This window comes from Rhea pennata, chromosome 5 (assembly GCF_028389875.1).
Source record: "Rhea pennata isolate bPtePen1 chromosome 5, bPtePen1.pri, whole genome shotgun sequence".
Taxonomy (NCBI): Eukaryota; Metazoa; Chordata; class Aves; order Rheiformes; family Rheidae; genus Rhea; species Rhea pennata.
Window position 1 is genome coordinate 59,268,686 of NC_084667.1, and position 60,948 is coordinate 59,329,633.

Below are 60,948 nucleotides of genomic sequence, written 5' to 3' on the forward strand. Positions count from 1 at the left end.
AACATACTGAATTAGGAACCTAATGTTTGTCATAGCTGGTTATATAAGTTAGTCTTTGAAGTGTTTTTTTTTTTATTTTTCCATTTTGAGTAGCCAGCTATGTCCATTCCAACACATGCATTTTAATACATGCATAAGCAAATCTTACCCATAGCACAGCACTGAACACCAGACAGCTTTGGAACTATCTTTACTTTTGAAACATGTAATTTGGTTATGGTTATTTTAGCTTACCTAAATTCAAATATAATTGATTATAATATTACTTGCTCCTTTTTTAATTTTTACAGTTAAGCTCTGAATGGTTGTAGCCATATATTCTGCATGTAATCTGTTTGTAGATGTGGATATTTCACATTACATGACTAATCCACAGATTCTGTCAAACCAGCTACATAATAGAAAAAATAAACATTTTCATGAGTTACTTAGTTCTAATTAGGCAGGAAAAGTGTTGCCACAGAGAATGAAAAGTTAATGTAATCACTGAATTGTCATTTTTCAATGCCAAAGGATATTTTAAGATAATCATGCCTTTCTCCTGTTCTTGTTTTGTGCATTTGTTATTCCCCTGACTTTGGAATCCTAGAGATTGGTATAAACGTAACTTTACTATCACGTTCCTTATGGGACAAGTAGCCCTGAAGAGAGCTCTGAAGTGGCTTCGCTGGAAAAATAAAAATATTGGAGATTAGTGATCACAGCTCCATGAAGAATACAGTACTTTAGCTAGGCCTGTTCACTTGTTATCTATGGCCATGTTCAGAATCTGAATGTCTAATGCAATAATTACTTTGATCTGTTAGACTATTTAAGTGAAAATTGCCATTGTTCGTAATTTATAACTACTGTTAACATTACCCTTACCATTTATTCCAAGAATATCTCGAAGATTTTTTAAGAAGCACATCTGAGGAAACTAGCAAAAGCTGTCCTTTATTTACATTAAACTGAATGAATCTCAACAGTCACATTCTACCACAGAGTCAAAGTACATAAATAACATGATTCGGTATGTTGTGCCTGTACTTTGGTCAGAGAATGTAGTCTTTACCAACTATAAAAGTATATAAAAGACAAAAATGCCTCGTTTTGCAGCATAGATGTTCTGCAACAGTAATTATCCACACTAACATAACGTGATCATGTAACTATGTTACTGCTGAAGAAATAAGTTTGATTTGTAACTGCACATAGACTCAATCTGATTTATTATTGTCTTTCTTTCAATGTGATTAAATGATGAGGAAGAATTAAGATGATTTCATATAAATGACTAAGGCAAAGTAATTGTTTTCTTTTGAAGAAGTGTGTCCCACTTGGACAAGAGTTCCTCTAACCTCTGATTGGTAAAGATTTTTAGTTGTAGAACAATAAAGTAGATGCATTGCCAGTCAGTTAAAATCTTAATGAAGAAAACTGATGCTTTGTTGTATACAGGAGAAGAGTATTAGTACTGTTGAATTACTTTGAATGGATTTGGTATTCTCACCAGGTTTTTTTAAGGTACTCTAAGTTCCTTGAGGGGGATTTTGTAGCCTCGAGGGATGCTATGTCGACTGGATAAAGGTTGATTTAAACAAAGTCTTAAAATTATATGCGCTATATCTAGCCTTTAAAAGTTCCATTTTATATAGTTAAACGGATTGGTCTTTTGATACAGTGCATACTAAGATGATCCTGCAAAAAGAATGTTGTATGTTGTCAAACAAAGCATCTTTCCCCAAAGCCATGTTGTAGGGACGGTTCTGGTTTTGAAAATGTCAGTTCAGTAACCATTGACCTGTTTTACTTATCTAAACCTGACATGATTTATAGGCTTTTTCAGCTAGGGAAAAAGAGGTTTGTCTCAAAAAATTGTAATAATTACTTTGCAAAGTGAAATAAATTTTAATGACATAGTAATGGATTACATGTTTCATACAAGATGATTTTTGTCAGTTACTGAATTGTATTATTAAAGACTTTTTGTAAATAAAAATATTCATTAATATTTTCTGAGGTAATAACCAATATTTCTAAGAAAGTACTATTTGTGAATGTTATTTACTGCATTAATATTGTGTAAAAAATGTATATATTTTTAAAAGTTTTCAAATGCCATGTTTAGGAAAAGTAAATTATTGAAATAAACCATTGTGGGTATGTGATGTAATTGTTCAGGACTCATATCTTATGGCACATAAGCTTTGACCACAGTGTGGGTGCATGCTTTATTAAATAGTTTCAGTGTAAAACTTAGAAGAATGATTGGATAAAATACAAAAATAGCTTTAACAGCAGAGATCAAAACACCAGTGAACTGATTGATAGTCCTACCTTTTGACTGCCTAGGCATAAGGTCCCTAAGGTACAGTTTCACATATGCTGTAAGTGGATAGAGGTGAATCAAAAGTAACAGCTCAGAAAAGATGAAGCTGCTTACTTGTATTGACACGGACATTTCTGTGTTTGCCAGCTGAATCGGATCAAGAAATTGAGCCACTGCTAGACCTAATCCAAGGAAAAGAATGGTAGATTGCAGTTGAGTTCATGTGCTTCATCGTGCTGTTATCTGAATACTACTGTTGGTGTAATGGAAGGTATGGGAATTTGGATTGGAGGTTAGGATTGCACTTCAGTCACTTCACAGTGGTTGTGAAATTACTTCAGATCTCTGTTTAAGATTTCCATTGTACCCAGTCCTCATACTGACTGTGGAGATGCAAACAGGTACATTTTAGTAACAAAGTGACAGCTGTAAAACCTTCTTGATAGTTGGAAAGAATCCAGCTTTTCTGAATCTGTATTCTTTGCACTGGTCACCCAAAACAATATAATTGGCATGTGATGTGTCACTCTACTCTGAGCTGTTTGTAGGTAAAATTTTGTTGCCTTTATGGAGTTGCATTGTCTTCATTAAGATTCTACATTGGGTGCTGGGTCCCTTCATCCAAAGCGTATTGAAGGAGTGAGGCTTTTCTCTATTAGGTAAGCATGGAGCTCTGATTTAGAATATCTAATAGAGCCACTATGAAATGATGCTATTAAAAATCTGAAACTTTGAGTCTCGTTACCAAAACTACACTCACTAGGATAATTATATTTTTCCATACATTTTTGCTAGTGTTGCATTAATTTTTATATTTTTTCTTGACTCAGAGCAGTTGTAATAATGCCAGCTGCTTTTAGATATTATTGATCACAAATCCTTTTAGATATTATTGATCGCAAATCCTTCATGCATCAAAGCAAGAATTAGGAGCTCCCATAGCCTACTGAGAATAATTTTTTTTATGTATGCAAAGGTCTGCTACAGTGATTGAAGCTACTGAAATAGATCAAAGAGCGACTTCTCTGTGCACATTTTATGAATATAGGAAAAATGCAGAGGAGCATGCTTATCATTTAGGTACTTAGCTAATCCTATCAGAAGGAACAAGCAGTAGTGTCAGCATGTGCGTTTTTAATCCATCTCCTCCATAAGAGCACAATAAAGCAACAGTATCTTGGTATTCAAATAATTTTAGATGGTTTGTATTGACATGAGGAATGGTTATGTGCTGAGAATATTTTGAAATTTTTTGTTATTCACTGAACTTCTGTACTGAAGCATTAATGTCTAACAGAATTAGAGAGAAGGAGGAAATATCAAATGGGAATTGAAAGGCAGACCAACTAAAAGTTGGTTTGAAGTCATTGGAGCACCTGTATGTGTGATTAATAGAGATGGATCTGAACATCTCAGAATAATTTGAAATAATTTCTTGATTTTATTAGGAGTTTTAAAAGTTGTAGTAGTAACTACTGAGAAGGATACCTCCTATGTTTAACTGAAAATTACATGTGATAAAATAAGATTTCAATTCCAAAGTCAGATTTGTCATTTAGAAACTAATGCTTTTTGGCCCCATTTTAAAGGGACTGTTTTGTGTTTGCCACTTTCACTTCCACTCTCACTAAACAATGATGATTCCAATCAGGAATCATACAAGGCAATCAGATTTAGTCTAAACAAGAACTTAATTTACATCCTGAACAGAGCCCAGGGGCCACTGTTTTGCATAAAGACTGGGAGATTGAAATGCTTGCAGGAAGGAGTAATATGTGTCTGGAATTGTAATATGCATGAATAACATTTTTGTATTAAAAATTGTGTCCACTGATTACAGCAATCTGAACAGTAACCCCTTAAATGAATATTCACCTTCATTCCTCAAAAAAAATTAGTAACAGAAATACAAGTTACTTCCTTCATTAGTTCATCTCTTAGAGTTTTAAGTACATGGAATATAATCATATTGAAATGCATAATCATTAATATTCATTATTATATAAATCACTTTTGTGCCTTAACTTTACATTCATTAATGGGTTGTAACATTCACCCATGTATTGTGAGACTTAGCTGACTGATATTCTTAAATAGATGCTATGGAAATGCAAAAGCAGTACTTTTGTTTAGAAATAGTAAAGGTTAAAATTTACATGATTCCTTTTTATGTGTTATCTTCTACTATTACCCAGAGTCAAAAGCAGACAGAGTTGTAGAAGCTGTGTAAATGCTCTGTAAGATGTGGTGTCTGTTCCAGACACCTTGTTATTTTGTTTTACTGGTTCAAACCAGATACCTGTTTACTCTAGTTGCTTACTTTTTGAAGTGAAAGGCACAGTATCTTGCTTTCTGGTATATGCAGGTTCTCATCATTAGGGCAGGCCTGACTCTGTTCAGAACAGGACCTGAGATGGGTAATGTTTGCAGGAAGACTGTAAGCGTTGTTGGCTGCTGAGGCTGCCAGGAGGCAATTAGTGCTCAGCATAAACTACAGTAGCCCTGAAGCTACTTAAATCGACCATGACTGGCAAGATTTTCAGACAGCCCTCATGCCAGTCAAGAGCTGCAGGCATTCAGTAATGCTCTGTTCACACCACTGCTACCGAAGAATCCACTCAGACAATTCGCCACAGAATTGGCTATGATAACTTTTCATTGACTGAGCCAGTGCATATTAACTGGTAAAATATGAGTTTTAGAATCATGAGAAATTCAGATTGCTATTCATACCTCATTGTTGAAGAACTTTGTGTTGACAGATTCTAGCTTTATCTTTGTATGAAATTCCTGCCCTGGAAATTTTTTCACTTAAAGATCAATGTGTAGCATACATTGACTGTTTTTAAAGAGTTTCCTAAAAGTTAGACTTTCATTCTAGAATGATTTGAATAATTAGAAGTCTAGATTCTTCCTTTTGTTCATTATGTTTTGTAGAACAGATTTTGTAGTCAAGTCTATAATAGAAGGTAAAATTCATGAAGTAAATCGCAGATTTTAGATTAATTTAGTGCTTTAATTGCTTTCCAACTGATTTATCGTTTTTCTGTAGTATTATATAGAAGATGGTTTGTTACAGAATATTTATAGTGTCATACTATCTAAGTCAAGACAGTTCTAACTTCAGAAGCTGTAGATAACTGTAAACATTTAAGTAGGAAAAAACCTCCAAAATGGGTGAGACTGAAAGACAAAATGGAAACTAAGCTTCAATATATAATATTGTTTAGATGTCTCTTATATTTAGCAAAATAATATTTCATTCTTAATATTACCACTGGAACACCTCCGTTTTCCTCAGGTCTTATAAAAATTTTCACTAAAAAAAAATATAGAACAAAATACTAAGCTATGATACGAGTAAACAACCACAGCTGCCAATTTGTGTCAAATGAGATGTCAGCTCACTTCAAAGAAGAAACAGCTCTGCCAGAGGACATTTTAGAGCAGTTTTAACTGACAAGAGATAACTCAAAATTAATTCATTTGCTATGCTCCTCTCTGCTGCTTCTTCCCTGGTGTTCTTTCTGTTTATATTGAGAAAAGAGGAGCATATTCAGCATGGCACCTGGAGACTTGCTGAGTATGCCTAGCAGTTACCACAATATTGCAGCCATAAATCTAATTGAACTATCCTATGGTCATAGGACTGGGTAAAACACAGGCTGATGCCAGAGAATCTGGCCATAGAGTAGCCACTGAACAAAGCCTATTTCCATCCTAGGAAGACTTTTCTAAGGTTTTTGAAGTATAGAAGGTTTACATTGTTTCTCTAAAAGCAGTGAAGAAGCTTATTATTTACTGTCTTGAGTCTATAATGTTATAGGTATTACCTAATGGCCACTTACAACCCAATGCTCAATATAATATGTAATTAATAATGTCATTTCAACTTTTAGTTCTATTATACATTTGTACGGAAATTACAACAGCAAGCTCACTTATTTACAGTATGAACTGTGTTATTACCGACAACTGCTACCCAATATAGTTCACAATCAAAAAGTTAAAAAGGTTAAGTCAAATTAATGGGGATGCCTGTAACAGAGCATTCCAGTCTTTGTTTGCAAAGCAAGTGGGATGGGAGATGACAAATGTGTGAACTTTCCTTAAAGAAACAGAGTGCCTCCTGCACCAATACATTATAAACATGATAGTCACATTCTTATAGTTATGTAGTTAGTTAAAAGAATATAGGGAATGTTAAATAGCTCCCCACAATGATATCCTTTACTGGGTAGATTTCTGGTCAGCACTGTATGTTGATGAACGAAGGTACTGCTGTTCATCAGCCTGTTCTATGAGTCATGAGAGTTTTCAAATATGTAATCGTGGTGTACATTGTGACCCTTCAGCACGCAATACGAAGTGTAACACTGTGTAGGCAGTCCATTTCACTTTCATAGATCTCATTTGTTCCCAGTTTTCTCCTAGGGTTTATTGAGGCATGTTTCTGTTTATAGTTACATTAGTTTCAATACCTAGGTTTGATATTTCAGCTTTCATTAAAACATAGTAATCATTTTTAATACTAAGGCATTGTGGCATTGTTTTATGCTAGAATATACAGAAAATTCAAGAGCATGGAATAGTGTAGGGTTGGGAAGGCACAAAGATTTAAAACCATTCTCTCTGCCCCTTCTCCTGTGGGACATCAGATTCTGTGCTAGACCTTTTAGAAACTGCCTACAGTTTGAGTTATTCAAGAATATTTGTCCTCAGATAACTGCAATAGGCAGCCCCTTAGAAACAAAACACACAATCCATCCTGTAAGAGCCATGAATTATGCAATCATCTCACCAGCGTTTTAAGTCTAATACTTGGTGGCAGTCATACACGTATCCTGGTTTCTGCTGTATCATTGTGAAGATACGGAAGTGGAAATGATAAGGCAGTAAATCCAGGGGAGAGTTTCCTCTTCCCAGAAACTTGACCATCTTTTCTTTCTCTGTGAGTGTTTTCTATTCCACGTAGGAAGAGGCTATGAGAGAAATGTGTTATGATGAGGTTTGGCTGATCTTTATGGAGCAATCTGAGGGCATACCTCAAAGTGCGAATCTTGTGTTACAAAGCATCATAGTTTTGTATGCTGTTAAACAACTCAAAGTGTCACCAGCTGTACCTGACAAGGTGTCCAAAAGCTTTCTACAGACATTCATTTCAGACACCTGTAGGTTCCCAAGGCCTAGCCGTTCCCAGGTAGACATACTCAATGAAGCCAACATGCCCTTCTGTTTCAAGCAAGGAGCCAAAATCCTCCTCTAAGAAGAGCCAGTGGTCTCAAAACTGGAAGAGTTAGGAATATGAACTTCTGATCAGAGCCTCCAATTCTTTTTAGCTTCTATATCTCAGACCTGTCGTATCTTCTGCTGAGGCTGTTTTGCAGCCTGTATATGGACCTTTTCATTCCAATTTTCACTGAGCTCTGGGAACGGTTTCACTATGTGTGCAAAGTACAACATAAATACTAGTCATGATAAGGATTCAAGAAAGATAGTAGTGAAAATGGAAAACCTGAATAGGCAGAAAGAGAGGGGAATCAAATGTGGAAAGGCAAGACAGAGAGGAGGGCTTGGAAATTTCAGAAAAGTAAAAGTAGGGAGGAAAATACACTGTGTAGAATGGAATCTGACTTACCATTGCATCCAGAAACATCACAATGGCATAATACTTCCTCTGTCTTCACTTAAAACATGAAGTAGGGAGAATCAGGATCTGCTGGGAAAAATAAAATCTATTTACAATGCTTAAAGTAATTGAGTTAGACTTTGTGAAGGAAGCTAAACTGCACAGTAAAACATTATTGAACTACACTCAAGAAAAGGGGGAAATGCTATGTTCTAACACTGAAACAGAGGTTGAAGAAAACTAAAAATACCTATTTCCTTCAGTTTTCCATAGAGATTATGATATGGATTGGCCTGCAGCTTTCAGCTGTTCCTGACACCTGAGCAGTTCAAATGCAGCTCTTGTATTGTGGCTACATCACATGCCTGGCAGCGGAGCTGTTTTGGCTCTGGGAGATGCTGGATAACCCAAATTCTTGCTGTCAGAGGAGACAACATAGCAGGAACACCTGAGATTGCCTTGCTAGGCAGATGGATCTTCATCCCAGTGCTACTCCACCATAAAATACTGAGAGCTCTTGGAAGCTGCTGTCATCTTCTGCCCGTGATCTCTCCAAAGAGTTCTGAAATATGTGCCTGTCATGACATGGCTGCAGAAAGATTTTGGCCTGTATTTTAAAAAGTGAAGGTCAAGCACCTAAGAATATAAGAAGAGCTGTACTGAGTCAGACCAAAGATTCATCACCTACATCTTGGCAGTGACCAAGAGTAGAAGCCTACAGAAAAATATAAGAACAGGCCACCATACAGTGATACTTCTCTAAAGTACTTTCTCATCCTCTAGGGGTTTGATTTTCAGCTTAAGGAGTTCCTGAGCCAGAGGACATCTCTTTCAACTTAAGAGCTCTCAATGCATTTCTTTTCTATGAACAGGCAGGAAAATGTTACACTGAAGTAGATAAAAAGATAGGAATTGCAACATCTGAAATAGAAGCAAAATTCAAAAAACTTAACGTCCTCAGCTCTGGCTGAGGATGAATGTCTGTCCCAAAATACAGAGATAGGTATATGAGATTGTAAATAAAAAGTATCAAAGATAGAACAAATATAGTATTGGGAAATAGTATTCTAGGCAACTGCAGGACCATTCTCTAAATTTCAGGAGGCTTCAGGCTATGTTTGGAAGGAAGCCATTAAGAACATGGAAAGAATTGGAAAATAAGACAGTTTGCAACATAGGTTTTCCAATGGTCAGTCATGCCAGACTAAACAATTCTCTTTGATAAAGTAGCTCATTGTTTTAGACAAAGGAAATATAGTTGCTCAGATCCAGGGCTACTCAAATAGGAGACTGGTTCAGATCTGGACCAAGAATAAATGTCCAGAATTTAGAAAGGAAGAACAAAAGCTATCTTCCAGAATGATCTCTTCACAGTTTATGCTTGCTGTGGGAGGAGGGAGGCACTAAGGAGAAAGATTTCATACCCTAAACCCAGAGAATAAGGTAATTTCTTCTTATTCTGCAACTGCTCTATTTCCCAGGAGACAGGATGAGGAATAAAATGCCAAGCACATGCAGTGCTCTTTACTATTGATTCTTAGAGGTTCTGCCCTTCGTAGTCCCATGTAACCTGTACCATCCATTTAGCCAAAGGCATATACACAGAACACGTTTTCTGTGGAGATATAAGGGGTTACTGGTCCACAGATGCTGGAACTGTTGTAACTCAGCAGAAACATTTGTTTTTCTGAAAGGACAAACTGTATTACCAGAAATTCCCCAATCCAATGCAATTCAGTACTTACTTGGCTTAAATTCCCTCTTAACCAGGTCAAGCTCTAGTAATGGAAAGTGGATGTAAAATGAGCCTCCATAAGAACTAAGAAATTCTGTCTTCTCACTCTGAAAGAGTGAGGCTCCTGAGCAGAAAGGGCAAGAAACCTGTCTGTTTTTCAGCAAAGTTTGGTGATTTAATAAAGAAAGACCAAATGCAGTGGTTATCTGCAATGCCATTTATACTTTGTTCTCTCTTGTCTGTGCATGCAAATTTCTACTTGGACAAATTCTACTACAGACACCCTCTGGGGTTAGCACTGTTTGTGATTAGCATATGCATGAACTTTAATAAAAAGCAGCATCTTAAAAGTCGCATCTTGCTTCTTTTATAAATGGACTAAGGCATCTTAGTGAGAATCAAGTGAATAAATCTTCCATATCTATATGAGGAAGCACCTTCATGCTGAGACAAGATCATGTCTCAGTCTACACCTCTTTCTAGCGTCAGTGGGAAAGAGGAATGCCATTCTTACACTTTCAAAAATTCTCATCTCAAAAAAATAAAAATCTTATACCAGTCAATGAAATTATCCAAGTTTTACACTAATGTGTAGCTGAAATTAAAATCCAGCATGGCATTTTTGAAAGACTAGGAGAAAAGCAATTTTTGAAGTGAAACCCTGGAGAATTTAATGAAAAAAGGCAGCTAGTGTAAAGCTGCCTTCCTCATGCAGAAATCCCTACAATCACTACCAGTATTACCAAAGTAAAAGCCTCACCTGATCTTATTGCAAGTAATCTGGCAGCAAAGCCTGATGAGTTAGCAAACCTCCACAGAAGAATGCTGACAAACCATATAGCTAACAAACACTTGGTGTTCAAAGAAGGGGAAGAGAAGGGGAGAATGTAAGTAGTAATAATGCAGGCACTTTGAAGTACTATATCATACAGTGGATGTTTTTACTCTGGTAGTAGCTAAGATTAACATGATATTCCCCAATAGGGTGTTAATGTTGATTTCATCTAAATGCTTTAAGACAATGTCTGCAGTGGTTCAGTGACTGAGGTAAGTGGATAGAAAAGTAAATGTAATCTCCTGTGACTCACATGCAATGATTCATGATTGCCATAACCTTGAATGAGCAACTGAAACCTCAAGAGAGAATAAGCTCACTGAAAGGGGAGGGTATAGAGGAGGAAAGGAGGGGCGTACACAACAGTACAACCATCAGTTTGCTGATGTATAAGCAGTAAAAGTCACGCAGAACAAATGTAGGTAAGAGATCCTTTCCAAGATAGGAAGGTGTTGCTGGGTAATATAGTAAAAGTGGTATTGACTGCAAACCATGGAAGCAGACAAGGAAGAAAGCTTTTTCACCTTTGAATTAAATGAAAGGTATGGCAGGAAAAAAAAAAAAAAAAAAAGGAAAAAAAGAAAAAGAAAGAAAAGAAAAAAAAGTGAAATACAGGCATGAACATTCCCTGTGAAGTGGGAATCTCTTCCTTGCATGCAGGGAGCAGAGGTACAAGTCTAAGGGTTTGTAGTGGAGAGCTGATGATAGCTAAACTGTTGGAAATTCTGATGTTTAAAGTATCTTGGGAAACACTGGCAATGTCTGTAATTTCAAATACCATAGAATATTATGGTTTGTCCAAGGGCACAATTCATAAGAAATCCATGATCATTTAACACTTCGAACATCATAGTGGAAACTGGGACATAGAAATGTAGCTGTGTTGCTGAAAATGTCTAATATTTTTCTTCTTGTTCATGTAGTGATATTGACATGCAAATTGTCTAAAAGTTTCTAGCATTCATCTGGTTATTTTAACTGAATTAGCTCAGGATTTTTCATCCGTTTTTATGCTAGAAATGTTTTAAAGCTAATTGAAAGTGTTTCCTAAGCCTTTCAGTGTCCTTTGAACTTTAATAATACCACTGCTTTGTAATAGTTATGAAATGAAGATTTTGGGTAGCAAAATGATAATGTCCACAGCAAGCATCTCACTCTGCTGAAAAATTAACTAATGAAGTGGTCTGTTAGAATTTACTTACACTGAATGCTTTCTCCTCTTGTTATTTAACTGTGGATAGAAAAGGGCAGGGAAAAGCACACTGGCTTTCATTAGCTTTTAGACATCCTTGTGGCTCTGAAAAAAAGGAGAATTTACTTGCGTGTAAATGAAGCTTATTGACTTGGGGAGTAGGATCATGGGCAGTATTTATTTTACTGAGTACTTTATGCTATGTCCAACAGTAGGTTTCCTACAGTAAGTTCAGGCATCTGGAGTATTATAATGAATCATGTCAAAATACAGTCCTTGTACTCCAAAGTGCCTGAACTTCATGATAACAAGGTAGTTCTACATGCATTAATTGCACATATGCACAAAGAAGTTAGACTAAAACTGTCTGGAACTATGTACTTGACACTTCTGACTCTTAAATACTGATTTATAAAATGAAATAATTGATTTTATAGACTTAGGATTAGACTATAGGATTAGATTTAAAACACTTTTGTCTTTCCCTTCTAGGAGGGAAGATGTTCTAAATCTAAAATTAATTTTTGGAATGACAATGGTAAAAGAAAGCACCCCATGCTTCTTAAATGAAGTGAACATGAATTTCTCTATAGAGGCTTCCTCTGACTGTGCATGTCAGTCAAACTGAACTTCAAGTTTGCTTGTGTATTTCTTAAATTGCTGCATCTCAAAACATAAGAGTTTTGTGTTGCATTAACTTAATTGCTTGCTTTTTTCCTTCCACTGAGAATTACAAACCTTCTTTGGGGAGAGCAGGGAAATGGATATATTTAGGAAAAAAAGAATCAGACAGTGTAAACAACGTTTTGGGGTTTTAATATCCACTGAAATGTCTGCAGAAAACCACAGTGACACTGTTCGTGGCAGATAAAGACTATTCTAGAGACAGCATGTCTAGATCACTGCATCCTAAAAGCAGGGCACATAACTAGTTCCCTAAGAGAAGATGGAAATGTGGGCAACAATATAGTTCTACGGCTGGAGGAACTTGGATAATTCTTATGTAGATGAGACAGGAAAAACAAGATCTTTGTGAAGAGAAACTCTTACGATATTTGCAGTCAGGCAGAAGCCAGAGGAGGAAGCACACTCACCGAGTATCTTTTGCCTCTACTCTTCTACTACGTGCCATAAACAGAAGGGAGTAATACCATGCTTTAGTTCATTGAACTAATCAACCTTCCTGCACCAGGGAGCTTACAGTGCATGCTACTTATGCAAGATATCACAAGCATACTTCATTAGCCAGCATATTATGAATCAGGGTCATAAATGGAGTAGTTGCTTTGTTCAGAGATGCTCAGAGATCCCTGTCATAAGCAACTAATTACAGGAAATCTTTTAAAGTAAATGTGTGATAGGAAGAAAGTAATTAATATTGTTTATTTAAAAGACAGGAGTAATTCCTTTGAATCGGTTCCCTTGCATAATTATGTAATTAGGACATGTTCTATTTTTAATTAAATCTCTTGCATATTCATGAAAATGCTGAACTTGTGGACCCATAGGCATGATTCTTGTTTTTTAAATGTAGTTAGTATAAAGGAATGCCTTTCAATTCTATTTTTTCCGCTTCACATTACCATCAAATACATATTTCATTATTATACATAGTTAGCCTGGCCTGTGTTCTAGCTTTCCTGTCAAAACTACCCTATTATGATAAACCATTAACACAAAATTGTCAGAGGAATGTTGTTTTAAATGGAGATGAGAAACATAAAAAGCTGCTGCTCTGAAGCAGTAGTATCACAACTGTTTTTGCTAGAAAGCTGATCTCTGTAAGATGTGAATCAGCAGTATTCTGGAAGTACACTTCAGTTCCCTCAGCTTTTCAGATCCAACAGTAACTGTGCTTGAAGTCTGTAGACAATGCACTTTCTTCTAACTTTATTTTGTTCCTCTTGGGCTTCTATGACTGTCTTTTCTTGTTCCGTGACTACCTGCATGAGCTTTGATTCCTTTTCTGTCTTGCTGCTGCTTCTTAGTCTTGCTTTCTCACCTCGTTCTTGCATCTGCCATCTTGTAATTTGTTCAATGTTATATGCGAAGGCAAATACATGTAAGGAGAGCTTTCCTTGTATATTTTAGAGTATACCACTTGGATTACACATTTTGATCTAGCACTATACCTCCACATGGTTCCATATGTTTATGATTCATACCTGTGTCTCCTGTAGGAGTTACATAATGTGGTGCTCAGACAATAATTCACCATAATATTGTCTAGACTTTACTCCATAAAGATGTCGCTGTCAGTGTCCTCTGATGATTCCTAATGTACGTTTTACTGTTGTGTCATATTTGACTATATCTTTCCTCCCAAACCCCATCTCCTTCCATCCTCCTTCATTTCTGGGATCAACTTCTACCCAGCAGAACTAAAACAGTATGAAGAAAACCTCATGACCAGTCTCTCCTCCTTAGAGAGAGTGGGAGTGAAATGGGAAGCTACAAGGAAATAGTTCTTGAGGTAAGCGTCATTGAGAGATATGATGAAACTCTTATTTTCAATTTTATGAATAGATCTATAGAACCAATAGGCATCTTTCACCAAGTTCAATATGCACCTAAGACAAGGGTGTGGAAATACACTAGCAGCACATCAATCCTGGGAGGGAACCCAGCCTTCATAGCATTTGTACCTCAGCCTCAGCTGTCCCTTGTGTGACCTGCACGGTGACCCAAGCTGCCTGTGTGCTGCAGATCCGCTGTAATGCGCATTTGTTCCAGAGGTGCTTGAGAAGGGAAGAACGGCTTTGCGTGTCCTTTTCTCAGCCTCTTACCGAAACAACCTTCCTAAACCTTTTTCCAGGACACAGGAAACCATAAACACAGGAAAAGTCTGCAGTGGTACCTCTCCTGGGAGCACCAAGCCCTGTCACAGGAGCGCCGCGCTCCTGAAATGCCCGGTTTCGCTCGCCACACGGCACCTTTCACGCACACAGGGTGGATGAGCATGGCCAAAGCCCTGACGCAGGCTCAGGACTGCCAGCGAGCGGCCTCGCACCCGAACCCTTGGAGGCCTTGGCCCCGCATCTTCCCCCGGCCGTTGGGCTCCCGCTCGCCTCGCGGGCGGCCGTTACCCCCCGCCGTGTGTGTGGGGGGGGGGGGGGGCCACGGGTGACATCATAGACCGCGGGGGGGCTTCGAGAAAGAAGGGCGCGCGGGGGATTGTGGGAGGAGGAGCGCAGGCGCCGCCATGTTGCGCGGGGCGGGGCGCCGGGCTGCGGGGGCGGTGGGGCGGGCAGAGGGGCGGCGGCAGCCGGGGCGGTGGCGGCTGCCTGCAGCTGTCAGCGCCCGCGCCTTGGGGGCTGTGCCCCGCGCCGACCTCCGCGGCCGCCGGGTCGGGCCTGTCAGCGCATCCGGAGGGGCCGCGCTGCCGCCCCGCGTCGTTTCCTTCTTCGCTTCTCTCTCTCGTCTCTTCCCCCCTTCCGAAAAAAACCCCAACCAGCCCCTTTTCCTTCCTTCCTCCCTTCCGCCCGCCCATCGCTGACATCCTCCTCCGGCCGCCTCCTCTCCGCCCCCGCGGGCTGCGCGGCCCCCGCCGCCAGTGCGAGCGCTGCGCACATCGCCCGAGCCTGCAGCACCGAGCGGTGAGTGGGGGGCGCCGGCCGCGCCGCGGGGCGGCCGCCGGCCTCTGACAGCGGGCCGCGGCGGCGGGGTGGGGGGCCAGGGGCCAGGGGCGGGGGTGGCTTTTTATCTGCGCCTTCCCGTGTGCCGTTACGCAAACAACAAAAGGCTGCGCTGGCCGCGCTGGCCGGCTGCTCGCCTGCGGCTCCCGCTGACAGCCGGCCCCTCGCGAGTGCGGTGGGCTGGGTTTTTCTTGGGGGGGCGAGGAAGGGGAAGGATGTTTTTCCGTGTTTTGTCTGTTAGTTGTAACCCGGCGGGGATGGCGATCTGCTTCGCTTTGTCCCCGTGCTGGCGGCCGTCCGCGCTGCAGCCCGGCCCGGGCGCCGCCCAGGGAGGGGACCCCGGGCAGCGCGGGGGGAGAGGGGCGCCGCCGCGCCCGCCTCGCCGCCTTTACTTTATGTTGTGTAGTAAAGCTTGTCGCTGCCAGGTCGGAAATGGTGGAAGAGGAGTACGGGAAGACAGCTTGGGTTTGGTAGTGACCAGATTTATGTATTGTAGGGCACCAACCCGCGCTACAGCCTGAGACGGTTCTCATACTTTGGTCTTGGCCCAGGAGATATCTGCAGTTCCAGAATAATGAAGAAACACATAAATTACGAATTTTACGTTTAATTCTAGCGAAATCACATTAAAACATAACTGACTTTATTGACCTATGTCGTTTAGGCAGACATTAATTAGAGTTCAGAAAATTTTTCTGGCTTTGTTCTTAAATAATATTTGGTAGCAAAATGTCTGATCTGTAAATCTGCATAGCAACTGTGTATAGTCACAATTGTATATAGTCTTGATTCTTCACCAGATGCTTTGTTCTAAGCATATTGGAGCATGTTTTAATGATCAAAGCAGCATCACCTAGATTAATGCTGCTAACTGGCTTTTTGAAGGCTGTTTAATCATTTATGAACCTTTTCCCCCCCCGTTAATCATTTCCTGTAGTGTTTGTGACTTAAATGTAAAAACAATATACAAATACTGAATATGGAACCAGAATACGAGATCAGAAAGTAAAGCCAACTAGCAAAAAGTGAAAGTTTGTTTTTATGATTTACTTTGAACAGCAAAGAGGTGAACTAATATCACTTGTGGTATAAAATACTTTCACAGTTGAATGTAAAACATATTAAATGACAACTTTTAAAATATAATTTCAGAATTCTTGCTGTTGGCAGAAGGTGCAGAAACAATTATTCTGGGAAGTAATTGTCTTTCTCTTCCCCTTTTGAATTTCCACTTCACTTAAGTGTGAAACTTATGCCCAAAGTGCGTGCGTTGCAAAGCTAGAAAGGAACCTTCAAGGCTTAGACAGTTGAGCATTTTAATTGAAAAAGAACCTTTTTGAATTCAGTATTGATTTTTAAGCTCTTTTGGAAAATAGCTTTATTTTAATTGATTATAAATTCCAAAGGTTCAGTGAAACATGATAGAGGATAATATAACCCTAGGATTATAGCTATAATTGAAAGTAACACATTCAGCATTTACTGGCAGCAAAGAGAAAACTGATCCATTTGGTGATTCTAAGCACAAAGCCTTGTATTTTGTAAGCCAATTGAACAACTTTTTTTTTTTTTTTTTCTTTTTGATGCGTACATGATTTAATAGAGCATGTCTATGAAATCATTAAAAACGTGGAAATCTCTAGCTGTTCTTCTGTTATGTTTTTTTATGTTATGCAGAACCATGTGGGGAAATGCAGAGAACAGAAATTGTCAGTTCCTCAGAGTCACACAGGAATGCAGTATCACTTCTGCATCATGTTGCAGTTAAAGTTTGGCAACCTTTCTGTTTCCAAAGGATGATGATAGAACTAAACAAATCCATTAATGAGAAATTCTAACAGCAGTTGAGTTTAAATTCCATTTATTTACTCATAAAAGTGCCATCGTATGTAATTAAAAAGGAGAATAAAAGTTAGGTCTACCCCCCCTCCAAAAAAAAAAAAGTATTGAAATGGTCTCATTTACTGTTCATCAAATTACTGTCAGATGCTAAAAGTGGTAAAAGTGGACTGTTAATGGAAAATGATTTTTAAAAACAAAAGTATTTGTTTGACAAAAGAGGAATTTTATACTAAACTGCAAATTAAGTTTGCAGGAGTTTAGAATAGGATCTACTGAATGAAGAATCATATGGAAGACAGAAGAATCAAAATAATGCTGCATAGACCCTTATGTGATACAAGAGCAGTTGCTGCTTGCCCTGCTTATGAAGAACTTCCTGCGATGATTGATAACAGAAAACCCTTGCTTGTGTGCTATTTTTATGCTCTAAAGCTATCCCTCTCTATATCTGTATGTGTGTTTGTATGTATATCTATACGCATATGCACACGTTTATACTTCTGTTATTTAGTTGGGAGTTTGGGGAAATAGTGTATCTTTGAATTCATTTCCGAGTCCATTTAATGCAACTTCTGTTTCTCTTGAGACTTGCAGACTTGTGCAGTTACTCTTCCATTTCTTTCTCTTGGCATCTGTGACAGACAAATGCAATTGAGTTTATTCTAGGATTAACAGCATATCTTCAGATGAATAAGTTATGGTTATTTTAAAACTTAATTCAGTGTACAAATATTTGCAAAAATAGTATTTCTTTAAGAGGAGTGGAAAGGAAGCAAATTCAGGCAAATTTATCAATAAACATAATATATTCTGTACTTTATTTTAAGGAGTCATGGTAGCAGACAGTGATGAGAACAAGCATGATAAAACAATTTAAATAGACAGTATTTTTTAGTCTGTCTACCTCAACATAATGTTCAGTATTACACATCTTATAAAAATGGGATATGACCAGTTCCATTATCAACGTAATAGAAGCAGCTACTCATAGGTTTATCTCTTAGTACAACCTGAAGAATCATTTTTCATTGTTTGATGAGATTGCTTTACTTATCTTGATTAGATTTTTAGAAAAATGTTTATTTTCAATGTTAACTATTATTTTGCTCAATAAAAGAGCCTTTAGCACAAAATGTCCAATAGATGAGTTATGGTACCAAGTACCAGTCAAAGACTTAGAATATTGTAGTAGTCATATCCTGAGTCACATACTACTTCAGGTATTTTTGAGGTAATAAGTCTTTCCCAGTAATTTAATGGGGGAAACGTTGTTCCTTTCTGATAGCAAGCTGTAGAAATAAGTGTTGTTTCTTTGAAAAATTATTTATCAGCCACCAAAATCAATGCCTAACCAGAAAAAGGTACACTTATGATGGTTTACGTTTACTGGGATGCTTTGGTTGACATCACTCATGGGATTTGAGTTGGGCACTTTGTTAGACGGTAAAAGACTGAATTATGGATCCTTTTGGTGCTGGAGGAGTTATTTCCACAAGGTCTTGTTTGAGGTGCTTTGCAGACATAAGATGATGTTATACTTGTTTGGATTTTTTTTTTTATGCTAGACAGTTAATAAAATTAGTAGTGACAGTCCGTAGCAGATAGGCAAGCTTGAGGACAGAGAATGTGTGCTCCCAGGAGCTGAAATGTGTCTGGGACTGAAAAAAAAACAGTCTTTTCAGAGGACAAATACTAAAGCATTCATGTTGTGTTTTAATTTTTTTGTAATGGATAAGGAAAATTAATCTCAGATACTTGATACAGTTTCTTTGGATTCAGTCAGCTAAGAAAACAGATGCAAGTAATAGCATCTTTGTGTTGACTTAGTCATTTTGTTGTTTCTTTCGATCCAGCTTGTCTCCCATGAACTCTGCTATTTAACTCTATCAGTACAGTATGAAACAATCTTTACCCTGGAAGCTGTATTTTGATGGGCAAGTGGAATTGAATTTGTTCTGTCAATTATTACTGGCCTTCCTTATTGCCCAAAGATGGGGAGACCTAATATGGAGCAATAATAGCAATTGATCGTATGATTTTCTATTTCAGATAGACTTTCCCCTTGTTGTCCACTTAAACTTACAGACTTTTTCACATATTTCTCAATGAAATGCCCCTTACTGGTAAAAGAGGTAAAACATATTGTGTGGGAAGACTCACAAATGAGCCATTTCCTGTTTTGATTCCTTTGTAAATGTCTATAATAAAGCCCATTTGTTGTATTAAGATATTGTTCCTGGGTTTACATCAGAACTATAACCAATTTAGTAAAATCGTAAAGTTAATGTAGCAAAAGGATGTAACTAGTCTAGTCAGTAATAATACCAGCTTCCTTACGCATCTGTCAGGTTGGGGTGGTGGCAGACTACGCTCAATTTACTATATGCTTTTAACCTTATATTTGCATATACTCCAGAAAAAAAAAGTTTTAAAAGTTAGTGCTGCACTAGCATTTAGAAAGTCAAGAAGTGTCTGATGTAAAGTTGAACTTCTTTGCTAATAGTTTGTATCTGCTTTTTTCACATTATGTGTTTTGTATATATTTCAGAAAAACATTATAGTTGTATCTGAAAATCAGTCATCTTAATCCAAAGAATGGCAACTCATCTTTTTTTGGAAATATTGAATAACTAGTTGTATATCTTAGTTCTTTGTGTTTTGCATTATATATAGACACTGATTTTATGTTCGTAAACTATTTCTTACACTCTGTGTTGCTATCTCTTTAACAGTATATTGTTACTATTATTTTATAGGACCATAATATTATTGTTTGCCTGGAAACAGCACAAGTTGTTACTGAAACCTAATAATGTGCTGAAATCTAATAATGTGTTAACAAAACATTATTGCAGTGTGCCATTTTTTTTGTGTGTGTGTGCGCGCCATTCTGGTGTGGAGGATGGTGATTTGGATCATCCAAGGGATTGCAGTAACTACATCTTGCAATGTATCTTTACATTTGCTCCCCTGCAGCTGACAGAAGCTTAAATGATTTGCAAAGCATGTCATACTGGTTTATGGACTAGTAGGAGAAAAGGTGGGGTCTCTGTTGAGGGTGGTTCTGTTTTATTTTGTTTGTTCTTCCTGAATAGAATATTGTATTTAAGATTAAGGGGATGTTTATGAATGTTCCTTTATCAAACGGTATCAGGCTGAATGATGTAGAAAAGTTATGGCTGTGTCTGTCTTTTCCAGCTTGAGTAGCTTCCATTTCAGACAGACTGTAGTTACTCTCTCGTTCCTCTTTCTTTTCTTTGCTATGAGTGAATTTTACTATATCCTCCTTTCTTTTTTTCACTATGAGTGCTTTTTACTATACTCTCAGCTGTACTATTTCATTTGTTCCTGTGATTAAACTGGGTGTCCCTCCCCCTGCCCCCATCATATTTAGTGTGTGTTTTGAAGGAGAAAGAATTAGGTAAAAGCATGAATTCTACTCCCCACTTCACCCCCAGGGTCAATGTAGAGGGCAACCACATGTAGCTGGAGTAATGCAACTAGTGTGATGGTAGTATGTGAGGATATAAGGGAGATAAGCAGTTTGAGGTCGGAGTAAGTCAGCAACCTCCTAAATTGTTTCTGGTGACAGAATAGTAATGGATACGCAGTGTCTAAGGGTATTGTTTGAACTTTTCTTTAGTCTCAGTGCTGGTTTATGTAATTCCTCCCTCTTGCCACTTGTTCCATGTCCTCATTGTCTGCCTACCAACCTGGTGAAATATATTTTGACTGGATTTTTACTCTTTTTTTTTTTTTCTGTCCCTTTACCTCTGACTGAACAATCATCCGGTAAAAGGCTCAGTTCTTTGATTCAATTTATTGCAGGCACCATGAGTGCTTGTGCCGGCATGATGGAGGATGTGCATGAAACATAGGGCTACATGGGGAGCATTGCCAGCTGCTCCCCAGCCATACGTAGGCTGAGTGAGTGAATGTCTGTGGTCGTGTGTTTGCAGGAAGCCAGACCAGGTGATCTGATGGCCATTTCTAGGTCTGAATTCCTCTGCATGTGTAAGACAATGCATGGAAGATCCAAGAATGTGCTGTTGTTTGTATTTAGCGTTTTTTCTGGATGTACCCTGATTGCATTCAGTGTAGTGGCTCTAGCTGTATTGAACCATGGAGGGGTAGAGCAGTCATGATATGTATAGCAATACACTGGCATAGTGATGGCGACCTAAAGGTCTTGTTAAAAGTGCAAATGAATTGAGTCGTTAGGAAGGTGTGTTAACTCTGAGGAGTGACGTGTATTGGGTAGGTTTGGTGTGCAAACCTGATAAACATGCTTTGTCTACCATAAGGCAAAAATTAATGAAGAGGATTTGATAAAAGTGTTCTGTAGTGTTCTGTTCTCAGAGCATTCTGGAGCGCAGGATGCTTGTGCTTAGTAGGTGTTCCTGGTAACTTAAGAAATCATGCAGAGAAGACAATAAGATTTTATTATGGTACTGATGCATGCTTTAGCCCATATGTCCTCATTTTTCTTATCTGTCCCCTGTCTTTTGAAACAGCAAGAGGCATCACAGGGTGACTTTGTCTAAAAGTCCCAGTAATTTGCTATTACTTAATTACATCTCACTCCGATTGTGCAGAAAAGATGTAAAGGCTGATTCATGATTAAATTACTCTGATTTTAAATCTTTCTTATTCAGTTAATACCAATTTCTCCAACAATACTTTTAACTTAAAAATTATATGCTCCATGTGGACTTTAGAGTCTGTATAAAATACTGCTGTTAGAATAAAATTAACTTTATTTTTTTTTTCTGGAAAGAGTCCATGCAGAATGCAGGCAGAGAGCAAAGATACACAACATATGTTCAAAAACAGCAGTCAGTGGGGTTTGAATTATAGTGCCTGATTATACCTTGTGTGGCCATTGACTTAATGTCTTGATCCTCACCCAGTTGTTGTGACAACAAATGGCCTGGAAATAGCAGACTGGTTTGAGGGGGCTGGGGAGAAGTCCAGCTGCACATGCATATTAGAATGTGCATGATATGTTGTTTTTAGTGGTAAAAGTGTTTTAGGAAATAACTGTTTATTCTGCCCTTCACATGCACCAGTAAAGGGATGCTTTAAAATCAGGTTTGTCCAGATGATATGGGTTAAAATACAGTAGTCAAACTGTTACTGTTTACCTCTGTTGCAACCATTATCCAGTTTATAGTGTGCTCTTGTTCTGTGCCAGTACACCAGAAAAATGATGTACTATTACAGGATGGTGGGAACTGTTAAGCTAATGTTGTTGCCAAAGGCAGTGTTTCAGGAGTTGCAAAGGAGCCAGCCAGTGGCCCTGGCACTAGCCTAGATCGTGAATGTGCAGTGTCATTGTGGAGAGGGCTAAAACTATGACTGGAGCCCCACGTGGGAGTACACAGAATGTTAAGGTGACTTTGTAAGATGCTAGATGAAGGCCTGTTGTATTGCTGTGTACCTCTTGGTGCAGTAAACTTCAAGACCATCTGAGTAAGTGTTGCAGGTTACGGAGTGCTTAATGAGGAAATGATTCCCAACCTTATAACAAAATCACCTCTCTGTATATTTTATATATCACAACAGTGAATGGTGCAAGGCTTTTTTAGATGATCGCATCATTTCCTGCACCTTCTGTGAGATGAAATCTGCAAGGTGAAAAAGGTATTCTGTTTGATAAATGATGATTGTCATTGGAGGTATCAATTTTGCTGCAGTATTTAATGGGGTAGAAATAATTACTGTTCAATATTAATGACAGTATCTGAAATACTTAGCTGTGCAGCTGTACTCATCTTGAAAGAATTTGGTTAGTGTTTGGGGAGGTTTTTTTTAATGAAAGGACGGGTGGGGGTGTCTCTTTTCCCTAAAGCTTGATGGGCAGTTCCATCTTTGCACAGTTTTGTGCATCTTAGTAAGGTAAATATTAAATAGCTTCTAAACCAGATTTAAGATTTTTTTCAAACATAAAGGCTATTTTCTCTTGAAGCCCTGTTGGTGGATGTTCCTCTTATGTATGAAGAAGGAATTGCTGCTTTTCTTATTTTGGTACAATGTCCCAATGTCCTCAAGCATGTAAGAGTAATATAATCTATACTCATATAAGTTGGGCCTTCATGGGAAGCTTTCCTGACGACGATAGGAGGCAAGATATGTCCCTCTCCACCCTTTCTGCATGCCTTTTCTTAAAGGTTATGGATATACCATAAAAAGTAGATCGTGTTACGGTGTGTAAGTCTGATGTTAGTAAGTGGAAACTGATGTGGTTTTTAACGTGATATGGCAGTTTGATTTGAAGGGAACACTCCTGTGCTTTAGCATAAGTTCTGTTTAGAATTAAACTAAATAGATGACATAAATAATACTTTGAATTGTTGATAAAGGAATTCATGTCCCAAAAATGACAATAAAATGAAAAAAGAACTAGAAGTTAAAAAAGTGGATGTTTTGTCTACACTATTGGCTACTTAAGATTGCAAGATACGTATCTTTAAAAACACTTAGTCATAGCTCTACCTCTCTGTTCCAGTCCTGAAGAGATTTTTTTTCACCAGCTAGAATCCCTCTACAGGAAAAGGTCTTATCAGACAAGACTAAAGATTCTCTGAAAGCATAAGTGCACAGGTTGGTAAGTGCATGAAGAGCTAAGTGACAATTCCACTTAAAGAAATGTAGATACGTAGAGCCATGAGTAAAAAGTACAGGATTTGATAATGAGGGTGGATTTGAAACTCAAACTGTCTTGACTGTATTTAAATAAAGATACAGTCCTTTCAAACCTAAAATAGATAACATATGGAACATGTCTTTATAACTGCAAAATACTGATCCACAATACAAAATTTTTCTTAGAATAATTATCTCTGATTTTTTTTCCTGATGTATATTAATTCATGTGACAAGCATTTAAATTTTTAATCGCTAAGGAATATGACTTTTTAAAAATCATTCAACCTCTTTCATCTGTTGCATTTAAGAATAATTTATTTTACTTTTATGTAACTATTCTGAACACTCATGATCATTCCATTAAAATATGTGTTTATCTCCAGTTGTCACAGTGAGGTGGGTTTTGTGACTATAAGCACAAGGCAAATCCTTTGTGGCCCAGACTGGTGTGTTGTGTCAGTTTTTTAGTGAACAGGCAAAATGTTCTGTTTTCCCTAGGGCCTCTTGTGACCGCTTGGAAGCTCTTATTAGTGCTCACAAGAAATCAAGGAAGTACTAGATTTGGAGAAGGGTGACAGATAGTATTTGCTGTTGACATAGCAGTAAAAAAAAAAAAAAAAAAAAAAAAAAAAAAGAATTGCTCCTTTGCCTCAGGGGTAGGATTGCAATCCCAAGTTATGTCTGCATGGACATAACTAACAAGTAGGCATTAGAGCTTGTTGCCTCAAACTACCAAACAGTGGAAGAGATTTGTGTTCCGTTATATTATTCTAGAAAAGAATGGTGTTTTGATCCTACTTCAGGCTTGTGGATGTTAAGTGTATTGTTTCAAATTTAGGGTAAGAAAGGTATGTACCAGCAGCCTGTAAGTGACGGTAGTCATAGAGATCTCAGTTAACAAAGAGTTAGTAAGCATGTACCTTCTTGAAAGAGCTCCTTTTGGTGTAGGTCCTCTGGACTCCCGGTTTGGTCTCCCGTACCGCGTTAGAATGTACGCCTGTCAGACAGCTCTGCCACCTGCTTCAGCTCTGGTAAAGAGTAATCTCTGATGTGAATGCAAATGAATAGAAAGGTCTTATTTTCATCTAGCTTAATTTGAAACCTGAGATGGGTAAAAGGTCTTGGGAATGTATATAGAGAATACTTCTCCCCCCTCCCCCAACACCTGCTTCCATGCTTGTGGTACATGTGGACTGGTTGTAGGATCCAAACTGGTGCCGCTTTTTAGAGGCCTTCTGTGATTTTAGGATCTCTGTCAAAGTTCGGTGTTCTAGTCGCTATATATTTTTAGTACTCCAGTAAAGTAAAACGTAGTGGGTGAGATACCCCAGAAAGAATACTTTCTTCTTACACCATTCTTATATAACTGATGGCAGAATTACTAATGTTTAGGGAGGATGGCTGTATCATCTTAGGATCTCTTTATTTGAAGTAGTATGTAAGCAAGAATGATGAGATGGGATTTGGCCACAGTCTGTGGCATTATAGCAGCATCACCAGACATGGTTAAATCTAAAAGAGAGCTTGAAAGTACTATGTTGGCAGGTCATCTGAATTGTCTGCAGTTAGAAAGGGTACAGATTTAACTACATTAGGGTGGTTGGATTGGTAGCTAAAATGTCTGTTCAGTTAAGTGCAAAGGGATTGACACCAGAATAAGTCCTCCTTTAAGAGGATGAGTAATTTTTATAGTTATATGGTACTTCTATGTCACTCTAAATTCTTCTGTGTTTAGCAGGTTCTACTGAATTAACTGTTCTAGCAGGAAATTATAATTCTAATCAAAGTAGTTTACAGATACTGAACTACTGGCTGAAATAACTCTGAATTCATTTTTTCAGCAATTACCATTGAAAAGCAAAAGTATTTATTTCAAAACAGTGTTAACAGTGCTATTTACCTGAACGCAGATCTGATTGCATGTGGTATATGCTTCATTAGTGTTTGTGGAGATTGCATAGTATTCTGTATAAATGGACTCCAAAACAACAAATCTTCAGAGCTTGTGGTTTCTTGAAGAGAAACGTCAGTGTCATTCCTGCTGCAGACTTGACAGGAGTTACTTTTTTGCTATCAACTCCTGTATTATCAAATATGTTTTACTAACCTATTTTTCTATTTTTTAATAAAATAGCTTCCTAAGAATCCAAAGAGTTCCCTGGAAAGTAGGACTTTTACAGCAGACCAGGTGGCTAAAAGGTTCCAAACATGTTATCATACATTTGGTTTGATACGTTCTTCTTCAGCTAAACTAGTATGTACCCTCTTCATTTAAACTTAGTTTATTACCGTGAATAGGCTTAAATGAAAGCCCATGGGTTTTCCTTTAATAGAAGCAGTATTTTTCAGAGTTGGATGCTGTTGTCAGGTGGGTGCAGAACGTGCAGCAGTGCAGGCTCTTCCCACTGATACGATGTGGAGAGTAACTCTGCACAGTGTTAATAGAAGAAAACAGCCATGTTAGTCCAGTTGAAATTTCTGCAAGTATCCAAGTTTTCTGGTGTTTTACACCTTTTAGTGAAGTTGTCCTTTGGAGTATTAGGTATACTCATTGTACATCTCTTCAGAAATTAGTGAGTTTGCCCATATAAAGGATGAACCTTTACAAAACATGAGTTTTTTTGGTCCTGTCTGCTTACCCACCTAAATGTCTTGAAGTGTTAAGATTGTAGGTCAACTGATGAACTTCATTTTGCGCTTTTCTTAGGATATACACCATTGATGTTAAAAGATGACAGATATCTTTTTTGTACTATTTACCTTGTATACCTTTATTTTAAATCAGATTGTAGGGCAGATTTCTGTATTCAGGGTTAACTCTGAGTTGAAGGTAGGCAGAAGGAGCATAATAAGGTTTTTTAATTCAGATGCTTACTAGTAGGGAAGTAGTGAGTCCAGTGGTTAATTTTTTTTCAAGTACTTTGTGTTCTAGAGGACTTCTCTTGGCTTAAAGTTGGCTGCTAGTCATGTGCAACTCCATCTTTTTTATCTACTTCTGCTCAGTGATTTAGGGCCTCTGATATGTGCTGCTGTTTGTTCTCATTAACTGAGTTATTTTTAAGGTAGCTTGTGTATGTTTGTGCTACATTGTGAAGACATCTTCTAAGATTGCATATTTGGAAACTTCAGGCAGGACAGAAATGCAGTAGTTTGATTTATAAAAGTGGGTCAGCTGACCCCCACTGGTATGCTGCTTCCAGATGTAGTTTAAGATTTTGTGTTCAGTAGGTACTCATATGTGAATTCAGAAATCATATGATGAAAAGTGAGACATAACGTGACACTTCAGCTACCGTGCTGGACACATTAAGGAAACCTGTTTAACAGATATGTAGCCACTCTGTTGCAAACTTGCTTTTATTATAGTGTCAGAGTCATGAATATATTGGAATAAAATTCCTGAATATAAACAAACATTAGAAATAAACCAAATTAAAAGCCTGAGATTATAAATTTTATTATATATTGAAGTATGGTTTGTGATAGTAGAAATAGCCTCATAGTGAAGTGAGAATCTTAGAATCCTTACTTATATTTTTTGATCTTCTTTGGAATTAGGACATTTCTGACTGTAAACCATAACAGCAATATGTTCAAACTGGAATGCTTCTTATCCTTCCTCAAATGCCTTTCTAATTATATGAAAGACATTCTTGGGTGATTCATTCTGACCATTTCTGACTAGCAGGTGTCACTTTGAACTGCCTTGTTAAGAAGAGGTGAGGTTAATTTAGTGTTCAACATGCTGCTCATGTCCCTCAACAGTCTGTGAGGTATTTTTCATCTCTTTAGTGCACTAATAACTCTCCGAATGAACCTTCTTTTGTTGATGGTTCTCTTTTTGTGTCTGAAAAGCTTATGTAGTTTTCAGGATTGTTTGAGAAGACAATCCTTTACTTTACGAAGAATAGCATTTAAAGCAGCTGGTAGTATGTCAAGACTGCATTCCAGGATGGAATGACAGTGTTTGGGTTTGCGTAGGGAATTAATGACTTGTAAGTTCCAGCTAATACAAAACAGAGCATGTGCATGCAAGATTTAGGGTGCTAGGTGTTCTCGTTTGAATAAGGAGAAACAAAGAGTGAAATTAAAATAAAAAGCCTGGATAGACTGATTGTTATTACAAAGCAGTGAACTGATACTGAGTATTGGAGGTATACTGACATGACCTTTCTGTATCTTTAATTTGTGTGATAGAATTACTACCATACTTACATGACTGAAAGTTTGTAGGTTTGCTCTGTTTGCTTTATGCTTTCTTTGATTCAGATTTGTGTTACACTCAATTTCTTTGTTTGGTAGATGTCACTCTAGAGCTTATTATCTTGACCTGTCCAAGGTCATTATTTTGTGTGTGTTGGAAGAAAATTACTTTATTTGTAAGTGTTTGAAAACTGTTAAGTGACTGTACTTTGTAATGCTCTACATTGTGAGCACTATGTCTCTGCTGTATTTACAACAATCTATGCAGGCACATACCTAATATGATATGTAAACTGCTTAAGCCAGGTGGCTAGTCTGTTGTAACTTTGGTCATGTTAGATATTTTTTCCCTGATCTCAATTTTTTTTTACATACTAAAACTTTGTGTGTCTTGGGTTTTTTTTTCCCAATATTGTGTTAAATTAAAAATTAGCATTTAAATCTAGAATTCTTGCTCTATAGCAGCTGAAATTTGCAACACAGTAAACAGTATGCTGATGTCAGGATAGAAGCAGTAGGAATTTGCAAAGCCTTTGACTATGCCCTTTTTCTGTAGGGGTAAACAGAGGAAGAAAGGAACTAACTCCTTTGGAAGGTGACAACAGAAAAGCACAGTGTTTTTTTTTTTTTTTTTCCTCTCTTTTCCTCTGTATGAATGCATCTCTACTTCTCCCTCCCCCCGCCACACACACTGTATAAGATTTTCAGCTTCAGGTTACACACAAAAAAAAAATGTGATAATGTATTCAGATGTGATCATCTTTGATAAATTGGTATGCCTTTTTGTAAAATATAAAAACACCTCATGGAAACAGCAGCACACCTTCATGCTACTCTTGAAATATATTATAGATGTTTATTAATCTTATTCTTACGAGGAATCGGATTTGAAAGCATAATGGATTACTATGTTTGTTGTCTTTCAGTCTGTAAATTATTCTCTCATAGTTTTACAAAAGTCTGAACAATGTTTTCAAGAATTTTTTGTAAGTATTTTAGGAGATCATTTAAATGGATGTCTGAGGCAGCCTTGTAGAAGGGTTTATTGCTTTCCTGTCAATGACAGAGATTAGAACTCTGTGATTAGGATTCTGTTATGGGAGAACTGTGTCTCTTCAAGTTATCTATATCTTTTTATAACTTTTGAATTGGCACCAGGTCAAGTACAATTGCTCATATTGGTTATTCTGAGGCAATGGAAAACTCATGGTTACTCTCTTAATATTTGGGTTAAAATGTGATGGCTTAAAAATTAGGCACACAGAACGAAGGCAAAGGAGAATGTATTTGTAAAAGAGATCTACAGGTCGTGATGGGTTTTAAGTTTGTTTCTGTCTTCTTTGGATTTAGATGGAATTCTTAAACCTGCTTTTCCTTTCTTCAAAAGTGTCCATGATGTGCGTGTCCAGTTACGAGCTACTCTGTTAGAACAGGCCCTTTTGCTGGCTTAGCCTTCTTTAGTTGCAACTTTTCATATATTCAGCCAGAACTGTGTGGGCATCATGTCTGACAGCCCTTTTTCTGGAAAGTAACCAAATTAGGGCCCAATTCATGCCTAAAATTTCAGTGTGCATGCAGTTGTCTTCTGCCTGGTTTCTCTGTGGAATACCTACTTTGCCAGCTGCCTGGGCTGCCTCATTCTTCTTTTATTTAAAGATAATGATTGCAGTGTCTGACAGTATTTTTCTATTACTCTCTTGATTTGTGGGCTATGGGTTGTTTTTTGTGTTGCTGTTGTTGTTTGATAACAGTGAATGGCTGTTAATTTATCTGTGTTAATCACCTAGGATTCATTTAACTTCTGCTTTGATGGATAAATTATACCTCTTTTTTGAACATCCCCCTTCCCCCACACACTTACCTACTCTGTTTTCCATCGTTAATAATGTTCCGCAAAGACTGTAAAATGTTGAAACAAGCAGAAAAAATTACCGCCCCTGTTCACATAGGACAAAACCAAACGATCACATACTTTGGAAAGCTTCAGACATGCAGAAAAAAGTCTGGTATTTAAAAGTCAGATTTTTCAGAACTTCTCTAGTATGAAATGAAAGCATCTATTCATCAGATATCCTCTGCTATTTTAATTTTCTTTTGATCAAAGGTTCAGTGCTTTGCATTCAGAATGGAAATTGTTAATTTAATGGCATGAAAGCATGCCAGATTATAATTAGCAGTGAGCTATATGCTGAAGTTTGCATAACCCATAACAATTTCCTCTATGACCGTGCTTGTCAGAAGCATTTATGTATAAATTTCGTTTATCTACAGATTTGAGTTATATTAAATTGGTACACAGTTCTTTTTTAAGAACAATCTTATGGAGTGCATATTTAAACGAAGTACTTTAAACATTCTGGGTAATATTGCTAGATAATAAATGAGAAATGTCTAATTGCGATATTTTGCTAATCAGCTAAACACTCCTGGAGTTATTCCAGATTAACTGTGGGTGTGAATATGAGCTTTTGTATTAAAATGTGGTAAGCCCAGGTTTGCTGCTTACCTAGGTTGCCAGTGTTTTCAGACAGTAGATTTTTGCAATATAAACTAAGGTGGTACCCAGCTCCTTTGCGGCAAGCAGGTATGCCGTCTCCATTTGCACCGCTGGAAACCATAACAGAAGATAATCTGAGTGTATATAAACAGAGTGAGCTACCTCTTTTTATAGATTAGTGTATGTGTGTGTATCTCTATATATCATTCTAAAGTAAGAGTACATCCTTAGGCTGTTGTGAAGTAGTGCATGTGTAGATGGATGTTCACATGACAAAATCCTACAGTGCTCTTATTGTGACTGAAATTCCTTTTGGCTTTCTTTAAAAAATTAGACTTGTTTCTGTGCAAAGGTCTAATACAATTTAGCTAATTCATTTTAAGTACTGGTTTATCAAAGCTTCCCCAAGTGTCTTCACGTAGGTAAGTTGTAATTTGTAGCTTTTGAAAAATCTTGGCTACTCTATAGTCTCTTCATCCTAATTTATATTTCCTAGTACAATTGAAGATTACATCCTAAGTATAAAGGAGTAATTCCTTAATTCTTTATTTTAGTTATAGAGCATTTTTCTGGTAATATTTTTAAAAGAGTCAAGTGATTTCTCTTCTGTCTGTATTTCCACCTCGTTAGACTTGTTTGTCACTTCAGTAACAGGGCATGTAATGATAATTACCTGAGTTCTTAAACATTTTTTGGTCTTCATTTGCATTTGGTAGAGGTGTTTACAAACATTCAGAAATTTACTGGCCTTGACATAGTGCATGACCTACTGACAGAATAGCACAGTGAAATGTTTGTTGCGAAGATTGTGTTATATAAATAATTTTTCCCAGCTATGACAGTTGTTGCAGCTTCATCAAAAAAGCTACATCTAGACCCGTAGACAGTTGAACACCTGTGTGTAACTTGATTTACAGTGATGTAATTTTAGGGGACAGTTATAACTTTTAAAAATACATAGGTGTAATACCTTTTCTAGCCACTGGAAAAAGATGAAGATGGTGTTTTCTTCTTAATGGAAAACTGGAAAAGGAATACTGTTTTTTTTCTTATTGTTGATTGATCTATCTTTACTCTTTTTAGAGAAGTGGATAATATTTCTTCAAATTGAGCTCTTATTTAGTGGATGTTTGTGGAGATAGATAGTTGCAGATCAGTGGCATCTGCAGGTAGATTCTTACATACACCTATTGCTATATTCCTCTGGCAGCAAGCCAGAATCCTGAAGATGGAGCATTTAATTTGCCCGATTTTTTTTTTGGATGCTCATTAGAAATTCGTCTGCCATTTTGTAGTATATATTTTCATTTGTTATTTGTTTTGTGAGTATAAATATTAACCCTGGAAATGAAACTGGAAAACACTGTCAAAACCAGGACTTAAAATATTGCAAAAGTGTACAAAAATACCATAATATTCTCAATATAAATTTCAAATTCACATTCTTGAATAACTTCTTAAAGGAAAGATTATTGAGAATTCCTTATCTTATTTTTACTTTTGGTTAACTAGTGTACTCTTTAATTTCAGAATGTATGAAAACATGTCCACAATGGTGTATCTAAAGGAAGAGAAGTTGGAGAAGCTTACTCAAGATGAAATCATTGCCAAAACTAAGCAAGTTATTAATGGACTGGAGGCACTGAAGAATGAACACAACTCAATTTTACAAAGCTTACTTGAAACACTGAAATGTTTGAAGAAAGATGATGAAACTAATCTGGTTGAAGAAAAATCAAACATGATTCGAAAGTCACTGGAGATGTTGGAACTTGGACTTAGTGAAGCACAGGTAAAATTGGAGTAGAAATAAAGTATTTCAGGCTTTGACTGAAATTTTGTTAGAAAAAAATAAAATTCATTATTTGGCCTCTAATTGGAAACTTTAAGCAGAGTTCAGTGTTTATGGACTAATGTTTACATTACTAAGTATTAAAAATGAGCTGGAACATTTACATTATTATCGTATGTTGAGGGGGACTACTGTAGTTAAACAGAAGGAAGTACTAGCTGTTCTACTATGTTACAAAACCAATTATGCATTCCATATTAAAGCATTGAAGCCCACAATGGAGCTTGACTTCAGTGAGACAATTACTGCCTTCTATTTAGATTTTTCCACAGCATTAGTCAGGTAATACTTGAGAAGTTCAAAAATTAGACATCAATATTCTAACTCTAGGTTACATGCAAATTCTAGAATTTACTCAAGGTTAGGAGACCGAACCTTTGAGCTCTGCCATAATCTTAAATTCATATTTTCATGTCCTTATTTTTGAGATCCTTTATTCTAGCTCATGGTCTTGCTGGGGCTTAAGAATCTCAAATGTTTATTGAGCTTTTTACCAAAACAAAAGTGACCTTAAATATATTTCAAAGGTTAAGAATTGCGTACACAGCCTGAAAAACTTTCACTGATCTTTCAAAGAGAAAGAATGAATATATGCTACCTGTCATGGAAATGTGGAGTTGAAATGACACAATCCCTGATCATTGCACTAAAGCCTAGGAGTCCATACCACATACATGCTTCGATCCCTTGTGTAAGATGGAAAAACTTAAATGGAATAAAATTGCAACAGTTGGATTTCCTTTTATCTGTGCTTGCAGAATATCTGTGAGTGAATGAGCATCTTTTCTCTCCTAACTTTGACATGATACTGGCATTCTTGAAAGCTAGTTTTGATTCTTGACTCCATCAGATTAAGTAGTTTTAGTTTCAAATGTTACTGCCTTGTCTGCCGATCTGGTATTTTTTGAACTGTGATGGTTGAAGATCCCCAAAAAGTCTGCGTGTATTGCCTTTGTTAGGAAAGCAATTACACTTTGAACGACCGTTGTCAGACTTGGAAAAAGCCCACGGTGTGCTTTGGGATGTCACATTATCTCATTTCATTTGCTGTATTTAAATTAGGATATGAAAAGATTTTCATGGCTATTTTCATGATATGTAGCTATGAGGTTAGTGTTACTATTATGAGGATGAAAGTGACTTTGCTGAATAAACAATATAACTTTGCTTTCAGATAACTCTAGAGAAAGTTTACAAAAAAACTTAGTTTGCCATTGTAATTTATACGTTGGTATTTGAGTATGTTGACCATACTATCACAACTTCCCTAAACATATTTTCTGATTTTAAAAATGTAAATGTTTGAAGAGGCTAAATAATTTAAATTATTAATAGTTTTAAATACATAAAAAGATAGGTGTTGAAGTCTAGAGATTTGTACTATCTGACCTTTATAGAAAAAGTAGTTTGTAAAGACCTGGTATACTTTTTGGAAATGTGAAATTTCAGTTAAAAATACATATACAAAGGTAACTATGTTTAAAATAAACATTAGTATTTCATCCCTCCTTTTATAACTCAAGGATTTCAAACTCTTTATGTTATCTGTGATGATTTTATTTTATCAGGATATGCTTTCTGGGGTTGCTATCAGCTATTCTGCAGGTATCAGTGGGAGATTAACATAAACAGAGAAGGCAGAATATCATCTGTAGGTAGTGTCTGGCTTTCATTTAACAAACTCCTTTTTCATGTAACATTGTCTAACATAAAAACAAAAAATATCTAAGGAGATTGCTTTTATGACTGTTCTATTTTTGTCCTTAATGTGGTGGTTTAGACGCATTGGCTGTCTGCACACTTGAATTCGTGGCATATATATATATATATATAAAGTGCTTAAATAAATTGTTTTCAGTTCCACATTTAAATTTAAGCAGTATAACTGTCTCTTTGAAGTATTATTGTTATACCGAGGAGTTGATCCTTATAAGCTGCAAACATGCATATGAAACCTCTGTCTGAAAATTGCTGAACTAGATCTATGGCTTAGTTCTTAAAGGGAAGGTTATCTTTGTAGTTCTCTAAGTTAAAAGTACACTTACTCAGTTTTGTATTAGTAGAACAAAGGTTTCCATTTCAGTAATCTAAATTCTAGTTCATCTTTTTAATATAGCTTAACATTACATGTAATATTTAAGGCATTCTAAAAAATTTGACTTAAAACTGTAGTTGTATCATGAAAAGCAGTCATTAATAAAGAGTTACTCTAAGCTGATTCTGACTGCACGAATGGTAAATATGCTTAAATAGAGGAAGGGTGAACACCAAATAGATACATAAAGAAGCAAAATCTAAACCTTTTACCAGATTTCACAGCTGATACAGGTTTTAAGCATAAAAATTCTTTTGTATTAAATACAGGACTGCATTTAGAGGACATATGTCATGTGATATCTTCTGCTTTTTAGGTAATGATGGCATTGTCAAATCACTTAAATGCAGTGGAATCAGAGAAGCAGAAATTGCGTGCTCAGGTTCGCCGGTTATGTCAGGAAAATCAGTGGCTACGGGATGAACTAGCTAATACACAACAGAAACTACAGAAAAGTGAGCAATCTGTGGCTCAACTGGAGGAAGAAAAGAAACATCTAGAATTCATGAATCAATTAAAAAAATATGACGATGATATTTCACCATCAGTAAGTAGCTGTACAGTAAAAAACAGCTTATGTTTAGATGTGTTGTAAAGTGCCTAGTTACCAAGAAATGAGAGGTGCAAGTTTTTTATTTTTATATGTATATGCATGTATATATTTGTCTTTAACATAAAAATAACTGTTACTAAAATGCTTACCTTGTACCAGTTTCACAGTTCACAGAAAGAATCTGACAATTAGCTTCTTTATGTTTATTTATTTACTTATATTTTACTACATGTAGAGCATGATAAAATAGATATGAGGGTAAAAAATTGTTAAATAGTTATTTAGCATCATATTAGCTTAAATATGAAGAAATGAACTTGAAGCCAAAAATTTCCTTTGCTGTTTGGCGGCAGTGTAAACTACAGCAGGTTGTAAGTGTATACGGGACTTAGCTTATTTTGACTGCAGGAAAAGTACTTACTTTTGGTCTAGTGAAAGCAGGATCTAGCCTCAGTATTTGTTGAGAACGTACACTAGGATAAAAAGTCTTTTGAATCTGCTTCCTTTACCCAGTGCCAAATGCTGTGATCATCTGCACATTTTTAGTTGCTACTTACCGTTGTGTTAATAAAACATATTCTTAATTTTGGAGAGCATATGGATACAATTTTAATTTACAAAAATAATTACTTTTAAAAAAATTGTTTGATGTGTTTGCTCTTCATGTTATCTTTTTATTTTGTTTTCTTAAATTAGATGGTATTACAGAGAAAGATCTCACTTGGTATGTTCTGACCTTCTCAGTCATGTCTTGGTTTTCTGTAACCAAGTATCTCAGTAACATGCTGAGGGAAAATGCATGAGTTCTAGTCATACTTAACCAACTACTAGACTAAATCCTTTCTAACATAGTGTGAAATCTTTTAGTCAGCTGCATTCAGAACTTTTCAGCACTATTTCATGAGTTAGTATTTGAAGTTGAAAACTGCCAGTGAAGCCTGTTCAGTGCTGTTACAGAACTTTCTTTAAGGAGAAAAAGGATCAGGAGGAGGAAATACTGGGATTTTGATGTGCTAAATGTAGAACTGTAATCTTTAGTTGGCCTGAATAATACCATTACTTGACTTGGACTAGAAATTTGAAATTTAATTGGCAGATAGGGACTAAGTAAGCAAAGCATCTTTATAGTTTCACCAGTCATGTAAATAGTCTCTGTTAACAATCTTTGAAAATAGTTGCATGTATATACTTGGCTGGAGCTTAGAAACAGCACGCTTTAAAAGTTATAAACTTCCCATGTGAAATCCAGCCTGTGATCTGCTATTTTTGCAGAGAAACCACTTTTCTACTACAGAGCATGTGTGCCAGCAGCAATAGTTGCCTGCCTTTCATCTATGAAAAAAGGTGTTGGATGGACATATGGATGGGGGGAGAAAAGGGTGTATTCTAGTTTTGGGTATTCTACTTGCTGAAATGAATATTTCTGACAATTTCAACTATTTATATTGTCTAGGCCCCAAATGTAGGAAACAGGACTGAGAGTTCCCTATGTTTCTTTACTTCACATGATCATGGCATTTGGAATGATCTTTGAATGTTTAAAATTTATATATATAGATGAATTGTGCTGAGATGAATATGATGTGAGAAGGTAAATACTAGAGTTGAACTTCCTTCAAGGTGTTTTTACTTTTTGAATCTTAAGAATCACAATTGCAAAATGCATTATTGGTGCAGAAATTGAGTACTCAGAAATTGAAAGGAAGGAACTAGTGTTGCTGGTGAATTTTATTCTCTTTTGGGAGATGAATCTCCTTATTCCTCTCCCCCTTGCATCAATAACTGCATACATGATCTCAGAAGTACTGTGGACAATTGTGTATTCAGTAGAGCTCACTCTTTGCTGGGTACATTCTGTAGGTATAACATCTTTGTAAGAATAGCAAATGTATTCTTGTGTGCTTAAATTGAGACTGAAATCTAGGAGACCTGATTTCTATTCCTAGCTTTGCTGAAGGTGTCCTGTATTTTATTGGGACAGAATATGTAAATACATTTGAACATGAGACCTGCATTAAACTTCTGTGAGAAATGTTATTCTTGGCACTTCCTGCATTCTGGTGTGGGGTTTTCCATTAACATTTCCAGTTAAAGAAACAGTCCCTTGATATAGAACTCTATTGAAATATTGTTTTAGCCTCAGATTTAATAGTGTAACAATTTGTTTGGATTTGGGGTTGTTTTATAGGAAGATAAAGATACAGATTCCACCAAAGAGCCTTTGGATGACTTATTTCCCAATGATGAAGATGACCAAGGACAAGGCAGTAAGTACACTTTAAACTACATTGTTAGCGTATTTCTGCAGCACAGAAACTACAAATGCTGTGCAGAAAAATGAATAATCCGTGCGTAACGTACAATGTGCTAGAGCAGAATGGTGATGGCCGCTTGCCCTGCTAGAAGAGGGAAATAAGAATGTCGTGATGGTTGATAGAGGATTTGAGACTAGAATTTTGAAGAAAGTTTGCTAGCTCTTGCAAAGTTTTTGGAACTCTTTTCAGTACAAAATTTGTTTCACAGTCTTTCTTGTGGGTCCCGGAATGGAAAAGGCTTGTTTCCTCAAGTGACTGAGGCAGGTTTTGAAACATTGAAGCTGCTTATTGGTCTGCCTAGATGGTGAATTCTATTAATGACCTTTCTGATTTAACATTTTTTTGGCAGGTTTCACTGTGAAATCTTTCTCATATAATCCTTTGTCTTGCTAAGATTATCTTCCTTAGTTTATTACTCATTCTAGAAGCATTGCCTTCAAATTAGAAGGACTGGTGAATATGGATAGAGTAAAGCTTGAGTTAGCAATCATGTAGCATGGTTGAAGGAAGCCATATATAGACTTTGTTTATTAAATTGTGGTGCTTTTCTTGTGAGTGTAAAGCACAATGTGTTGATATTGTAGTGTATATTCAATATGCTAGTAGTATAAGGATTCTTAGTTGACAAATGGCTAAACAAAATTGTCTGAAGAGCCCCTTCTTGGTAATCATCAGTCTTGAATTTCCTTCTTAGACACACATAAGATATAGTCTTGATAGCTTGATAGTGAAGACCAGCAATGGAAGGAAGACATAAAGAGGTTATAATAGCTTAATGTTGATCATGAACTCCATCTTGAGCTCATCGTGGCTTCCAAAGAATTTCATGGTGGGAAATCTGAATGACAGAGCTGTCTTTACAGTGATTTACCTAATTCTGCTCTACAAAAGAGAAGAGTGTCACTTCAGTGACAGTAATTTCTTTGACTTCCAGGAAAAATACACAAGTATGGAAGTGCTTTGGGAGGCAGTTGATTGTGGGCATAGATTTGGAATTATATGATTCCACTAATGTAGGGCTCCCACTTGCTTTGGGAGTGTTTTTTGCTTAATAGAAAGGAGAGAAGAAAGTCAGGATCACCACTGGAGGTGTTGGCTAGAATTTAATGGAACTGAGCAGTTTAGGCGCTGCAGTAAAAAATGTGGCTAAACCTGAGGATTAGTAAGTACAAGCAAAAGGCTGACACTGGCTTTTCTCTTCTAACTGTTATTCATGGTATCCAAAGTGTTTTAATCCTTTATGTGACAACCTTGAGTATTTCTTGGAAGGTATGGCAAACAAAAGGAAACAAAAAAAGAAAGTGTAAATTTAGAGAAGGAGAATAAAGGAAAAAGAACAGATCAGTTCAGCTTTTCTGCAGGTATTTGGCTTCTCTGTGTTCCTTTCCATAGAGAATCTTGGATATTTGTAAATGTAAAATTATGATAAGAGATTTGTTAATAGTTTGCTGAAATAGAATAGGTTTCTACTTTCTTCATCTATTTTTTACATTTGGTCCTTTGAGCTAATAGAAGTGTGAAATATTAATGGTGTCTTTATTCATTCAGCAAGGATAGAATATGAAAAATAAAACTGTTATCTTTTCACTGTTGCTGTTCAAGAGAGCATAACTGTTGTGAAGTGTATTCTAATACGAATGACTGATATTGAGGAAATTTAGCCATTCTCTTTCTATGTCATTGAGCAGTAATGTTAGATGTTTTCCAATTATGGTAATCTCTTTAAACAACTTAGTCTTGTGTATTTCTTCCAGTTCAACAACAGCATAGCAGTGCAGCTGCTGCTGCCCAGCAAGGTGGCTATGAAATTCCAGCAAGATTAAGGACCCTTCATAATCTTGTTATCCAGTATGCTTCCCAAGGTAGATACGAAGTTGCTGTACCACTTTGTAAACAAGCTCTTGAAGATCTGGAGAAGACTTCAGGTCATGATCATCCGGATGTTGCCACTATGTTAAACATACTTGCTTTGGTATACAGGTTTGTATCCTGATGTAGGTGTATATCAGTTATACAAACAGCTAATATTTGGCTATAACCTCTTAATGTTCAGACTAATATTTTTTGATGGTTATATTATTTTGTCAATCCTTATTTTTTATGACTTTCTGAATCCTCAGTATTAATTAAGACTTTAAAATTTAGGGACCAGAATAAATACAAAGATGCAGCAAACCTCCTGAATGATGCCTTGGCTATCCGTGAGAAGACTCTGGGCAAAGATCATCCAGCGGTTTGTATACATGCAATGTCATATTTTTAATTTTGTTTTTTTTCACTGAAATCTTTTGAACTCATTCTAATATTAAACTCAACAGGAAAGTTTTTAAGACCTGGCTTATCTCTAAACAGTACAGGTAGGAGGCCACAATGTAACATTTCATTCTATTTTAAATATTTAAAATGCCTTTTGAGCATTATTTTCAATTCTATTTCACCACAAATGACTTGCCCTTGATTTTGGATCAGATTGCATGGATTTTCTATGGGAAATTAATGTGAAGAAATATTTTAATTTGTTCACTCAAATCAGTTCAGTAAATTCAGATTAAAGGTGTATGTCTGATTTGTTTTACTCCTGCTTTTAAATGAGGCATAATTCAAATCAAGCTTTTGTACTCAGTTTTTGAAATTAATGTAGTATCTCATTTCATCTGTGATGAAGTGGGGCAAATCTGCGTATAGATTTGAGAAGTAACTTTGAGAGAAGAAAGTAAAAAGAAAATGTATGTGCTTTATGACATTGTTCAAATGAAGTAAAAGTATTACATACCTTTTTTCATGCTTTGTTTACATATGTATATACACTTTTTTTCCCTCTTCACTTGCTTACTTCAAGAGGTTTGCCTTGTGCATGGACAATTTGAAAACATCAGTGCATTGCAGATGTATTCATTTGTCACGTTTCTGTATCAGCAAATTTCAGTGTAATTAATACTTCTCTGCTGTTGGCAGGTGGCAGCAACTCTAAACAACCTTGCAGTGCTTTATGGTAAACGTGGAAAGTACAAGGAAGCTGAACCTTTGTGTAAGAGAGCTCTGGAAATCAGAGAAAAGGTATGAGAAAAAATGTAGCACTTTTGTATGGATGGTTTTTTTTTGGTGGAATATTTTGTGTAGGGTGTGTGTGTGTGGTGGGTGAGTGTGATGTATTTTGGTTGGGTAGATCTACTAGAGCAACCACAGAGTTAGCAATGGCATAGTAGTAATAGATGAAGTGCAAAACAATATTAAATTCACATACTCTCAGAGAGATTTTTGAGAACTCTGGGTATATTTTAAATTCTGAAGCCTGTAATAAATTTACTTCTCCACCTTTTTTTTCTTTTTTTTTTTTCTTCACTGACAGTTGGTTGACAGGTAGTCTTTCTTTTGTCAAGGTCATTGGAATAGAAAAGAAACATCATTAAAAATTTTGAAGTCAATTATTCTAGTTATGTGGATATGTTCTAATGTTCTAGCCCATGTGACTGAATGTTTGTATCTTCAAGCCTTTTCATATAATATATTGTACATAATGTAATTATATTGCTGAAGTTATTCTTGTTTTGAATTGTTCTGCAACACTGTGAATTTATAATTGATTTGAATAATTTGCATACTTTATATATGCAAGGTTTACTTTCATCATTCTTCTGTTGAAATTTAAGAGAATGAAAAATTAAAGGGTATAACCTGATGCATTTTTAAATCCTGATATGATAACTAGAGGATCTTTTCATATTCATTTCATTTTCAGGTCTTGGGGAAAGATCACCCTGATGTCGCCAAACAACTAAATAATCTGGCTTTACTGTGCCAGAACCAGGGTAAATATGAAGAGGTAGAATACTACTATCAGAGGGCACTGGAGATTTACCAAACTAAGCTGGGACCAGATGATCCAAATGTTGCAAAAACAAAAAATAACCTGGTAAGATATTTTTTAAGTAAATCTAAGAAAAAGTAAACTTTTTTTCTGGTGAAATGAAGTGTATGTACCTTTGTTCAACATTTAATGTATTTATTGCTTATCAAAATTAAGCAGTGTGCTGATATCTTTTTTTTTGGGGGGGGGGGTTATTTTTGTTTTTAGGCATCCTGCTATCTAAAACAGGGCAAATTTAAGCAAGCAGAAACTTTATACAAAGAGATTCTTACTCGTGCTCATGAACGGGAATTTGGTTCTGTAGATGGTAAGAAACTTAATCCCTAGAATGAATGTATGTTTCATTTTTGTAATAGTTCTGAAAATCTGTAGGAGATTAATTGTATCATGATTAAAATTGTCTGTTTGAGGCAGATCTAGAAGTTGAAATTATAGATGCATTAAAGTACTGCAAAACTTACCATAAGAAAGAATTTACATGCAGCAATAATATTTAATTCAAAATGAAAGATCTTCATATAGGTAGAATACTTAGTGAGTTTATGTTTTACAGATTGTGTTTCTGATTCATTTATTATATGCTTAAGAGAAATTCCAAATTTTGTATTCTTGTAGAGGCAGAAAAATGTTTGTCATTTTATAGTCACAGAAATAAATCAGTACAGGATTCTTGATGACATTATAGATACCTTGTTAAAATGATCCACTGAGTCATCCGTTAATAAACCAAAGCATGGGGGGAAAAAAACCCTTAAATTGTAAATTACATTCTGTAAGTCAAATGCATTTCATCAACTGTAAATCAGTGAAGAATTTTCACTGTACTTCATGACAGTAGTGTATGCACCATTCAGCAAATGTCAAAACAGTCATTATGATAAAAGAAATAAATGTATGTTTTCGAGCAAATAACTAGGTGCATGACAAATTGACAGTATATCCTTACATCGAAGCTTCTAAGTAACTCTATTTCTAATTTCTGAAAAGACAAGACAATACTGTAAAACTACCAAAGATGAAGAGTATATTTTATTTATCTACTGCTGCTTTTTGTCGTATGGATAGTAACTTCTTTTGGTGGTAGTGGCATTATAAATCTGTGGTTCTCAGCTGTATTTTATAAGGATGAAAATCAAACAGTGAATATTTTTCAGATTTATAGCATAAAATATTTTCTCCTATGTTTCATCAGATGAAAATAAACCTATTTGGATGCATGCTGAAGAAAGGGAAGAATGCAAAGTAAGGCCATTTATAGTAAAACTTTTGGAGGAGCTTTTACTATTTAAGTTGCAGATTAGTTATTTTCCCTTGTTGCTTTTGTTTTAGGGAAAGCAAAAAGATGGCACATCTTTCGGAGAATATGGTGGTTGGTACAAAGCTTGCAAAGTTGATAGGTGAGTATTTCCTTTACGGGAATTTGACCACAAGGCAACCACAATATCCTAAAATGCAAGATTAAAACATATTTAAAAGTTAAGCCAAACCAACAAGTGGCTTATGGCTACAAAACCTACAGTATTAGAAGTTCAGACCCAAGACTGGCTTTCAGGAAGCCATTATAGAATCATAGAATGGTAAGGTTGGAAGGGACCTCTGGAGATCATCTAGTCCAACCCTCAGCGTAGCCCATACAGGGATTGAACCCGCAACCTTGACATTAGCAGCACCACGCTCTAACCATTAGTAGTTTCCAAGTCCTGAGGCTGCTTTTAGTCTAGGCCAGTTATATCTAGTGGGTGACATAAAAATTCACCAAAAATTGGCCAAGAACTGTTCTGTTCTTGGCAATTCTTCATGTGGAGGTATAGGTCACCTTTCATTTTTTTTAAATTGTTGCTTGGCGTATGCCTTCTTCCCCATTATGCTCTAGCAAAACCTCTGGAGAAGGCCAGAAGCCGAAAGGAGACTGTGCAAATAGCTTAGCCTTTCTAGCTGGCCCAAGAAAACAAAGTTAAACTGCCACACTTCTGCATTATTGGAGTTCTGAGAGCTTGAAGAATGTTGTTTTGTTTGAATGAAAAGGTGTATCTTAAAACTTGAAGGAGGGAAACAAGCACTTCTGTTAGCATCATGCTTGGCAAAACATCCTTTGTACATTTTAATTTTGTTCCTTAACTGCCTTTCTTCCTGTGCAGGTGGTACAATGATAGAAAAAACCCTGCACCTAGTACTGACCCTGTTTATTGATTTTTTTTTTTTTTCTTTAGTGTTTGTATTGTTACATTTTCAACAAGCAACAGAGGCTTTGCATTGTTCAAATCTGCCCTTTTTTTCCCCCATCCTGAACTCTGGGTACTGTATGTTTGGTTGGTTTGCTTTTTGTGTACCAGCTCATTCTAGTGCATGAGGAAATCTTTTCTCTGATGCTGCTGGAAGAAAACTTCTAGCAACAATATTGTGACTGAGCTAATTCTCAGTTTGTCATTGAATCAAAAATGTCTTTTTGGAATACAAGACTTGTTAATGGAGTGTCCCATTTTTTTTCCTCTATTTCATTGTTCAAATCTAGTTTGAATGCATAGAAACTGAAAATAGTTACTAAGTAAAGGCTAAGGAAAGGAATTGTTAATTTATTTTGTGACTAATGCTATAGTAACAGTCACTGTTTGAACTGACAGGTGTATTTTCTGGAAGCTTTGCAATTATTCAGCTTGACACATTCAGTTTGAGTTATATTTTCACCACTGGGAACTGCATCTGAAAAGCACAAGGATGTAGCTCTTCAGTTTTCTGTTGAATGGCTCTAGAGGCTAGTTATGAACATTGGGTTTCAGGGCTGCTGGCTAATCGTAGTGTGAACTGTCAATGCGCTTTGAAAAAGGTTAATAGGTTTTTAGTGTATCTTGTGCTAGTACTGTGTACTTCAGAAGAGAATTGCATAATAATGAAGATTATGATGATGGATATTAGATTCATTTAAGTTTTTATTAGTTTATAAGTTGAGAAGAATTTAATGTCTCTGTGTATATACTTATTTTTAAATAGTCCAACAGTAACAACTACCTTAAAGAACCTTGGGGCACTTTATAGACGGCAAGGCAAATTTGAAGCTGCTGAAACGTTAGAAGAGGCAGCAATGCGATCTCGTAAACAGGCAAGTATGAAAGTTCCCCTTAATGATGTTTCTGCTAGTGGTCATCCATATTTTCAACTAAATTTTGTTTATAATGCATGTAAGATGCTCTTAGTTGTACAGTATGAGGTGCCTTTTTTTCCTTTAACATGCGTTCTGAGTTGTACAGAACCAGCTTATTACCTTTCTTACCAAAAAAACCTTAAATTTCAGTCTGAACTGTTAATGAAATGCTACCATCTTTATCCTTGTAAAATGGTTAATTGCTAGCGCAATGGCATCAAGTACTCAGGGCATGAATCAAAATGGGGGTGAAATTATGCAAAACAGAAGAGCATAAAATGCTCTCTCTGTCAGCATTCCTCAGCTGAGTAAGTGTCCTGGGAGAGCTACTGTAGCTAAGGGAAAATGGAGAGCATCTGTTGATTTAAACCCCTCTTGCCAGTAATACTGCCAGTAACATCTGAGATGTACTATTAATAAGGAGCTCACAGTCTCACAGATGTTCTGGATTTGCATATGACTGATTGCGACTAGCGTAGGCTGCTAGGTCCTACTCCCAAAAGAACGTTAGAAATTTATCGGTTGCTGTTTCTGTTTTGCAGACTGATGTGGTAAGTGTTACTCTTTGAGGGGGACTGTTCCAGTTCTTCTAATGTGGAGAAGTCCTGTGCTGTCTCTGCATTCTCAAACCTTTGTTTTCAAGTAACCCTTTCTTGCTGTCTTAGAACGTGGGAAAAAGATTTCTTTCTTACCCTTTTGGGTGATTTGGTGTATGATGCCTTTTATAAAGGTATGTGAGATTGGACCGCAAACGAGGCTGATCAGTCAGTTTAAAATGGAAAGAAAAGGAAGAAAATGTAAATGAATAAAACCCAAAACTTGTAAAGTTCAATTTCTAGTTTTCTTTTTCTGTTTTTTATGGGAATGGAGGTAATTTTATTTAAGAAGTGGCTTCTTAATGTTTCCATGTAAAATTCTAATTGTAAATTGAAGTAAGCTGGTTGAGAATGGGTCCACAGAAAATGATGGGGCACATCTTTATAGATAATGACTATTTTATTTATTTATTTAAAGTGACACAGAGTTGTATTTTAAAGAATGATTCTGCAACATTTGTTGCTAGTGCAGAAGCAGGCTCCCAGAAAGCTGTTAGGAAAATTCTTCAGCAAGGAAAATTCAAGTGTGTGGGGGGGGGGTAGTTGATACAGTCACTTTTTTTTTTTTTTTTTTAACTGAGAAGTATTTTCACGTTTTTTTCTGAAAGTTCATTTTTGATGCTTCTGTCATTCAAATGTGTTTTGAAAATAAGAAATGTGCTTTGCACCTTAAATAAAATCTTTGCTTTGTTTCTCAATTTGGTTCTTAGTTTTGCTGTTATCACTACACAGTGTAATTTTAATAAGAGTAAATACAACTAGGATAAATTGGCATAATAGTAATGACAAGACTGGTAGAAAACTCACTAGTAGTTATGTTCATCTACTTAAAAAAATCTTTTTAAGTTTTTGCTATAAAGCTTTTAACTAATTATTTGGAATTCAAGCTGGGAGGATATTGCTCATGGAGAAGTTTCTTTGAATCCCTGTTAAATCGGCCGTCTCTTGGCTTGTCTACCTTTTGAAAAATTATTCCTTGTCTTCACGTGCTGTAGAGCCTGCTGGAGGCTTGCTGCTGCTACTTAATTTTTATTAAACATGCCTCACATTTGGCATAATACACCACTAATACTGTTATACCATAGCATGTCACATTACACAAAGAGATAGATTTGGACATGTCGGGATTAACGCTGTCTTATTAGCAGTGTCTTTCTTCTATAAGTGATTACAAGACAAACAGAGTTAGTACACTTCCCCTTTTGAGCTAAAAGCAAAGAGCTACTGCTGTCCCCAGGCTTGGGGAAGCATCAGTCCTCCCCAGGCCTGTTGTCCCTTGTGCATGGTTTGTTTGCTTTTGCTACTGGGGTATGTATGGTAGATTTTTACAAACTAGAGGAATTCTTCCTGGTTGGTTTGATTCTGTCCTGAAAGATGAAGGACGAAGTGCTTTTCCTCATCCCTTTGGCTTTTTAGCACGTGAGGTAAATGAGAGAGGATAGCTTTGGAACAGAGCCTAGGGTCCATGTGTGGTATTTCTCCTCTTAAGTGTCTATTTGAAAAACATGTTATGCTTTTCATGTTCTGCATTGCTAAAGGGACTGGGAATAAAGCCTGAGTTTACACTTCTTTACTCTCTGAGTTTCAGCCTCTTTCCTGTCCCATTTGTCCCTGAGGAAATGAATATACAGGACCGTTATGTGTTGGTTTTACTTCTTTCATGTAGAATTCACTAGCAAGACTGCTCTTCTCTTCAGCTAGTGGAAAGCAGCTCTAAGGGGTCTAAGAACCTGTTTTCTCCATGTCACTAAAACAACAGCCTTCATTCTTTCTTGTGTGGTTGCTTTACATTTAGATGTGTATGTTGGGATCTCTTCCTGTCAACAAATAAAGTTTACGATGTAGTTCATTTACGTTGTGCGCATTTTAATAATAAACAAATGATAAACATGATTTGAGCTTTGTTATTTTCCAGTTATTTCTAGTTTCTGTGTTAATGATTTTTGCATTAATCATTAATGCAAGGTTTTCATCTAAGATATTTTAGCAGTGTAAGATATTTAAAGGATTATTTGGTAATTGATAGGCATTCTTTAACAGAATTGGACGTTTTGTATCAACCATATATCTAGTCTGTTCTGTTGAGCCTGCTTTCTACTTGATTTCCTTCTGAAAGATAAATTACATTACTGTGCTCTGTCATGTGTCAGTATTTTCTGAATTTCAGTTTCAGAACTGAAACAGAGCTGTGAATAAATGATTAGGTATTCAGACACCTGCAATTTTCCTTACAAAGGTGGGTAAATATTACACCATTTGATAGGTGGGAGAACTGAGACTTGCATTGTCACTTGGTGACCTAAAAATGGCTTAAATATTAAGCTAGTGGCCAAAGGACTTCAGGTAAGTGACATGCACGTCATAAGCCTTTGACAAGCAACAGACTTGGGAAAAGAATGCCAAGACACTGAGTTCTGAAGGCTCCTAGCACCCTAGAAGCTCTTCTGGACTGTCCAGGTCCTTCATGCCACATTGGTGCATGTAAAAGGTAGTTCACTTTGCCTCTGCATTGAAGGTAGAGTCAGGGTGATGGAGTTATATTTGACTGACTGTGCCAATACAGTTTTTTTTGTACGTATTGTAGATCAAAATACAGTTTCTAATAAAATAAAACCTTTTCCCATTTTATTTGTTTCTCAGGGTCTTGACAATGTTCATAAACAGAGAGTTGCTGAAGTGCTGAATGACCCTGAGAGCATAGAGAAAAGGCGCAGCCGAGAAAGCCTCAATGTTGATGTGGTAAAGTACGAGAGTGGTCCTGATGGAGGCGAGGAAGTGAGTATGAGCGTAGAATGGAATGGGGTAAGTACAGTACACAGTTGAAGAAAATAGTGTAGATAAATTATCACCATGAAAAACGTGGTTGTCCATTCACCAGCTTATTGTTTCTTCAGTATTTTCTTGTTTGATCTACTTTATATTTTGTAGTTTTGTGGAACAATTAAGGAATAAATAAAATGATCATGCTTTTTATAAGATCTTATATATTTATATATTTTTAAATTTTAAAACATCCTTCCTGTTGTCCTAAATGGTAAAATTTGTTCATGAATTCTGAGCAGTGGTATTTAACTCTGATATGTTTAATGCTGATTGAGTGTCCTGGTTATGGTCTGGTGTATAATTGCTTATCATTGGTTTCTTTTTACTGGTAGAAGTATTCTGGCAATTAACTTACTTTTGCTTTGTCCTTTTGATATCATATTTGCCCACAGTTTAAATGTTTCTTTAAAAACACTGCAGCTACATCTGTTGGAATAGCAAAGAACACTTGCTCTGAAGATGCATTAGTATGTTTGTGGTTTTAAAGTAAATAATCAGTCTAAAATAATTTCAGTCGCCTCACCCAACTTGCTAGAGGAAACAACCTATCTTTTCAAGCTGATCTACAGTCTATTTTAGTATGCAGTGCCATTGCATAAGAACATGTTAGTAGATTCACATTTCTAAAGTGAAATGTTATTATCACTTTCCCACATTAAAACTTGACTAGAGAGTCAGCACTTACTCTCAGTTGTGATCTCTGGCTTGAATGTCTGGCATTGACTGTCATAAAGTAAAAACACACATATAATATGATTAAACATGCATTTTTTTTAACCCGTTATTTTACTTTATTTGAAACACAGTGGAAGCTTTCACTTATTTATCTGGTTTATTTAGTTGTTTGCTTCTGTCACCAACTTTCCCATGCTTTATCCCATTGCCAGCAATGGGATATATGTTGCACTGTAAACTAACTCTCAGCTGTAGTTCTGCTTAAAATACTCTTTAGATTATAAAAATGGTATGTTTGCCTTCTGTTACTCTTTGGGAGGGGAAGTAGCCTACTTTGCAGTAAAGAATGTTCTGAGGTTTCATTTCTGATGAAATAGCTATTATTTTAGCCACTTGTGACAAAGTTTAGAATTCCAAAGAAATCCTTGATTAAAAACTTAACACTGGTCAATTTTAGTGGAGAATGTTCTTTTCATCTTTGCTTTTGTCTCTTTCTAATTGTTTTCTTGGCATTGGTGTCTTCAGTGCCAAGACAGTCAATCAGCATGTATTGTGAATAATACTGCATCATTAATAAACCCAAAGTAAGGTTGGATAACTCCTTTTAATTCTAATTTTGCCCATTCAGCATTAGAACTGTGTACTGTACTCCTCCCTTTATTTCTGCTGTACTTTGCATGACTATGTGTTCTAAATGGATAAAACTTTTCATTATTGACATTAATTAAACAAGCATGCAGGTTTTGGATTGAAAACGCCTTCTGGAAAAATAATAGACAGTATTTCTAGGTCAATATTTGAATGAAACTCAATGATAAAATTGGTCTGAAAAACAAATTTTTGACCCCTTAAGGCAGTCTAACACTTTTTTTTTTAAAGAGCATGTTAAAGTGGCATTGCTTTATTCTCGTTTTCAAGATTTACAGTTACTATTCTTTTCCTCTTTAGAGAAGTTTTGTATTACATGTTCTACATAAAGTGGGCAACTCTCTCTCCCTCCACCCTGCTAGTGTTTCTATCTCACTGCTGTTCTTCCCTGTACTTTTTATTGTGTAGATATACCCTCTTGTGTTTCCTCCAGACAAAATTTCTGATTCATACAGTATGGTAGAATTTTTATCAGGTAGTTTCTTCTGTCTGCAAAGCCTGAAGAAAGGCCTGCCTTTTCCATTTAAATTCTGAAGTGTTGAAGCTGACTTATGATCCTGGCTGTCAGAGAGAATAGGTAGAGATGTAGAACAACAAATTTCCTTGAAAAATTTTTGCTAGAAGAGCATATTTTAATTAAGTGACTTCTGTATGTACCATAATCTCTGTAAGCACTGTACACTTTGTAATGACTTACACTCTTACAAAAAGAGCTAAAATACTTGTTGAAGTAGGTATGTTATTAATTAGTAAAACGGGCATTCTAACTGAGGCTGGTAGTGCCGGTTACATGTTTCTTATAAAATCCATCTCTTAAAGTTAACAGAATATACTTCCAAATGCAAATAAATACTTTGTCTTAAAAATTGAAGTTAGAAATTTGGAAAATTGCCCTTGTAAATATTTTAGATTGTTATTTACCTTGAGATTTTTATCCCCTTTCATGTTTTTATATAAAAAATGACAATGAGTATATGTAATGGGTGTGTGGGGTGGGGTCTGCCAGTTTGAAGATGGTTTTAAAAAAAAAAACCTACTTCATATGGAGAGGCTTACATTTATGTAACGTTTGTAGGGTGAGTAAATATCTTTTATTATTCTAACCCATAAACTTCTAACAGACAAGCTTTTGGGCACACAAGTCTGTGTTTTTAGGGTGAAATAAAAGCAACAAATTTCAATACCGTGTAACAACTGAGAAGAGTTGCTGTTTGTTTAAGTGTCAGACAGTGGGGAGGCAATGTAGTTGGTAGCTGCAGAGTAAAGGAAGTGCTGATGGTAGGAAGGGGTTGGGGAAGGTAACAAGGTTATTCTTGTTCCCCGAGTGAAATAAAAATTGGCAATTACAAATTGCAGTTAAAATGCACATCACAGATTTTTGGGGAGTTGTACGCTAGACTTACGGATTTTATTTTATTACTAATATTTTACCTAACTCACGCTTTGAAGATGTTTTATAAATCATGCAATCAGTGTTTAACTTGGAAGTCTGGTACTTTTATATCAGATTTGAAGACAAAATGCCCAAAGATTGTCTACTTTTTCTGAATGTGCTAGTTTGTATAGTAAAAGTCATAGTCAATACCTACCAAATGCCTATGTTCATTGGACTGTTACGACTACAATGGTACCATTGGTTTAATACCGTAAGTAATAATTAGACTTTTTGTTGAGGTAATAATTAGAGTTCAGACTTCAGTGTAATGTAACTCCACTTTTAAAAATGTAAACAAGGTATGCAGTTTAGTTTGAAACATAAATACCCTTTGGTTAGATTTTAAATCATCAAATCAGTGGTAGCAAGGCATTTTGCAAGTTCAAGGAGTTTTAATTACTGTTCATTCCAATTGCTACAGGTAAAGGTTCTCAAAACTGAGATCTTAGAGAATCAGTAACAATCTCTGTACTTTCACTGAGAATGGGAAGTTTGTAAACTAAACTACAGCCAATTTCTATGGATGGCTTCTTTTAGCTGCCTGACTGCACTAGAGAAAGTAGAAAAGCTTCCGTATGGATTTTATATATATATATGTGTGTGTGTATGTGTATATATATATATATATATATATATACATATGCATATATATGTGAGTGTGTGTGTGTTTTAAATATTCATGAGATTGAATTGACACGTACATGGATGCTGTTTCCTTAAAGGAACAAATAGAATTTTGTCTGGAGGTCTTGTTCTTCTTACACTTTTTGTTAGTAAAAAAAATTTCTGACAGAAGTTAAAGCTGAAATGAATGCATCTTGCTCTGTTCCTTTCTTCTGTTTTTCTTTTTTCCCCTCTTTTATTTTTACTTTTATGATAGGGATCTGAAAAAAATCATTTCCTCATATACAAAATATATTCGTAGTATTAATGTTCTCCCTTGTTTAAAATGTTCTGTATTTTGTAGAAATTCTGGTTTAAGAATGCACAGCATCTTTCATGCTGTTTTGTATTTTGCATATTAGTGAAATAGGCTGAACTACATAAATATATCTTATGGCAATTGCAATAGCCTGCACTGTGTATTTAAGTGCAATCCAAATACTTTTTCTGTAAAAATGTTTTGAACATGACCTAGAAATACTGTAAACATAATTGTTCAAAATAGAAAACTGTTGAATTTTTCCCAACAGTTTCATTCAGTTTTTCTCTCTCCATTTCTGTCTGACAGGCCTAGATGCCTTTTGTGATTCTTATACTGTCTCCTGCATGACGGGCGTGCACCATCTTCAAGCTTTAACTTCTCTCTTCAGTACTGACTGCTGTGTTTTAGCAAATCCCTTAAGATCCTTGTCAGAGCTACACTTCCTTGTAAACTGGCCATTCCTTCAGTGCTGGTGTCTTCTTTTTTGGGGGGTTTCTATTTCTGTACATGTGTAGCTTTGCCAGATATGTATCTAGTCATACAAAATGTTACTACAACCATATGCTGTGTAATACATAGGTTAAAAAAGTAATAATGAACTTTATAAGTAGCTGTTCACTACAGGGTAAAAAAGGTAGTTAAAAGTATCACACAAGGTATTATTGAAATGGCATGATGTGATCTTTACAGGAGAAAAAACAAAACAAAACAAAAAACATAAACGTAAGGCATGTTCTTCAAGTGCTTTAAAATGTATTTAAGAGACCTGTTACGTGGTTAACATCACTATGGAACTCTGGATGTCTTCACTTACGATTATTCTAAAGTAGCATTGCTGTTTAGTCTTTGTGTGAAATTTTGGCAATTATGCTTTTCTCTACTAACTTGGTGTTCAGTGATTTGTGTATTTGTCTTTCTAACTTCTAATAAACCCACTCCAACTCAGGTGTCTGTCTCTGTCTGCTTAGTAGTACTTTACTTTCTCCTTTTACAATTCTTCCTTTCATAATCACCTAGGATTTCTTTAAGTAGCAAGTGGTCACTTCTAATCTTACTAAACTGTTTTAAGAGTAAAAAATTATTTAAATACAATTGTAATTAGATGGAAATTTCTTTGATCAGTACAGCAGCGTAAAACACGAACGCAGAGTACAAAAAATTGTTGTTTTGCCATGTTTTACATTGAGTAGTGAAAGGTAAATGATAAAAGGAATTTAACTATATGTTTTTCTGATCAGAAAATATTTTTAAAAAAACCTTAGGATTGAACAAATATGTTTTCAGATAACGCAGATGTTTAGCCGAAATAAAACAGTTTTGTTCTTAGACTGTGATGGAATGCTTTTGCTTGGGGCTCATACCTGTTAAGCTTGGTGCACTCATGAGAAAGGTAACATGGTGATGGTGAATTGTTTCACATACTGTGGGCTTTTTTTATTACGCATTATGGCTTGAGCATGCCTTCACATTTCTGAAATCTTTGCTGCAGTTTCACAGAAGCAATGTTTTTGTTAAAATAGCAGCAATCCTCTTGGTAAAATTATATCCATATGGTATTTTTGTGTTTAGATAATTGTGCCAAGTCTTTATCAATAGCAGTAAAAAATATTTTGCTCTGCTAAACGTTTTTCACCCAGGCTTGAGGGAGGGCAACAAACTCTTGCAGTTTCACATTTCTTCAATGTTTTTCAGGATGGCACTGGATCTTTAAAGCGCAGTGGTTCCTTTAGCAAACTTCGGGCTTCCATTAGACGCAGCAGTGAGAAGCTGGTTAGGAAGCTGAAGGGCGGCAGTTCACGAGACAGTGAACCAAAGAATCCAGGGTAATTATTATCTGTTCGTAGCTGTGCTAGTTTGCTCTCGTTCTTTGCCCCCACTGCAGCCTAGCGCGGTACCTGGGGTGGTGGTTTCTTCTCTGCCGAGCTATTTGTGTACATCACATAGAATTCTATTAAACAAGAGACTTAAAGAAAATAATTTCTTAACTGTATGATGGAAGTTCTTTTAACATCTGAGGAATTATATTTGCTTTTAAGAATTGACGCAATTGACTCCATTTTTAGCAGCACGTTTTTCTTCCTGCTGTTCTTTAAGAATAAAAAAGGTCTTGTAGTATTCATAAATGTTAATAAACAACAAAATTCTCCTTTTTACACAGGAGTAAAATGTAATAAATTGCATTTACATTTACAATAAAAGTTTGAATACAGTAAACCCAGTAAATAACTAACCTCCTTGATATAGCTTAATTTGTGTGCTGCTGTGAGCAAAAGAGGTTTACTGGCTTGAGCCCTTCTTATATTCTAATATGGGAAAATGCAGATTTCATAGAGCAGAGGAAAACCTTGAAAAGCTTCAGACTGATTATGCATACTTAGTTATATTTGGGCCTCTGAAGTCAGTGGCAAAAATTCTATTTTCATGAGTCAGACTTCTCACCCTGTCCTTCTCATCATGTGATTACAGATTTGAATATATGTCATATTCCTAAGATGTGCGGGGGAAAAAAAAACCAAACTAAAACAAAAATCATCATTTATTGGTCGCATTAGACAAGTTGAAACACTGAACTGTGGTACTCTTTCAGAATTTCACTTGATTTTTTTTTTTTTTTTAACAGCATAACCACTGTCATTTTTGCTGTTTCTTTTTTTCCTCACTATGGAAAACTGAAACTCATTTAGTTGACAAAAAGCTGTTTCACAATGAGAATTTGAACTTGTGTTTTGAAGCAATTAAATTAGAGAACTTAGATTAACTTCTGATGGAGTGAATGGATTTATACAGTAAATGACGATAATAGTAACATCTGAGGCAGTGATATGGAGGCAGGTTCTTAGTGTGTTTTGTTAGCACTGCAGTGAAATTTTACCATACTGTGGTACTTTTTTATGTGGTTGTAAAACATCATATACAACCACAATATGTATAAATATTTGTGATTACTCTTCAGACTTTCCAGCTCTCTTCTTCAAATACCGATTTCAACTTTAGCCTGATCTGATTTTTAAAATTAAGTTTACTCTTTTCTGCCAGATACATTGTTGAATGGACTGTATCAAATTCATGGTCAAAACTCACTTTGATATATAATTAAAACCTACCTCTGAGGTGGTAGATTGGGAATAAGCTGTGAAGAAAATGTAAGCAGAAGTTAAGAAAATATGAAAATGTAGAATATTCTAGGGAAAATGAGCAAACAGAAGTCAAACTGGAACAAAAAGGAATTTCCTTCTTCTAGTTTTAAGTATTAGAATTTTATACCTTGTTTTTCTGATTTACTCAGTTCTGTCTAGAGGTCATACAGCATAGTTCAGGAGTATATTCTTGCGTAAACATATGCATATACTGGTAACGGATTTTGCTTTTCCTCTACCATTTTTATGAGATGTAGAAAGGTTTTTTGGCTTCCTGAAAGCCAGCACTATTATATAGAGCTATTATTTTCTGCAAGTAAAGTAACTACATGATTATAGATGTAGAAAACTATACTTACATATATTTGAAGACATTTGACTTTGCAGAGGCCTGTAAAACTGCTCTGGTTGTTTATTGTCTGTACTTTTGTAGTGTTACTTGAACAGTATAGACGTAATTTACCCACATTAATTACAGTGTGGCATCTGTAGCACCATATAATGATACTTACTCAAATGAAGGTATTAATGTGAAACAAATGTGAAAAAATACCAATATCATTCTTGCTTTCCCTTGCTGACAAAAAGTTATTGTGGGTTTCTTGGAGTGATTAATTGGAGGTAAATTCAGTAGTTACTTTGGTAAAAATTATTTGCAACTCATGAGCTTCTTCTCAGAAATAATTATTTTATATGTCATTGTAGTTTTCAAAGAATAGTTCATTCTTAAAACTTGCAGTAAGAGGGCTGTATTAGCAGGCTTTTATGTAGATACATTTGTTAAGTGTACAAGACAATAAATATTACCATCTCTGTCTTTGTAAAATACAGACACTTGATTAATTCTAAACATATTTATTTAGCAGTTAATAAAAACAATTAATATTATTGGTATTAAACATTTACTTTGCAACCCATGAAGGAGTAGTTTATAAGTTGTACATAATGATATTTTGTACATATTGATATTATTTAAAGTCATTCTGATTTAATTTTCTGAACAAACTTCCTAAATGAATTAATACTTTATCTGCTTCTGAGCTGAATAAAAAAGGGGGAGTATTCAGTTTTTATTAAGAAAACCTTTGATTTTAGTGTTTAAAAAGCTGAATACTACAGTACTGACATAGCGTACATAGAAATCATTTTTGATAACAAGTCAACTAGCAGAAGACTTACGTGCCTCCCTTCCTATCAGTATACCTCTACGTTCCCTGCTTCTGTCTCCGAAGACAGCTTTATTTTGAAGTGTATTTATGCCCGTTGCTTATTCTGCACTTGCAGAATTTGACAATGTGGGTATGATTTGAAATGAGACTTAGTCAAATAGAAATACATTAATATCACAGGATGAACAAAAGAGTTTTCATATTGATGCTTGACATGGAAGGTTGAAGAGAATAAAGAGGAAAACTTACCAGTGAAATTTTCTTAAAATGCAAAAGCCCTTTGACAAAGTTAGAATAGATCTCTTAAGAACTCTTCTTCGAACATCCAGTACCTGAAGCTTGATATCAATTTTTTGATAAATCATCTTACTTCAAAATTTCAGTTCTGTAATCAATTAGCTTTGCTTGTGTGGTAGTTAGATTTGATTTCCCACTTCTAAAAAATGTATTACAGAACAGTACAGTTAAGCTTTGTAATAAAAAAAAAAAAAATTCGTTGTTGTTACGCACTTGGAAAAACAACGCGCATTCCTTGCTGTTTCTGCAATCCAGTTTCTAACATAGAGGGAAGTAAAAGTTCATTTGCCAAACTAAACTTCTAAAGTATGTTTTTTGTTTGTTTGTTTGTTTTTTTAAGGGGGTAGTATCACACATGATTTAAAAAAAACTTTTGTTAGCATTTCAAAGACCTAAAAAATTTATGTAAACTTGTATTTATAGATTTGCTGTTTCCCTGGAGTTTTCTCTATAAGCCTTTATGCTTTTTCAAGAAGAGTTGTTTTTTTGTGATGTTTTGTGTTTTACAGAATAACTTACTTTTACTTCCATATATAACCTCTCTTGTACACATTCCTTCAAAAAACAAGAGGTGTATACTGTGCATGATTCATTGCTTCTTTGTTGCTAACACTTATGTTAAATATTTTAAACTGTGTGCATTCTGTCTTCTGAAACATTCACATTAAATGCTAGGGAAGAAATGGAAAGCCCGTGTTACGTAGCTGTTGCCTGCATTCAGTAATGCTTGGGTTCGTTTTTCTGCTAAGGCTTTGCTTTATGAAAACGTTTAAAAGGTGTGCTCAACTTTGACTGTTAGTAGTCTTGCTTCAGTGGAAATAAAGGCAGGTTAATGTCTAATGTGACCTGTATGGATAAACCTTTCCACGTTACTGAAAAGCCCAGGAGACTTCCCAGAGCCCAGTTGCCTGTACAACTGTAGGTAACGATGCAGGATTAGGATCTCATATTGTGAATAGTTCATCAAATGTATATTCAAAGTCCTCATGTAGAAGCCTATAAATCATCAAAGAAAGATAGTGAAAATCATCAGGCAAACCTAGCACTATGTTCTGGGTAGTGTCTGATGTCCTCTACCCCAATGTATCTGTGCATTCATATTATATTCACCGTGGTGAAAGATGCTTAGAACTAATCTTGAATTTCATTATACACACTTTGTAATATTTTAATGTTAAACATTGTTTATGTTTGAGTAAATGTTAGATAAAGTAGCCATTATTAATCCTTATTCTCAAACACTTAATAGGTATTACTGTTATTGCAGTGATAAATTTGATTTATCAATGGTTCCTGTCCAGAGCATTAAATTGATTTTTATTTTTCTCATTTGTTACTTTCAAAACAGTATTCTAGGGTTGCTGTTACCCTGCCTGAAATATAGTACAGCCAAATGCATGACCAAAGTTCATAATAGCAACCATCTTAGCCATCTTGTAGCCCTTTGCCTTGAAATGCTTAAATAAAAGATTTTAAAATGCTGTTTGAAATATAGATTTTGGATTTAGGTAGATGGATGAGGCAAAAAGCACTAATGTTTGTTACAGTTTTTGCATATTAAGTGCTGCCTACATGACGAATTTATTCATGTTTCACAAATTGCTCCTAATCTGTCTGAATGTTTTGGTACTTTTTGTAAGAAGTTGCGTAAACTGAAAATGAGAAAGAGCTAAATACTAAATATACTAAGCCAGTATATTTGTGCTTTAAAAAATGAAATTCTGCTTTGAATTGCAATGAAATCAATTGCATGAAGAGCTAAAAATCCGAGGAGCTTGTAACTTTATATGCAGGTTAGAACCAAGTAGAAAATGTGCACATTTATATAATTTTCTTGAAGATACCCCTCAATCAGATTTGGGGCGTTGTTAAAACTCCCTTAAATACGCATTGATCGTTGTTATACTTGTGTTTTTGAGGTGTTAGTTTTCAGCTATTCTGATTGGTTTGTCCTTGCATGTTCACTGTCCTGGTTGCAGCATGAAGCGTGCCAGTTCTCTGAATGTTCTTAACATGGGTGGCAAGGCTACTGAAGATCACTTGCAAGTAAGAAGCCCTACAATATTCTTGCACAAGTAGATACCATTAGTAGGATTTGGGATAAAAAGAGCATGATAAATAGTAAAACAACAAACTCCTAGTGATTGTTAAGATCCCAGTTCAGTAAGGTGTTTTAAGCAAGTGCTTAAGTCCAGTCAGTAAACAGCAGGTGACTTATATGATGTCAAGCAGACTCTGGCCTGGGACTCTCTAGCTATTAGAATGGATATGAAACGTCTAGAATCTTATGTTCTTGTAAACACCATAATTTAAAAACAAACAAACGAAAAAACTTTTAAAGCTCAGTTATTAAGTATTTTTGACTTGAGCAGCTTTATTGGATTTACTGGAAAGGGCCCAGTCATCTTAACTGCTGTCTATTCCCAAATTCCCTTTAAATGCAACTCCCCCCTTTTTTTTCCCGAGGCTGTTCAGGAATAGTCTCTAGAAATTTGTCTGATCTGTTATGCTTCTGCTAAAATACAAACCTTTTATTTTGCCTAACTGTACATGGTGTGCCCAATTTGCTACTTCTCATTACCTGTTTTTTACCTAACAAGTCACTCTTTTGTGTATTGTCAAGATAAGCTAGTCATGTTTTATGTTCTAAACAGTGTTGTGCATTTTACTAACACAGTAGCAGCAACTAATTTTAGGGAGAGTCAACTGCTTCAGTACTAACAGAACTGTATATGGGGATCTTCATCACTGTTTGCACTAAAGCAGTAAGAAATCCCAAATGCTGTGACTCTTATTTTACTGTTGAGTGGCATAAAGGTGTCTTAACTATATTACCTCTACTGAGTGTATTGCAGAATTTTCTATGGTATGAAATGTGTGCAAAATTTTGCTTAGAGTGAACTTAAGCTAAAAAAAAAAATCCACCAGGGCAAAGCATAATTCTTCATAGCAACAGTGCTAAGATTTCAAATTACCATGTCCTAGGTGCCATTAAAATGGATTCTCAATGTATAATTGATGTTACTTCCAAGAGAGGTATTTATTATGTGTATAGACGGATATTAAAATTAGTAATCATTTTTTGTAAACCTCATAGTTCACTCACTGTGGACAGTCTTGTCATTTGCCACAGATGGGCAGTTACACTTGCGGTAAGATTTGTGTTAGGAGTGTAAAGAGTGTGTGTATTGAGATCTGTTGAGTATTGAGTGGGAAGTGGGGAAGTTTTTGGATAGATTTCATCAGGATATGGGAAAAATGTCCCTTTATCCACCACGAATAATCAAGGCCAGTTTTCTGTATTTCTTCAGATTTGTTTCTACCTTCTTTTAAAAATTAGTATTTTGTATATGTTTGCTTGAACTATTTGGATAACTGCGTATTTTTTTTCCTTCATACAGGAACGAAATAATTGTTTGACAGACTTGAGAGCTCTGAGTGTCAGTCATACTGATTTGGCGCATTGAGATTCTTGGACAGAAGCTAGCTAAAATTCCTTTGTGAATAAAGAAGCACTGAGACCTTCAAAGCTTTGGTTCTTCATCATTATGTATAGGAACATCTAATTTGTTGATTTTTTGTGGGGGGAGGAGAGGCAATGGACTGCTGTTTTTACTTTTCTAAACAGTGACAATTTTAAATAGAGCATTAGTGAATATTTCGTCTAAAGATAAACTATATAGATAAATATTGCTCATTGCACTGCTCCCATTCATGCTACTTATGTTGATTTGTTTAATAGATCTGAATATTACAGCAGCCAAAAACTTGTAAAAATACAAATGCATTTAAAGCATACCAAAATGCAAAGATGCTTGAAAATGCAGGTAAAATGTGTAGCAGTAAATATATACAGTGCTGGAATGAGAAAAGGATAAATTATGTGCATTACTGTAAAAATTCAGATTCAGTGTACTGTCATGGTGGGGCTTTTCTTTGTACCACTGATTATTTAATGTTAGAGATCTTATCTGGCAAAACAGCACTTAGACATTGGCTTACTTAACCACTAGACTGAGCTACTAAATTTTATATATATATATATATATATATATATATATATATATATATATATATATATATATATATATTAAAAAAAAAGGATGGTTGGAGTTACCTTATATTTAAACAGCATGAATAGCAATACCTGTGACTGCAAATTTGTTATTTGTTGCTATAAGTTTTAGGGCACAATAATCAATGGAAATAGGACCGTTAATGTTGATCAGGACAAATAGAAAATGCTTTGACCTTTATCTTCTGTGGTTGAAGAATACTGAAGCTTCAGACTGCAACTGTCCCGGTTCAGCTGCTGTTGCTGTTAGGGAAACATCAAGCCTCAGGTTGATTCTTTTCTTCCTTGCCCACTGGAATTCACAGTTCCACCCTCGGCGTGCAGAAGGTGCTCCAGCATTTCCTTGTGCCCAAATCCTGCCTTTCTCCGTAACAGCTGACAACAGCAGAAGCAGGTGAAGCAGGCGACTGCACGCTAAAGCCGTTACACTGTGGAGTAGCTGCTGTGCAAAGGACCACTCAGATCTGAGGCCCCCAGTGGAAGCACTAGATGTGGCAAGCAACGTGTTTGACCACAGTATGTTAAATCTACTTACAGTTAATATATATGCTGTTTGTATACAGGACTGCTGCTGGAACTAAGTATGTATGTTTTAAATATTTTATAGACACTAGTATTTCCTTTTGCTTTTCTGTAAAGCTTGTAATTTTGTTCATCTTCTGTAAAAACTCCTATTCATGTGAAGTTGGATGAAAAAGTAAAAAAACCCAAAACCTGTGCATACAAATGTATTTGTGGTCGTAGTTGTGTGGCTAGAAAATGCGAAACAAAATTGACTTTGGGAAGAGCGGGAAATTCATCCAAGGTTAGCACCAACTG

General features: G+C 36.0%; 2 protein-coding genes across 7 annotated transcripts in view; both read left to right on the forward strand.

Moving 5' to 3' along the window:
• The window catches only part of LOC134141467 (cytochrome c oxidase assembly factor 8), an 8,825-nt gene extending 6,730 nt beyond the window's left edge, over nucleotides 1-2,095 (forward strand). The window contains exon 6 of the mRNA XM_062577699.1: nucleotides 590-2,095. Coding sequence (XP_062433683.1) covers nucleotides 590-695 — 106 coding nt within the window. The 3' untranslated portion in view covers nucleotides 696-2,095. The remainder of the gene's footprint in view (nucleotides 1-589) is intronic.
• Nucleotides 2,096-14,980: 12,885 nt separating this feature from the next.
• KLC1 (kinesin light chain 1) lies at nucleotides 14,981-60,081 on the forward strand. 6 transcript variants are annotated; one of them, XM_062576976.1, is made up of 16 exons: nucleotides 14,981-15,298; nucleotides 32,058-32,319; nucleotides 34,791-35,021; nucleotides 37,216-37,294; nucleotides 39,097-39,322; nucleotides 39,488-39,575; nucleotides 40,298-40,399; nucleotides 41,082-41,255; nucleotides 41,418-41,517; nucleotides 42,403-42,452; nucleotides 42,540-42,607; nucleotides 44,199-44,307; nucleotides 47,586-47,747; nucleotides 53,144-53,274; nucleotides 58,034-58,100; nucleotides 59,456-60,081. In XM_062576976.1, exons 2-16 carry the CDS (start codon nucleotides 32,059-32,061, stop codon nucleotides 59,519-59,521), a joined length of 1,914 nt encoding a protein of 637 aa, XP_062432960.1. In that variant the 5' UTR covers nucleotides 14,981-15,298; nucleotide 32,058; the 3' UTR covers nucleotides 59,522-60,081. The 6 variants fall into 6 exon arrangements, with proteins under 6 accessions (XP_062432960.1, XP_062432961.1, XP_062432962.1 ...); XM_062576977.1 differs by having other exon boundaries at nucleotides 47,586-47,720; XM_062576978.1 differs by lacking the exon at nucleotides 58,034-58,100.
• Nucleotides 60,082-60,948: the final 867 nt, after the last annotated feature.

Excerpts from the sequence above, each read along its gene's own strand:
- KLC1 (XM_062576976.1), top strand. The coding sequence starts at position 32,059 with ATGTATGAAAACATGTCCACAATGGTGTATCTAAAGGAAGAGAAGTTG. Across the intron at positions 39,576-40,297 it reads TGGGCAAAGATCATCCAGCG|GTGGCAGCAACTCTAAACAA; the intron begins GTTTGTATACAT and ends TGCTGTTGGCAG. Across the intron at positions 47,748-53,143 it reads TGAGCGTAGAATGGAATGGG|GATGGCACTGGATCTTTAAA; the intron begins GTAAGTACAGTA and ends AATGTTTTTCAG.